Source organism: Engystomops pustulosus, chromosome 6, assembly GCF_040894005.1.
Source record: "Engystomops pustulosus chromosome 6, aEngPut4.maternal, whole genome shotgun sequence".
NCBI lineage: Eukaryota > Metazoa > Chordata > Amphibia > Anura > Leptodactylidae > Engystomops > Engystomops pustulosus.
This window is the reverse complement of record NC_092416.1, coordinates 163,451,961-163,524,049: the sequence shown is the minus strand read 5'-3', so window position 1 is coordinate 163,524,049 and position 72,089 is coordinate 163,451,961.

Below are 72,089 nucleotides of genomic sequence, written 5' to 3'. Positions count from 1 at the left end.
CTGGCCCCACCACTGCCTCTTCCAACCTGTTCAGGTCGAGGACTCTCCTCCGTCTCAGAAGCACTGTGTTCACCCGGCCTCTCAACCCAGCTTGGGTCTGTCACCTCATCATCCTCCGATCCCTCAGTCTGCTCCCCCCTCGGACTTCCTGCCCTGACAACAACTTCCCCACTGTCTGACAACCGTGTCTCCTCATCGTCGGACACCTCTTTACACACTTCCACTACGTCAAGAAGGTCATCATCACCCACAGACTGTGACTGGTGGAAAACCTGGGCATCGGAAAATTGCTCAGCAGCAACCGGACAAGTGGTTTGTGACTGTGGGAAGGGTCCAGAAAACAGTGCCGGTTCAAATGGCAAATTTTCCTGGGAGGGGGCAGACTGGGGGGGAGGAGGCTGAGGTGCAGGAGCTGGAGGAGTGGGGATTTCGGTGACATGGGTGGACTGCGTGGAAGACTGACTGGTGGTGGACAAATTGCTCGAAGCATTGTCAGCAATCCACGACATCACCTGTTCGCACTGTTCTGGCCTCAACAGTGCTCTACCACGAGTCCCAGTAACTTCAGACATGAACCTAGGGAGTGTAGCTCTGCGGCGTTCCCCTGCTCCCTCATCAGCAGGTGGTGTCTCACCCCGCCCAGGACCACGGCCTCTGACCCCTGCAGTAGTTGGACGCCCACGTCCCCGCCCTCGTCCTCTACCCCTAGCCCTGGGGTTAAACATTTTTAAAATGAGAGTTATAACTTTTTTTTTTTTTTTACTTTTTTTTGTTTTTTTTTGTGTTTTTTTGTGTTTTTTGTTTTTTTTTGTGTTTTTTGTTTTTTTTTGAGTTTTTAGAACCAAACAATCCTATCCTATTGCTATGGCTATTTTCTAGCCAAGTATCAAAGGAAGCACACTACTATGCCAGATGAGATGACACTGAGTTAGTGCCTAATAGAAATCCAACCCCTACTGAATTTTCCCACTTCAGCCTTTGCTATGGATATGTGCGCCACTAAGCGCAGAACACAGCGGTCGCAAGTCTCACTACAAATTGCTCAGAATTGGCAAGTACATGCACTGCAGAAACTAAAGCCACCAGCAGATCAACCAGAAATCAAATATATAGAACGCTACTGTAGGCTTCAAGAAGCTGTTTGTATTCTCCTATGGCTATTTTCTAGCCAAGTATCAAAGGAAGCACACTACTATGCCAGATGAGATGACACTGAGTTATTGCCTAATAGAAATCCAACCCCTACTGAATTTTGCCACTTCAGCCTTTGCTATGGATATGTGCGCCACTAAGCGCAGAACACAGCGGTCGCAAGTCTCACTACAAATTGCTCAGAATTGGCAAGTACATGCACTGCAGAAACTAAAGCCACCAGCAGATCAACCAGAAATCAAATATATAGAACGCTACTGTAGGCTTCAAGAAGCTGTTTGTATTCTCCTATGGCTATTTTCTAGCCAAGTATCAAAGGAAGCACACTACTATGCCAGATGAGATGACACTGAGTTAGTGCCTAATAGAAATCCAACCCCTACTGAATTTTCCCACTTCAGCCTTTGCTATGGATATGTGCGCCACTAAGCGCAGAACACAGCGGTCGCAAGTCTCACTACAAATTGCTCAGAATTGGCAAGTACATGCACTGCAGAAACTAAAGCCACCAGCAGATCAACCAGAAATCAAATATATAGAACGCTACTGTAGGCTTCAAGAAGCTGTTTGTATTCTCCTATGGCTATTTTCTAGCCAAGTATCAAAGGAAGCACACTACTATGCCAGATGAGATGACACTGAGTTATTGCCTAATAGAAATCCAACCCCTACTGAATTTTGCCACTTCAGCCTTTGCTATGGATATGTGCGCCACTAAGCGCAGAACACAGCGGTCGCAAGTCTCACTACAAATTGCTCAGAATTGGCAAGTACATGCACTGCAGAAACTAAAGCCACCAGCAGATCAACCAGAAATCAAATATATAGAACGCTACTGTAGGCTTCAAGAAGCTGTTTGTATTCTCCTATGGCTATTTTCTAGCCAAGTATCAAAGGAAGCACACTACTATGCCAGATGAGATGACACTGAGTTAGTGCCTAATAGAAATCCAACCCCTACTGAATTTTCCCACTTCAGCCTTTGCTATGGATATGTGCGCCACTAAGCGCAGAACACAGCGGTCGCAAGTCTCACTACAAATTGCTCAGAATTGGCAAGTACATGCACTGCAGAAACTAAAGCCACCAGCAGATCAACCAGAAATCAAATATATAGAACGCTACTGTAGGCTTCAAGAAGCTGTTTGTATTCTCCTATGGCTATTTTCTAGCCAAGTATCAAAGGAAGCACACTACTATGCCAGATGAGATGACACTGAGTTATTGCCTAATAGAAATCCAACCCCTACTGAATTTTCCCACTTCGGTCTTTGCTATGGATATGTGTGCCACTAAGAGCTAAACACAACGGTAGCAAGTCCCCCTGCTAATTCCTCACAAAATGGTAAAAGATGCAAATTAAAATAAAAAAAGTAGAACGTTATTGTAGCCCTAAGAAGGGCTGTTGGGTTCTTTGAGAATCACTCCTGCCTAACAGTAAGCTAATAGAACACCCTAACGCTTTCCCTGACCAGCAGCAGCTCTCTCCCTAGCGGCATCCAGAGACAGAATGATCCGAGCAGCGCGGCCAGCGGCTAGTCTATCCCAGGGTCACCTGATCTGGCCAGCCAACCACTGCTATCGACGTGTAAGGGTACCACGTCATGCTGGGTGGAGTGCAGAGTCTCCTGGCTTGTGATTGGCTCTGTTTCTGGCCGCCAAAAAGCAAAACGGCGGGAGCTGCCATTTTCTCGAGCGGGCGAAGTATTCGTCCGAGTAACGAGCAGTTTCGAGTACCCTAATGCTCGACCGAGCATCAAGCTCGGACGAGCATGTTCGCTCATCTCTACTCACTACACATAACCTTATAATCCAGCATCAGCAAGAGTTTATGAGGAATTTGTCCTGCCAGACTAATCTGATTTGCTTCTATGAGGAGGTACGTTTCAGACTGGATCTGGGGGACGCTGTGGATGTTGTACATCTGGACTTTTCAAAGGCATTTGACACCGTGCCGCTTCAAAGGTTGGTATGTAAAATTAGACAGCTGGGACTAGAGGATGATACTGTAAATGTAAAGTTATGCACTTGGGCCATGGAAACAAAAAGTATAATTATGTTCTTGTTAATTAAAATTGCACGTGAAAAAGACTTGGAGGTATTGGTGGATGGTAAACTTAATTTTAGAGACCAAAGCCAGGCAGCTACAAATAAATAAAAGTATGGGATGTATCAAGAGAGGAATAGATTCTCATGATAAAGACATAGTTTTGCCCTTATACAAATCCCTGGTCAGACCACACGTGGAATATTGTGTATCATTTTGGACACAAGTGTATAGAAAGGACATAGTAGAACTGCAACCAAGATTTAAGAGGAATGGTGGGACTATAATAAAATGACAGATTACTAAACTTAGGGTTATTCAGTTTATAAAAAAAATATGGTTACCCAGGCCTGTGACCAGGACAAGGGGGCATCCTCTACAGCTACAGAAGCGGCGGTTCTACCATCACCATAGACAGGAGACATCCTCTACACCTAGAGGAGAGGCAGTTCTACCATCACCATAGACAGGGGGAATCCTCTACACCTAGAGGAGAGGAGGTTCTACCATTACCGTAGACAGGAGACATCCTCTACACCTAGAGGAGAGGCAGTTCTACCATCACCATAGACAGGAGGCATCCTCTACACCTAGAGGAGAGGAGGTTCTACCATCACCATAGACAGGGGGCATCCTCTACACCTAGAGGAGAGGCAGTTCTGCCATCACCATAGACAGGGGGATTCCTCTACACCTAGAGGAGAGGAGGTTCTACCATCGCCATAGACAGGGGACATCCACTACACCTAGAGGAGAGGAGGTTCTACCATTGCCATAGACAGGGGACATCCTCTACACCTAGAGGAGAGGAGGTTCTACCATCACCATAGACAGGGGGCATCCTCTACACCTAGAGGAGAAGCTGTTCTACCATCACCATAAACAGGGATTCTGTACTGTAAGAGCAATGAGACTATGGAACTCTCTGACGCAGGAGGTTGTTATGGCAGACTCTATGTATATGTTAAAGAGAGGCCTGGATGATTTTCTATAGAGCAAAAATATCACGGGTTATGGGTAAAAATTTTTGTTTAATTCCTTAAGGTTGGACTTGATGGACTTTTTCCAATCTTATATAATTAATCCACAAAATTAATTTGAAGTCCCATTACTCTGGAATTGAATTTGAAGTCCCATTAATGCGGAAATTAATATATACAGGCGGTCCCCTACTTAAGAACACCTGACTTACAGACAACCCCTAGTTACAAACGGACCTCTGGATTATGGTAATTTACTGTATTTTAGTCCCAGGTCAAAATAAACAGCTATAAAGTTATCAATGTGTCTGTAATTAAGCTTTATTCTTAATCCTGGTTCTTATGACAACCCAACATTTTTAAAAGCCAATTGTCATAGAGACCAAAAAAATTTTTGACTGGAGCTATAATTATAAAGTATACAGTTCCGACTTACATACAAATTCAACTTAAGAATAAACCTGCAGACCCTATCTTGTACGTAATCGGGGACTGCCTGTAGTGCCATCATATTACGTAGTGATTTACATTTGAAGTTGCATTAATCAGGAAATTAATTTGAAGTCCCATTATTCCCAAAATTAATTTGAATTTCCTTTAATCCGGCATTGAAGTAGAATTAACATTAATCCAGCATTGATTTAGATTTCCAATTAATCCGACATTAAATTTGAACTTCCATTAATCTGGCATTTAAATTCGAGTTCCATTAACCCGTCACTGAAATTCAAGTTCCATGAATCAGGCATTGAATTTGAAATTCCATTAATCTGGGTTTGAAAATTTTTTGAATTGGATGTTCCAGGGATGGAGAAAAGAAAAATTTTAATATGGAACTCTTTCAGGCACTGGCAAAACCAGAGAAGAGATTCATGCTTTGTTCATCATGTTGAGAGACGGAATCTCTTGACAATGATGAAACAACTGGAGGTGCTGAACACATGCTCTGTTCCTGTTACTTTTATAGGAGGCTGAGGATGTGGGTGGTGGACCATAAGAAGAGACTTATGATAATGCATTAAGACTACTGGCTACTGGGGCAGGCACTGGGGCTACTGGGTGCATGCAGTATGACTGCTCGGGGCAAGCATTGTGAATAATGTTTACTGTGGGCAGTCAATGGGACTACTGGGGACAGGCAATGGGACTACTTGTGACTGAGGGCAGGCATTGTGACTACTGGCTACTGGCTTCAAGGCAAGCACTGTGGCTATAATGGGCAGGCAATGTGACTGCTGGGGTGCAAGCATTGTGATTTTTGGCTACTGCAGTCAGGCACTGGAACTACTGTATACTGGGAGCAGGCATTGGGACCACTGGAAAGTACTGGGATTACTGGCTACTTAGAGGCTGTACCTGTGACTATTGGCTACTTTGCGGTGCGATGTGACTATTGGCGACTGTACGGAGGCAATATGATCATTGCCTATGGAGTGGAGGCACTGGGACAGTTAGGCATTTTATGGGGACACTGTCTATATTGGTTGCTGTGTGGGGCACCATTTCTATATTGGCGACTGTGAAGGAAACTTTACTATATTGGCTCCTGTGGGAACAATTTTAAGTTTGTGATTAGAAGATAGAGGAGATGAAATTGTAATAATGAACCACCTCATTTTAAGTAGATGAAGATGAAAGATTCTTCTTCAATAAAATATGTTATCTGTGAAGTGCTAGATTTACATTAAGTGCTGGCATTACACATGAACTCCCAATTCTGCACTCAATACTCAATATTTTTATAATGATCTTGTTTTTTTTATGTATGTAGCTGTGTTTTGGTTCTGCATTTATTTACTGGTTTCATTTATTTTTGTTCTGGTGATGTGCTGGTATTAGTTTTGGTAATGAACTTATGTATAGATCCTACTTCAGTGGCTGTATTTATGTTATGAGCTTGGCTCTGGTGTAGTATTTATGTATTGGGGAGGACTTATTGTTCTCCTGCCTGGTGCTGCACTTAGCTGCTCTCTGCACTCCAGGCCTCACCCTTGCATTCCAGGACGAGCTCACACAGACACTTCCTGCCTTCAGAGAGTAAAGCTACAAGCTACAGACAGATAAAGTCTTTACCCAGGGGAGGCACAGCTGATCTGACATTGTACGTTGTGGCTGAAATGTAGCAGATCTGAGAGTGTCATTGTGTGTTATATGCATCTCATCATCTCTCCTATCTGATCTGTCTCATCTCTTTTTCTATGTGTCAGATACTAGCACAATGTTCAGAAGCTAAATATAAGTGTAGATAAACCTGTACCCTGATTATCCAAATATAGTGTCACCATACAGCATCTCACACAGAATCATGGGAATAATAGAGTGAAAAGAGCTAAAACAGCAATAAAACTCAGTAAGGCTGCATTCACACTACCGCAAGGGGGACGTATATACGGCCGACGTATATACGGCCGATATACGTCCCCCATAGATGGCAATGGGCGCGCGGCGCCCTACAGGAGCGGCACGATGCAGCACACGTGCGGCACCGTACTGCTCCGTGCCCCGTGAAAAAATAGGACATGTCCTATTTTTTCAGGGAATACGGCGCCGTGCGCCATATATCCCTATGGAGAGGGGCGGGGGTGAGCAGCGCTCTCCCCCTCCTCCTCTCCCCGCGCGCTGCCGTATGCCCGCCGTGCTACCGTACGGCGGGCACCGGTCGTGTGAATCCAGCCTAACATTGTAAAGTAAGGGGTTAAAATAATCTTTATTGTGTAAACATCACTAGAGGATTGAAATCTAAGAATATTTTTCTTGGACAAACCCCTTTAAGTACTACTTTCGGGGGTTAATAATAATAATAATGGTTGATTTTTAAAATGCTGTTCATTTTTATATTTAACCTTAAATGAGTCATTAATCTTGATTCAGGACATGCGTGTGTGTCTTTTCTTTGCTTTTTCTGAGTTTTGGACTTGTTTCATTTAACTTGAGTCTGTGAGGGTTTTGCAACTTTTTATTAAAAATTTGCACAAAAGTCACATAAACTACTGCAAACTCTTCTAGAGCTTTTCCTATGCCTGATTGGAACTGACGTTTATATGCTTTTTTTACGCCACATTTACGCCAAAAAATGTGACTTTTTTTTATCGTATATCCACATCTTTATTTTAAAGATTTATCAGGTGCAACAGTGAAATATTCTTACACGGCTAAAAAGAGTCATCAATTTAGGCGCAAACATAAGAGAAAGCCCAGTTTCCTATGAGGATACAGGTCTCTGAGGAGAGTTTGTTTAGTCTTTGACATTCCCTACCTCCAGCCTGCAAGCTCATTCTTGTAATGCAATGCCTTATTTTGGGTAAAAAAAAGTGTATTTTACTTCTCAGGAGAAAAGACACAGAAGAGGAAGGATTCTACATGTTCCTATCATATTTACTTTCATGTTTTAATGGCTGCTTGACCTGTGCTTCTCTTTTTTTTCTTAATGATGTTGAACATTGGTTGGTTTTCCTTTTATCCTTGAGTCTATCAGATTTTGTGAGCGAGAAAGCACACGGGGTTCTGTACTGCGATCTATAAGGTAGGTGCCTTTATCATTACTCTGGAGACTTATATAAGAATATTCAATTAACCTTTTCTTCTATAATCTACTTAACCACTGTTACTGTAAATGAAGGTTATTATTTTGCTGAAAAACACGATGTCACTAATGGGGGAAAGTGATTTTGGCTCAACTGATGAAAGGGACTTTGTGATGAAAGGGAGTCATCTGCCATATAATATGTAGAATTTATCTCAACTGTCTATTTCATGGGCCACTGAATGTCAAGAATGAGCTAAGCAGCTGTGATGTTCAAAGCATTGGTAAACAGGGGGATAACGGGGATAACGGGGCTGGTTATTTAAACATAATAGTATTGTATTATAATTTACCAGTATATTCTATATCATGTTGGTTATATTTTTTTCTTAGATCTTATGGGTTTTATTTGTACATCTATATATGGAACACTGAGACACTTTTACACTTAATTTAATCAAGTTTAAAATACATTTTTATATTCTGGATGAATACTTATTTTGAATATTTGAATATTTTTTCATGAATGTTAATGTAAACATGAGGTTTTATTTACAGCTTTTTAATGAGCAATTAGTAGTTTTGGGAAGATGGTATTATTTTTTTTTTACAAATGCATAGAAACTAAATAGAATTCTAAATTCCACTATTAACTTTAATACAATGTTTTGTCATATTATTTTACTTTATCACTATGTTATGTGTTGCTTGTATTTTTATATTTGGAAATGTAAAAATAGTTTAGCCTCACTAGTGGTCATTAATAGTTACAGTTATGCAAATTGTTATGTTGTAAATATAATTAAAAAAAGGTTTTAGGTTTGCATATAATAACAATATTATTCTTTAAGACTACATTGTATTTATCTGAATAGTTAAAAAATATAGAAAATATAGAAGTGACATTTGTTTAAGAAGACTCCCTCCCTAAAAGAATGCATTGTCAAAACTTGACGTTCTGTTCAAAGAGATTTTACTGTATATTGTTTGATCTGATCTACTGTATATACTTGAGTATAAGCCGACCCAAGTATGAGCCAAGGCCCCTAATTCTACCACCAAAGCCTGGTAAAACCTATATTTTTTTACTCGAGTATAAGCCGAGTTTGGGTTTTCAACACATTTCGTTTGTGCTGAAAAACTAGGCTTATACTCAAGTATATATGGTAATTGTTCTTGCTTGATGGTTTCATGTATGATGTATGATAAACCCAAAAGGATTTATGTTAAAAACAAAACATAGAAAATATTCAGCTTCTGCAGCCACTATTGTCAGGAACTGGGTACATTTACTCTTTTTGAGCTCTTAAAATCTACCAGTTTCTTTTATACTTTTTATAGAACTTCTAAGCAAGAGGTGCCCCACTTTTCATCTGCTTTTTGTACTATATGTCTACATTTCCAAGGGACCAAATACTGTAACTTGCAAAACGTGGGTACATTTTTTGGCTCATCATCATGGGAAAGAATCCCATAAGCATCTTATCCCGGTACCATTTTGCATGTGGCAACATCTATTGCTGTAACATACAAGTATGTATAATAAAAGTTAATAATAATCAAATAATAAGCAAATATAAATAGAATACTACATTACACAGTACAAACAGTTATATAGAACAATAGGAGTGAGGGTCCCAAAAGCTTACAGTCTGAGGATGAGGGGGTGACACAAGAGCTTACAGTCTATGAGGATGAGGGGATGAAACAAGAGCTTACAGTCTATGAGGATGAGGGGATGAAACAAGAGCTTACAGTCTATGAGGATGAGGGGGTGACACAAGAGCTTACAGTCTATGAGGATGAGGGGTGACACAAGAGCTTACAGTCTATGAGGATGAGGGGGTGACACAAGAGCTTACAGTCTATGAGGATGAGGGGGTGACACAAGAGCTTACAGTCTATGAGGATGAGGGGGTGACACTGGAGGTATAAAAGATTGTATAATGGTCTAGCCATTCTTTTTAATAAAAAAAGCAGAATAAAAAATAATAATTTAATAGACAAATATGCTGCTGCTGTAAGTAGCCACTTTACTTCTGCTTTTACTTACTTACTATTTGTTAGGTACTAGTAGTGTAGATTTGTACAGTGTACGTCATAGAGAGCAGTAGAAGAGTGAAGAAATCAGGCGATATCTTTTGGAGGCTAGCTGAGTGTATTTGATGGTGGAGATTTCGAGAATACAAGAAAAAAACTTTAACACAACAGATTGATAAATACAGGGACATCTTATTTACAACAGGAAATAAGATGTCCCTGTATATATCAATAGGTGTTTTAAAGTTTTTTCTTATATATCCTTTGATGATCACTGTTTAGTGTGTACAAAACGCTGTGAATTTTCTGTTTCATGAATATGTTTCATGTCTGATGAAGAGAACTAGTATTCTTCAAAACTCACCATCAAATATACTCAGTTAGCCTCAAAAAGGTATCGCCTGATTTCTTCACTCTTCTGAAACAATGTTAACCATGAAATTAGGTCTGGTCGCCGTTACCTTTTTCTACCCAAGGCATTTAGACCCTCAATAAATGTCTCTAATAGCCTTTTTGATCACTTTTCATATATTCCTTTAATGCTGCCCCCCTTTTAACTTATCGCTGCCTTAGGTTTATGTGTGCTAATGAAAAAAACTTTCTCTGTTGTTACCATTAAGAGCATTAAGAGATATCGTTTGTACATTGCTGATCAAATTCTTATTATATGCTATGTTATTATTACATGCAATAAATGTATGTGAATGAAGCTTTAGTATTATTGTCCTTGTTGTTATATTATATATATTTTTTTTTTATTTTTTTTTTTTTACATTTTATTTATTTTTTTGGTTTGCATTGAACAAAAAAAAAATTCAAAAAAAACAAAAAGGTATCACCTAATTTCTTTACTCTTCTACCTTTGAAGGGATATTATACATTATCATACAAGCACCAAGTGATATTTATACATTGTGTTAATTAATACTTGTCATTTTATATTATATACAAGTGTCAGCTCTTGTATTTCAAATTTGTCTTTAATAAAATTTGATTATATTTTAACATCATTTAGCATTTTCTTATTCTTCCCTGTTGTCATTGTTTAATATAAACTACTTAAATTATCAGGTACCACCACTCATCTTCACTTATAAAGTTTGAAGCGCTACTTTTTATAGGTTGTTGTTCCGACAAAGTCTTTTCACCAGATTGAATGTTATATTCCAAGTCTCCCCAGGGAACTTAATAAGAGAACATAAAGCCGTCACTACAACTTATACCTACATCTCTATTCAACACTGCAGGGCTGTGAACCTGTGTAATATTTCTGCAGGTCACATACAAAGTATTAGTTATCTAATGATTCATTAAATATTTTGTGTATTCCAGCACTTCGGGTTATTTTAACAATAAAAACAGTGATTTTAGAATTTTTAATGCTTGTATTTTTTTCTCACTGTTTTGGTTTTTTTTTAAATTCTAAATATTACTTCTATGAGTGTATATAAACATAGAGAAATTGACGCAATTGTGGGGCAAAGCACAAAAGAAATATATATATATATATATATATATATATATTTACTAAAATCTTTAGTGAACTTTCAAATCCTTGTCATTTTAAGACACTTTTTTTTGACACATTGAACTTCATTTGAGTTTGGATATTTTTTGTATTTATGAAAAAAAATTATTTTGTAAACTTCAACATTTTCTGCTTTTAAGACAGATTGTCATACCACCAAAATAACTTAATAACTAGCATTGAATGAATATCTTCTTTATGTTGGCATGAATTTTTTGACCCCTTAACAAAATGTGACATGCAGCAAACACCCGCCCAAAACACCTGTGAACCTTGTAATAGAAAAGAACACCCAAATGTTAGAATTCTGACTTTAAAAATGTAATAAAAGGTAATCAAAAGCTCATGTAGTCCAAAAAATGATAGAAATGAAAGTTTTATCATGTCCCTCAAAAAATGCCACCTTACAACCACATTACCAAAGTATGGAAAAGTAATTTTTTTCAATTAGTTTTAATTTTTCAAAAACTAACCCCTTATCACCGATACAAGTTTTCAGCTCAATGACCAGACTTGATTTTACGAATCTGCCCTGTGTCACGATAATTGGTTATAACTTCTGAACGCTTTAACGTTTCCAGGTGATTTTGAAATCGTTTTTTCGTGACACATTGTACTTCATTTTAGTTGTAAAATGTGTGATAAGTTTTGCGTTTCGTTCTGAAAAATAAAGAAAATTTGGCAAAAGTTTGTAAAAATTCTTTATTTTCAAAGTTTGAAATGTTCTGCTTTCCAGACAGGAAGTAAAACTACCCAAAAAGCTTGATAATTAACATTTACAGAATGTCTGCTTTATGTTGAGATGATATTTTATGCTTCCGGTCATTTTTCTAGGATGTTATGAGGCGCAGAACTTTAGGTGCAATTTTTTTCATTTTCATGAAAATCATCAGAACTCATTCATTTCAACATTTTGAGAGACAACTCAGCTTTCAAGTGACTTTGAGAGGCCTAAATAATTTTGGAAAAAACATTTTAGGCCAAAACTGACAGTTTCACAATGAATAAAATGATGAAATGCTCTGCAAGGTTTAACGCCCAATTTCTCCCGAGTGTACTGTACAATGTATGGGCTATAAAATTTTAATTTTTAGGTAATAAGAAAGCATGAGCGCTTATTATTTGCAGGATAAGATACAATGTATAGATAATTCATTTTGGGGGTCTATAGCTTAAGGGTTTTTCTTATCTTTGCTCAATTTTACAGAGCAAAACTAATACAGGCAGTCCCCGGGTTACATACAACATAGGGTCTGTAGGTTTGTTCTAAAGTTGAATTTGTATGTAAGTCGGAACTGTATATTTTATCATTGTAATCCCAGCCAGAACTTTTTTGGTCTCTGTGACAATTGGATTTTAAAAATGTTGGATTGTCATAAGAATCAGGATTAACACTAAAGCTTCATTATAGACACCTTTGATAACTGTTACAGCTGATTATTGTAGCCTAGGACTAAAGTACAATAATTTACCAATATCCAGTGGTCCGTTTGTAACTAGGGGTCGTATGTAAGTCGAGTGTTCTTAAGTAGGGGACCGCCTGTACTGCAAAGCTGAAAAAAAATTTTCAAGTGCGGTGAAATTGACAAATATACACATTTGCAACATTTTCTTGTAGACTCTTGTAGACTTTCATTCTGCGCTACAAATGACACCTCCTCTCATTCTTATTCTAACATGTGTATGATTTCTACTGTTTATTTTTATATGTGATCTAGGGATAGGGAGGTGATTTAAACTTTAACATTTTTAAAAATATTTAAACATTTATTTTTATTTTTTTAATATGTTTTTACTATTATTTCAGACCCTCTAGGATACTTGAAACCTACAGGGTCTGATTGCTCATACTATATACTGCAACACTACTGTATTGCAGTTTATAGCAATTTTAATGGTAGAATCTCATAGCCTGCCATCTACAGGATATTGGATATCACTACATGTAGCAAGCCTATGAGACTGTAGGCTGCCATGGCCACTGATTGCAAGCCCCCAATAATGTCCAGCCATCCAAGATGGCGGCGCCCATCGGAAGGCAAGTTAGGTGCCACAACCACTGCACTTAACAGGTTAACTGCAGCAATTGGTGCCAGCACAAACCGTGGCAGTAACAGGTGAGTGTCAGCTGTATTACATAGCTGAAACCTGCCGTGTATGGAGAGAGCCCAGCCTGTGAGCTCTTTCCATAACCCCCCCACAGCACCAGGACTTAATAGTGCATCATGGTGCACGAAGGGGTTAAGGGGTTAAGAATGCTCTCTTTTGGAGGTTGTTAGGTGGCTTATAACTATAGGAGTGATTTTTAAAATGTTCATATCCGGGACCTTAGTGAATCGCCGGAAGACCCGAATCCTCGTCGGAGAATGCGCTGCGGGATAGCAACAGGACCAAGTAAGTAAATGAGCCCCATTATGCTTACACAAAACGATGGGATGTCCAAATATCTCTAAACTTTATTTCATAAGTTACTGGTTTAAAAACTATTAAAAAGCACCACAACCTCAACTGCTATATCTAATGGGTAACCACATATGTAAAAGGTATTGTAACATTCACGCAATTAGAGAACAGGGTCCTAGGCTGAGGTCGCAAAATGGGCCCCCTATTAAAAAGCACCACAACCTCAACTGCTATATCTAATGGGTAACCACATATGTAAAAGTTATTGTAACATTCACGCAATTAGAGAACAGGGTCCTAGGCTGAGGTCGCAAAATGGGCCCCCTATTAAAAAGCACCACAACCTCAACTGCTATATCTAATGGGTAACCACATATGTAAAAGGTATTGTAACATTCACGCAATTAGAGAACAGGGTCCTAGGCTGAGGTCGCAAAATGGGCCCCTGCTCAATAAGTGCTTTGTATGATCTCTATGCAGTTGATATATCAAGCTGTCTAAAAGTAAGAATGTTCTTAGTTGCCCATGACAACCAATTACAGCTCAGTTTTCATTTTACCAGTGCTCATGAATATTTAAAGGGAAGCTGTAATTGGTTTCCATGGGAAACTGAGAACATTCTTAGTTTTAGACAGCTTGATAAATCTGCCCCTGTATATAGTGCCCCACCACCACCACACACTTATTAATTTATTCCCTGCACACCCCTTATCTGGCACAGCACAAAATCCAGTTGTGTGCTGTCAGTGTAGGTTAGAAACAAAAAAACATAGCAATAGGATAGCATCGCTTTTTTTTTAAAAAAAACACAAAAAAAAAAAATTTGAAGTTTACACTTTAATTTTGAAAATGTTTAACCCGAGGGCTAGGGGTAGAGGACGAGGGCGTGGGCGTCCAACTACTGCAGGGGTCAGAGGCCGTGGTCCTGGGCGGGGTGAGACACCACCTGCTGATGAGGGAGCAGGGGAACGCCGCAGAGCTACACTCCCTAGGTTCATCATGTCTCAAGTTACTGGGACTCGTGGTAGAGCACTGTTGAGGCCAGAACAGTGCGAAGAGGTGATGTCGTGGATGGCGGACAATGCTTCTAGCCATTTGTCCACCAGTCAGTCTTCCACGCAGTCCACCCATGTCACCGAAATCAGCACTCCTCCAGCTCCTCCACCTCAGCCTCCTTCCCCCCAGTCTTCCCCCTCCCAGCAAAATTTGGCATTTGAACCGGCATACTCTGAGGAACTGTTTTCTGGACCCTTCCCACAGTCACAAACCACTTGTCCGCTTGCTGCTGAGCAATTTTCCGATGCCCAGGTTTTCCACCGGTCGCAGTCTGTGGGTGATGATGACATTATTGACGTAGTGGAAGAAGTGTGTAAAGAGGTGTCGGACGATGAGGAGACACGGTTGTCAGACAGTGGTGAAGTTGTTGTCAGGGCAGGAAGTCCGAGGGGGGAGCAGACTGAGGGATCGGAGGATGATGAGGTGACAGACCCAAGCTGGGTTGATAGGCTGGGTGAACACAGTGCTTCTGAGACAGAGGCAAGTCCTATAGCAGAACAGGTTGGAAGAGGCAGTGGTGGGGCCAGACGGAGAGACAGGGCCAGAGCTGGTGCATCAGCGCCAAATGTTGCCCGTAGTCAAGCTCCCGTGGCGAGGGCTAGATTTTCAGAAGTCTGGAGGTTCTTTAAAGAAACACCGGATGACTGTGGTGTGCAACCTTTGCCAAACCAGGATCAGCAGGGGTTCCACCACTACTAGCTTAACTACCACCAGTATGCGCAGGCATATGAATGCTAAACACCAAGGGCACCAAGCCCGTTCACCTCCGGCCGGGCACACCACTGCTCTTTCCCCTGTGTCATCTGCTAGTCAGCCCCCTGCCCAGGACCACGGCCCAAACACCTCCCGTGCGAAAACCCCATCTTCGCCTCCACGTTCCTCCACAGCATCCACCAGCGTTCAAATCTCCATACCCCAGACGCTGGAGCGCAAAAGGAAGTATAGCGCAACCCACCCACACGCCCAATCCCTCAACGTCCACATCTCCAAGCTGCTTAGCCTGGAGATGCTGCCCTATAGGCTGGTAGAGACCGAGGCCTTTCGAAACCTCATGGCGGCGGCCGCCCCTCGGTATTCGGTCCCCAGCCGCCACTACTTTTCCCAATGTGCCATCCCAGCCCTGCACAAGCACGTGTCAGAGAACATCATCTGTGCCCTGACCAACGCCGTTTCTGACAAGGTCCACCTGACCACGGACACGTGGACGAGTGCTGCCGGGCAGGGCCACTATATATCGCTGACGGCACATTGGGTTAACTTGGTGGAGGCTGGGACCGAGTCTGACCCTGCGGCTGGTCATATACTGCCGACGCCGAGGATTGCGGGGCCTACCTCGGTTCAGGTCTCTCAGGCCTACTATGCCTCCTCCTCCTCCCACCCCTCCTCCACCTCCTCCTCCGAATTACCATCCGTGGGCATGGCGCCATCAGTCGGTAGCTCTAGGCACAGCAGTAGTGCCATCGCTAAGTGACAGCAGGCGGTGCTAAAACAGCTGAGCCTAGGCGATAAAAGGCACAACGCCCAAGAGCTATTACAGGGCATCACGGTGCAGACTGATCTGTGGCTGGTACCGCTGAACCTGAAGCCAGGCATGGTTGTGTGTGACAATGGCGGTAACCTGGTGGCGGCTCTGCAACTCGGCAGACTGACACATGTGCCATGCCTGGCCCATATGTTAAATCTCATTGTTCAGCGGTTCCTCAAGACATACCCCAATCTGTCTGAATTGCTCACGAAGGTGCGCCGCATCTGTGCGCATTTCAGGAAGTCCAGCACAGATGCTGCCACTCTCAGGGCAGCGCAGCGCCGCCTCCAACTGCCCGCTCACCGACTGTTGTGCGACGTGCCCATGAGGTGGAATTCAACATTAACCATGTTATCCAGAGTTTACCAGCAGTGCAGAGCGATTGTAGACTGCCAGATGTCAACTTCCACCAGAACTGGTAGTCAGGTCAGTCAGCTTCCTCAAGTCTACAATGAGGAGTGGACGTGGATGTCTGATATCTGTCAGGTGCTGAGTAACTTTGAGGAGTCAACACAGATGGTCAGTGGCGATGCTGCCATCATCAGCCTCACCATCCCGCTGCTTGGCCTGTTGAAAAACTCTCTGGTCAGCATGAAGTCGGAAGCTTTGCGCTCATCACAAGAGACGGGGGAAGAAGATTCCCTTGTTGATAGCCAAAGCACCCTCAGGTCTGTTTCTCAGCGCATATCGGAGGAGGTGGAGGAGGATGAGGAGGAAGAGGAGGAGAATGTTGGCGAGACAGAAGAGGAGGGCATTGTTCAGTCCTTCACTGTTCAGCGTGTATGGGCAGAAGAAGAGGAGTTGGAGGAGTTGGAGGAGGAGCAAATGGAGAGTCAGGCCTGTGAAGGGAGTGAATTCTTGCGCGTTGGTACTCTGGCGCATATGGCAGATTTCATGCTAGGCTGCTTATCCCGTGCCCCTCGCGTTCAAAGAATTTATTCCAGCACCGATTACTGGGTATTCACTCTCCTGGACCCAAGGTACAAGCAAAATCTTTCCACTCTCATCCCTGGAGAGGAAAAGAGTGTGAGAATGCATGAATACCAGCAGGCCCTGGTGCACAAGCTGAAATAGTATTTCCCTTCTGACAGCGCTAGCGGCAGAGGGCGTACTTCTGCGGGACAAGTAGCAAGGGAGAGTAGGCGAGAGGCAGCTTGTCCAGCACTGGCAGGGGTACGCTTTACAAGGCCTTTGCCAGTTTTATGTCACCCCAGCAAGACACTGTCACCTGTCCCCAGTCTCGGCAGGGTAGGGCTGATCTTTACAGAAAGATGGTGAGGGAGTACGTAGCTGACCATACCATCGTCCTAAAAGATCACATAGCTCCCTACAACTACTGGGTTTCAAAGCTGGACATGTGTAACGAACTGGCGCTATACGCCTTGGAAGTTCTTGCCTGTCCTGCCGCTAGCGTGTTGTCCGAGCGGGTTTTCAGTTCAGCTGGTGGCATCATCACCAATAAGTGTACACGCCTGTCGACTGACAGCGCTGACAGGCTGACGCTTATCAAGATGAATAAAGCTTGGATTTCTCAGGATATCCATTCTCCACCAGGTGAAGGAAGCTCAACCTGAATAATTTATGCACTCCTCCTCCTCATTGTCCTCCTTCTCCTCCTCTTTGTACACTAAAGCAGAGGAAACTGGCTATTTTTTGCCAGGGCCAACTGGCTCTAGCTATAGTACTCTATGTATTTAATTTTTCTGGAGGGCCACCTACCCGGTCCTCTGTTTTAAACAATTTTTGGGAGTGCCACATACAGGCACTCAATCTATTTAATTTTTCTGGAGGGCCACCTACCTGCTCCTCTGGTTTGAAAACTTTTTTGGACTGCCACATACAGGCACTCAATTTATTTAATTTTTCTGGAGGACCACCTACCTGCTCCTCTGGTTTGAAAACTTTTTTGGACTGCCACATACAGGCACTATGCAAATTAAATTGTCTCCATAGCAGCCTCCACACGTCGTCTTTTTAGCTGCCTCCACACGTTGTCTCCATTGCTACCTCCACACGTCATCTCAATAGCTGCCTCCAAAAGTCGTCCATATAGCTGCCTCCATACATCATCTCCTTATCAAACGAGCTTATCAGGCAGAATTTTGGGTTGTTTTCATGGCTTCCACATCAAACTTGTTAACTTTGTCGCCACCCTGATGTGTTATCCACAAAATATACTGGCAAACTTTTATCATTTACCAATATTATTTCAGCGCTTCTTGCACATGGTCCCCTTATCAAACGAGCTGTGTCAGGCAGAATTTTCGGGTGTTTCACCAGATACATAATGGAACTCGGCCCATCTGTCGCCGCCATGCTGGAGACCTGAAGTTGCAATCATAGCAGCGCAATATGGATGCCCCATACTGTCGCTCTTAATCATGGAACCATTTACGAAAAAACAATTAAAAATCTAACAGCTATGCTATTCCATTATTCCTAGGTGAAATATTCAAACGACCCCGCCTGCTTTGAAAATTATAATTTTTTCAAAGTAAACGCTTCTGGCTCCCAGGCCCATTTTGGGTGGGGAGGAGCCAAGAGACAGGGGCTTGGACAGGCGAAAGCTCGCCTGGCAGCGGACCGCCAGCTCCATCCCAAGATTAGGCAGCCTCAGAGGCATCCATGCATACTGCCCCTACTGTTTCCTGTCCATTTTGCCTCCACGATCCTCCACAGCGTCCACCAATGTCTCCATGCGCAACTTTCAACTCTCTATAGCCCAGACGCTGGAGCACGAGAGGATAAGGGGCACATCATCCCCTTATCAAACGAGCTGTGTCAGGCAGAATTTTCAGGTGTTTCACCAGATACATAATGGAACTCGGCCCATCTGTCGCCGCCATGCTGGAGACCTGAAGTTGCAATCATAGCAGCGCAATATGGATGTCCCATACTGTCGCTCTTAATCATGGAAGCCGTCTCCATGGCTGCCTCCACATGTCGTCCCCTTATCAAAAGAGCTGTGTCAGGCTCATTTTTCGGGTGTTTCACCAGATAGTAATACAACGTGCAATTCCCCTTTTTATAGGGCTTGTTTTTAACTGATCAATTGTGAGTATACCTATTAAAAATAAAATTTTAATAGTGAAAACCTTGTTGCACTATTGCTTTTTCTTCTTGACGGTGAGTGGAACTGGTGCTCTGTGGAGTCAAACGGAACTAGTGGTGGAATAGTCTAGTTTCCGAGCCGTGACACCAACAAGCCACTTTAGTCGGACGAACACCACACCGAGGGAACGAATTCGCAATAGGATTTTGCCTCTACTCGGGTAAATGAACTGGGAGCTTTAAAGGTACTGTTCCTATTGACTGTCCTACATTACATGGTTACTAGAGAGACGTTGAAGCAGAGAAAACTTTGTATTCTTGTGTAGCTTTTGAACGGGATATTGGACTTTTATCCCATTTTTCTCTTGCGTCGTCATAGTATTTCTGCGACCAATCTGTTTTTCAAAAATTGTTGTAATGTGTGTGTAATATTTATATCGACATATGGCTACGTTTACATCTCCTTTAGCATTTCAGTTGTTTTAGAAAAACATAAATATTGAATGTGCAAGATCCGTCATAATGGGGGTCATTTACTAAGGGCCCGATTAGCGTTTTCCCTACGTGTTACCCGAATATTTCCGATTTGCGCAGATTCTCCCTGTATTGCCCCGGGATTTCGGCGCACGCGATTGGATTGTGGCGCATCGGCGCTGACATGCACGCGACGGAAATCGGGGGGCGTGGCCGAACGAAAACCCGACGGATTCGGAAAAACCGCCGCATTTAAAAAGCAAAAATGTGTTGCGAAGCTTGCGCTTACCTTCACTCAGCCGGCTTCGGTGTATTCAAGTGCGTTGCGGGGAACTTCAGCGCAGCAGCGCCACCTGGTGGACGTCGGAGGAACTGCCTTAATAAATCCCGGCCGGACCCGAATCCAGCACAGAGAAGGCGCCGCTGGATCGCGAATGGACCGGGTAAGTAAATCTGCCCCATTATGTTCACATAGCTTACAGAGGTTCCTTTGGTAGCTTATGTTGCAAATTCCATATAAGAAACACAGACAAAAAAAGACGTGCATGTGTGACTTTTTGTCCATAGCTTGACAAACTCTTGAATTAATGTATAAGAGAGTTAAAGCGTTTAAAAGTTACAGTGATTTTACCAAATTATTAAATGTGATTTCCCCTTTTAAACCAACAAAAATATGCCTACTTTGTGCTGCTCACAGAAAGTTCTGTCGAATGACTGGGATGGAGGGACTGATAGGGAACAGGGGAAATCTTGCACCTCACTATTCTGTGTAGGGGACATCTGTATCCACAGCACATAGAGCTCTGTCCCATGACCTCTTCCTCTTTGAGCAGGGAGCTGCAGCCCCAACCCTCCTATGAGTGTGTAGATTTGTTTATCAAATGGATTCACGGGGCTTGTCAGCATAGGCAGAGGAAGGAGCTACTACAGCATTGAGATAATCTGAGGGGTATTGCAAAGAAACTGCGGGATATAGGTAACAACAATAATTGGCAAAGTTGTTCTGCATCCCAATAACAATTGATTTGTGGGAAAAAATGTTTTTCAGCTGTTCATTAAATATAGTTAGTGAAATAAGATTGCTAATCCATCCTTCTGGTATTTACCAGAAATCCTAATTTGTGCATATAAAGTACTAGTGAAAAAGTTGAAAATGATAGTGAGTGGGATTCTGTAGTAGCGTATATAAGCTAAGTGTCAGGTCTATCCAGGTTGCAATATAGTTGTTAAAACTGTTTTGCAGTTACTGCTATATACTGCTGTCTAGTACTAATCTACTTTGACATAGTTTTTAAAGCATTGCTGAGGCAGGTTCACAAATATTTAGTATAATTGATGTTAAGTGATTGAAATATTTTTGGCGATTGTTCTTTGAAATGTAGCCCTGCATCCCTAAAAAATTTCCCTGAGGGAAATTTAGATTTCACCTATATAATTCACATTTTGAGGAGATGTAAGAGTTCTGTTTACAATAGTTTATATTCTGTAAGTGTTATATACAGGGGGTTCCCTACTTAAGAACACCCAAATTACAGATGACCCCTTTTGGATGTTGGTAATTTTCTGAACTTTAGTCCTAGGCTACATTGATCAACTGCAACAGTTATGTGTGTTTGTTATGAAGCTTTAATGTTAAACCTGGTTCTTATGACAATCCAACATTTTAAAAATCCAATTTAAAATCCAATTTTGTCTGGAGCTACAATTATAAAATATACAGGTTGCGCTGCTCTTTTTCGTTGGACTGTGCACCTTTTTTGGGGCTTGCACAGGTAATTAGCGAGTTCGCCGGAATTTTGGCGGACGCAAGCGATTTTTGGAACAACACAATTTAGGTGGCGTGCCGTTGGTCGATCCGACTGATTCGGACTGAGCGTGGGATTTAACTTTCGAATTGTGCCACAAGCCCAAGCACTTACATACACAACGAAAAAGATGGTGAACTCTGTCAGACCTGAGTAGGGAAGCGACACATTCATGAAATAGGACACACAATCTTAGTGAATCGCGGCACAGTGCATTGGAGTCGGACTGAGTGGGTGTAGTGACAATTAATCCATAACAGGAAACAGAGATATCTTAAAAAACATATGGATGGAACAAGGCATATCTGGAAAGACATCACATCGGCAATTCATGGAGATGTTTCATAAAAATGGGGAGAACGTAAGAGCCTCCATTGAGGCATTTCAGAATTTTTGTCTGTGCAAGTAATTTTTTTGTCTTTCCACCTTATGTCCATATGAATCTTTTCAATCCCACGTACCCTAAAGATTTTCAGGTAAAAAAAAAAAAGGGCCGGTATCGTGTTCAACTGACAATCAGCTTTTTGGCCCTTGATTATATCTCTTACATACTCTGTCATATGAACACGTACATGTATTAGAGGACAGCTGTAGATTGCATAGTAGATGACATTTGTACTATTGTAGGAGATATAATACTTAATCCTAAAAGTTCTAAATCCATCAGTTGTACTGAATTCTTGTGTTCTGTACGAGGTCGGATCGTCGTACAGGTCCCCTAGCAGTCGGCCGTATTCATGAGGGGGCCGGCCGACACACCCCCTTGTATATTCCCCCTCTCCCACAAACTGAGAAAGAGGTTGACATACGACGGGGCACAAGCCACCACCATCGCAGTGCCACACTGCTGCAAGTAGAACACATTTTTAAAAACAAAAAAATTATGTGTCAGAAAAAAAGTCAACAGTTTTAAGATCAAATCCGACAGGGAATGATACAAGGAACTGGAAGTCAGAAAAAACTGTACAGCATCCAGACCATCCCTATGTCCATTACATGTGTACAAAGACTGCAAGTCAGCCGTAACAATCCACATATCTGAATCTATTGATATCCCGTTGATCCTAGCCAAAACGTCCTTACTGTCCTGTACATATGAGGGCAGGCATTTTACCAGTGGCTTCAAATAAAAATTGATAAACTTACAGCATAGATCACATATGCTGCCCAAATCTGAGACAATTGGACGTCCAGGAGGATCAATGGGATCTTTATGTATCTTTGGAAGCAGATACAAAGTTGGAACCTGTGGTTCATCTATTTTCAAACCGTTTAAGACTTTTCTTGGGATAACCCCATTTTCTAGTGCAGTATCTAGAATAGAGATTAGTTGTTGGTTAAAAGTATGCATCGGATTGTAAGACAATTTTGAATAAGTCTGAATAAGTCTCTTAATTGTCTGTATGCCTCCCTCTCATATTTCAGTTTTGGCCAAATCATCACATTCCCCCTTGTCTACTGCCACCATAGCCCATGGTTGTAATTCAGCTCAATGCATTGTAAAAAGTAATTTCAGCATTTACATTTATTAAAAAATCTGCAGCCTTACTGAGATAACTCTGTTTGTAATGGTTGCTGGCACCCCCTGCTGGTAGCTGTGTCTGTCCTGAGCTACAGCTGATCTGGCCAAGTCTGAGCACAAGGATTCAGCCAGCTGCTGCATATTCCTCTGCGGCTCACAGCTCCTCACCTCACTGAGAGATCAGCTGACACAGTGCAGCCAATAGGAGGAAGGAGGAGGGGCAGAGAGCTGTCTACATGAGTGTTGCCTGTAATCTCCACTGCTTACTGCAAGCCTCTACCTCACAGGTGCTTACTGTGCACCAACTGTAGCCTGCTGTACAGAGGGCAGTCCTCCCCTAACAACATGGCTGTAACCTCATTACAGTCCACATCCAGGTAACTGCAGCCTGTTATACAGAGGGCAGTTCTCCACTAACAACATGGCTGTAACCTCATTACAGTCCACATCCAGGTAACTGCAGCCTGTTATACAGAGGGCAGTCCTCCCCTAACAACATGGCTGTAACCTCATTACTGTGCACATCCAGGTAACTGCAGCCTGTTATACAGAGGGCAGTCCTCACCTAACAACATGGCTGTAACCTCATTGCTGTGCACATCCAAGGTAACTGCAGTCTGCTATACAGAGGGCAGTCCTCACCTAACAACATGGCTGTAACCTCATTGCTGTGCACATCCAGGTAACTGCAGCCTGTTATACAGAGGGCAGTCCTCACCTAACAACATGGCTGTAACCTCATTACTGTGCACATCCAAGGTCACTTCAGACTGTTATACAGAGGGCAGTCCTCCCCTAACAACATGGCTGTAACCTCATTACTGTGCACATCCAGGTAACTGCAGCCTGTTATACAGAGGGCAGTCCTCCCCTAACAACATGGCTGTAACCTCATTACTGTGCACATCCAATGTAACTTCAGCCTGTTATATAGAGGACAGTCCTCCCCTAACAACATGGCTGTAACCTCATTGCTGTGCACATCCAGGTAACTGCAGCCTGTTATACAGAGGGCAGTTCTCCACTAACAACATGGCTGTAACCTCATTGCTGTGCACATCCAAGGTAACTGCAGTCTGCTATACAGAGGGCAGTCCTCACCTAACCACATGGCTGTAACCTCATTACTGTGCACATCCAAGGTCACTTCAGCCTGTTATACAGAGGGCAGTCCTCCCCTAACAACATGGCTGTAACCACATTACTGTGCACATCCAGGTAACTGCAGCCTGTTATACAGAGGGCAGTCATCACCTAACAACATGGCTGTAACCTCATTGCTGTGCACATCCAAGGTAACTGCAGTCTGCTATACAGAGGGCAGTCCTCACCTAACCACATGGCTGTAACCTCATTACTGTGCACACCCAAGGTCACTTCAGCCTGTTATACAGAGGGCAGTCCTCCCCTAACAACATGGCTGTAACCACATTACTGTGCACATCCAGGTAACTGCAGCCTGTTATACAGAGGGCAGTCCTCCCCTAACAACATGGCTGTAACCTCATTACTGTGCACATCCAAGGTAACTTCAGCCTGTTATACAGAGGACAGTCCTCCCCTAACAACATGGCTGTAACCTCATTGCTGTGCACATCCAGGTAACTGCAGCCTCTTATACAGAGGGCAGTCTTCCCCTAACAACATGGCTGTAACTTCATTGCTGTGCACATCCATGGTAACTGCAGCCTGTTATACAGAGAGCAGTCCACTCCTAACAACATGGCTCATTACTGTGTAGCAGCCCTTTCCTTCCCCCTAAGTATCCACCATTAGTCAGATCACACAGGAGGCTGCTGAGATTAAAAAAAAGCATCAGGCTGAACTGTGACTTTCCGGAGCTCCAAAACCTCCAGCAGTCCTCCTCTTGTAATCTTCTCTACTGACTGTCCCTCCTTCCTACACTGCTGTCCTGCAGTCCTCCTGTAATCTCTACTATTGACTATCCCTCCTTCCTACACTGCTGTCCTGCCATCCTCCTGTAATCTCCACTACTGACTATCCCTCCTTCCTACACTGCTGTCCTGCAGTCCTCCTGTAATCTACACTACTGACTGTCCCCCTATACTACACTGCTGTCCTGCAGTCCTCCTCCTGTAGTCTCCACTACTGACTGCCCCCCTATACTACACTGCTGTCCTGCAGTCATCCTGTAATCTCCACTACTGACTGTCCTCCTATACTACACTGCTGTTCTGCAGTCATCCTGTAATCTCCACTACTGACTGTCCCCCTATACTACACTGCTGTCCTGCAGTCATCCTGTAATTTCCACTACTGACTGTCCCCCTATACTACACTGCTGTCCTGCAGTCATACTGTAATCTCCACTACTGACTGTCCCCCTATACTACACTGCTGTCCTGCAGTCCTCCTGTAAGTCTTTACTCCTGACTGTCTCTCCTTCCTACACTGCTGTCCTGCAGTCCTCCTGTAATCTCGACTACTGACTGTCCCTCCTTCCTACACTGCTGTCCTGCAGTCCTCCTGTAATCTCAGCTACTGACTGTCCCCCTATACTACACTGCTGTCCTGCAGTCCTCCTCCTGTAATCTCCACTACTGACTGTCCCCCTATACTACACTGCGGTCCTGCAGTCCTCACTGACTGTCCCTCCTTCCTACACTGCTGTCCTGCCAAGGAGTCCCTGTCCCTGACTAGCAGGGAAGTATGTAGAGATCAGCAATATGTGAAAATCCGTGTATCCATTATCTATTTCTTCTTCTCCTGTCATCTTTGATCTTTTCTTCTATTTATCTTCTGTCTCCCATCTATTTATCCCCTATCTCTCCATCTTTCCATCCATATATGTATCTATCTTCTATCTATCCTGAAACAGACATACTAGTAACCATTTAGTCGCACTTCCTGGGAAAGAGGCAGGAATTGCAGCCTCTACACCAGTTTGGTGCGGAGGTGCAGTTGCCTATAGCCTGTTGTAGATGTGCCCTGGTGGTGCAGTGCTGTGCTCAGGTTGGCGCAGTGCATCCCTGTGCTGTACTGCCTTCCGCCCGGATTTGTTAGAAGGCTGGAGCCAGTGCAAGAAACATCATATGCTGGCAAACTAAAGGCCAGCATATGATAACTTAGGGATGGAGGGGTTAAACGGGACATGCCCTGCAGTAGGGGGGGTTGCTGCAGGGTGTTTCATGCTCTGCAGCTGGGCACCAGCTATAAGGTGTAGGTTAAAGCGAAATTCCACCGCAGACAGAATGTGGCATAGAATAGATCAGTAGCACAACTGGATCTATCAGAGCCGCCTGATAGATCCGAAGGTGATGTTTACATCAAATGGTGGTGAGTGATTCGCCAGTGTATGATGAATTCCCCCAATGAGTTTTGTTTTAGCCACATTTTGGAATTAGCGGTCACAGCTCAGCTCTTGGTCCTGAGACCGGCAACCACAACCAGCATAAGGAGCCAGATTATATATTATATTATTATAAACAGTATATATATATATATATATATATATATATATATATATATATATATATATACACACATACGCAGACCCCCTAGTAATATAGTAATAATATGCGTAATGCAGACCCATTAGTAATAATGTACTATGGTCACTATGTCACTTCTTCCAAAGACTCCAGGCTGTCTTGTTTTAACCCATTGAGGTGGAATACAACTAAAGGTAAACTGTTTTTAATGTTTTTACGCAATGATCACGTTCTTTGATTCACAGATTCAGTGAATATTAGTAGCATATACTAAACATGCTGGAACAAGAGATGAGAACAATAACTGAAGATCTGGAAAATTTCAAGTGCCTGGATGCCTCAGAGTCATAAATTGAGAACACATGAGATCAAAAAGACTATAAATTAAGTAAGGTTGTCAATTGGGAATATAATTCTCTAAATACCCCAAAACATAAAAAAAATCAAGATTCAGAAATGAGTGACTTATCTGGAGTAGAATTAAACTCTAAGAGTGAACGGAAAATACAGTCCAGATCCCTAGAAGCCCCAGTCCTGCAGAACAAAACAATATTGGGATAGGTTTTTCTAAGGGACAAACAGAAATGTGAATTCAAGAACTGGATGGGAGGAAGAAATGAAAAGTCATGCAAAATATAAATCTATCACAAAATGTACTAAAACTTTAGTCTTAAAGGAAGGATTCAATTTCTTAACTCCTTGCCTCAAACCAACGTAGTAGTACGTGCGGCAAACCAATGTCATAGTATGTCCACATGTGGCAAGAGGTGAATGGAGAGGACTCATAAGCTGTGCCCTCTCCATAAAGACTGGGTGTTTGCTGCATACTGGCTAAAACTCGAGTTTTTAACCTTTACATGCCACCAGCAAATACCATGGGCGCATAGGCTGTGTTCCTCGCTCCCCGTGACATCATTGTGGGGAATGAAGATGTATCGCCATGACAGCCTGGAGTCTAGACATTGTCATGTCTTGTCAAGGGTTCGTTCCTCCTCCTCTCCCCACTCTGACCTAGCCCATCTGCCTCCCTATCCTACCATGTGGATTCTTTCCGGGTATTGTATATTCTACGCATTTAGGCAGACATCTATAGGACTGTTCTCTATCTTATAATCATTTTGCACTGGTCACTTTATTTATGTACGTACTTCTTGTCACAGTCCTATGTGCTTCAGATATTCAATATTGTTGTTGAGACCATTTTTTCATCTGTTCTAAGTGGTCAGCTGAGGGTTGGGGAGCCCTGGACACATCGGTCCAGGGAGGCTCAGTGCACCCCCGGGTGCTCTGTTTTTAGTGTTTTTAAATTTTTTTGTGTGGTTTTCTGTCATGATTATATGTTTCTTGGTACTAATAAAATAATTTTTTTGATACCTTAGTCCATTATACGTATCTCCTCTCTTCTTTGTTTTGGGTACATGTCTAGACTCCAGTTATTTTACTTGACTACAGGTATTATCTTTTCTGTGATCTGCTGCAATGTGCTGGAGGCAAATTATAACAGATTAGTTGCATAAATGGTATAAACTGCTGTATTGTACTGTGGCAGGATATGGTAGGGTGCAGCAGGCCCCCTAAAATTAAGCTATAGTAGGTGTTCTAAAAAGAAAGTTAACATTTTTTTTTAAATTATAAAAAAACTAAAAGTTTTCCCTAGAACTTATATAAAAACGCAGTGCGTGAACCCAGTAACAGAAAATAGCAAAGTGGCACTTTTCATCATTTTACAATTCAGAATAATTTTTTTTAAATTACAGTCCTACATGTAGTATTAATCCGAACATCATCACATCCTGCAAAAAATGACTCCTTCCACAGCTCCATATGCCAAAGTATGAAAGTTATTATGGTCAGAATATGGCAAATCGAAGACCAATTAATAATTTTTTAAAACCTAATAAAACGTATACATTTGGTATCCCTGTAATTGCACTAACCCAAAAACTCAATTGGAGGTTTCATTAGGAGCGCACAACAAAAGCTGTAAAACAAGGGCCCAGAAGAAAATTATGCAAAAGTGTTTTTTCGTCAAGTCGGCTGCATTTGGAACTTTTATCCTGCTTCACAGCCCAAAAAAATAACCCCAATAGAAAGTACAGTTTGTTACATAAAAAACAAGCCTTTATTAATCTCTGTACACAGAATATTAAAACAAAATTAGAAATTTTTCAGGGGGGACAAAAAGTTGAAACGCAAAAACAATAAAGTGTATTGGCAACAAGCGGTTAATGGCCACTTTCATGAATAAATCTGATGTCTACCTATATTTCTTTGTCGACACTTGCGGTCAAATACCTACACTACTTTGGCCACTTGTGTTCTTAGACTGAAACTCTTGTTGGCAGGGCCATCACTCATATTGTTTCATATGACCATGTTGTTGCTCAGCAATGTTTTTTTATGTCTGCATACGTCCTATCTGCTCTGTAGGGTTTTATGTAGCATGATGATGCTATATAAAGATTTTTATTACATTATTATTAGAGGCAAGAAGAAATGAAAAAATAATCCACTTCAGGGGCCATGCAGATTAAAAATCTAGAACGTACTCAAACCACTCGCATTAAACAATCCATTGTCATTAAGAACCAACACCTCTTTGGTCACAAACTTGTATCCAAAAAAATCTTTCGCCATCCTAAACAATCACTTCCCTAGATGGGAGGTATACCAACCATAGAGCAAGATGAAAAAGAAAAGAGATGGATGAATTTTTCAAAAATTTGACTCGCCGAGTTCACCGAATTTTCTGCCAAAATTTGTTTTGACCCGAATCGAATCACATTAAAAACAGGTATTTCCTGGCTGCAGAGAGCCTGTAGGGTGTTGTAGAACGTTGTGCCATGCTTAAATATGCATAGGAAGCATGCTTTGGTCTCCAAACAATGCTGTGTTTTAGTATGACACACACATGACAGCCGCCGCTCTTAGAATCGCTTCACTTTTCAATTCCATGGGCACTTACAGAGGCCAACTTCACCAAATAAGCGAAGTGGGAACGCAGCCTGACAAGGTAACGTCTGTACCAGCTCAAAAGGACCGAGCTGAGGGCCAAAATCCCACTATAACAGTGCACTCTTTTTACACTGACATCAGATGATTCCATAGACCTGTTCTGTTAAACGAGGATACATGTAGAAACCCCCCTAAAGAGTGGAGAGGGTGTCTGCAGTAATTTTGCATTGACGTCACTGATCATTTTGCCCTATTTTTCATCCATCAGGGTCCGCTTTCAATCGGTCAATAATCCATCAGTATTACTAAAGCCAAAAACAAACAAGAGTTGAGCCAAAACAGAGATGACCAGTAAGTGAGATATTTGGATGTCCTCTGTGTTCTGTATCCACTCCTGCTTTTGGCTATCAATCCTTAAGCTTTTCATTCCTCCTGGAGATATATTTTTCTTTAACCAGCATTACTTGAGCATAACTGGGGTTTACTAATAGGGGAAAGATCAGCATTGCCCTGCATGGTCTTTACCTAGATTCACATTAATACCCCCAAGTGGCTGGTTGTTGTATTACATCCCGTATCCCGAATACCAAAAAAGAAGAAAAAAAACTAAATGAAAAACAAGGCTTCAATGAAGATCCAATAATTACTAATCTTTATTACAGACAACAGTAAAATATATATAAAAACAGATGCATCAGGAAGAGATAAACTAAGCACCCCAGGCAAAAGGTCCAAACAAAACAAAATGTAAAGAGATAGTACAAAATATTGAGGGCACATGGGAATGATGTGGCCCAACACTAAAATACATAAACCACAATGTACAAAAAATAAATATAATAAGTAACAAAGTGGTGGTGGTATAAAAATTGTAGATGGCTTACACAAAATATGTAATGAAACCAAAGTCACAGAAGCAAAAACACAACCAGTGATAAAAAGATGAACTCCAATGAGGTGAACATGAGGCTAATGTGACACAAGGGAGGACATACTATTACCTGGCATGCACCCTGACGCGCGTCTCAACTGCAGCAGGTCTTTGTCAAGGGATCTGTTCTGGACACAGAGACCAGAACGTGGCTGCCATACAGCTAAGGCCCAGAGCGGCGGATACCGCTCCTTTCCCCTCATCCCAGAAGCATTTTACAAGTACATTCCACATCTGAGGAAGGTCATTCTGACCGAAACGTCATATGTAATTAAGTGGATCTGTACAAAAATAAAAGCATTGATTATCCAATCAGATTGAGTGCCATCTTCTATCTTTCTTTGCATGTATGGGGCTGGGACCCTACTTTGGCACCATCTAATACGACAAGGAGTGTGGAGGTGAGGTCAGAGATTGGCACAATGACAAAGTCTGGAGGTGGCAGCAACATGGTAGGCAACAGAGTGGCACAATGACAAAGGGTGGAGGTGGGGGCAGTAGCAGCAGCATGAGGCCAGAGAGTGGCACAATGACAAATTCTGGGGGTGGCAGCAACATGGTAGGCCACAGTGTGGCACAATGACAAAATGGACTTTGATGAAAAATCACTCCATCACCTATGTGGATTTGACACAGATTTCTTGATATCAGCTTTAGCAACAAAAAAGAATTGAAATTTGGGGTATACAGATCCCTCAAAACGGACACCCTGGACTTTGAGCAAAAATCACCCCATCAGCTACTGAGTAAAAGCAGCTACACGCTAGAGAGAGCACATGCAGTGTGAAATGACGTGATTGCAAATGGCAAGTTCTTATCTCCATGTAGCACGTTGTACTCAAGGCCATTTTGCTAATAAAGGGGGAAAAAAACTTTGTTCCCACGAATCACCGTAAACTTCGAATTTGTGCAGAACCAATGTTTTCCTGAAATTCTAAACGAATTCCTCTTCGTTAGAATCGATTCGCCAATCATGAATTAAAATCTAAATCTTAAATGACGCCTTCAATGAACATGTGCCTTGTTATGATCTTTTTAAGGTCCCTTGTTATGATCTTTTTCAACTTGGTATCATGAATCTAACACTCCATTATAGCGGTTTTACAGTCAGTGCACCAATAGCAGGCTTGTGAAAGGAATTAATAATCATTAAAGTGAATTGTATAAATCACATGTTAACTAATATAAAATAAAGGTATAATCTCCTCTTCTTATTGGGACAATGCAGTATCCGTAGTGCATTGAAGTGATTAAAGGGGTTATCCGGGTTTAATTTTTTTTTTATGGCCGGGCTGGGGAGGGCTATTTAAACATAATAAACATGTACTTACCTCCTCCGGTGCTGCCGATGTCCCGCGGCGCGGCCCGTCTTCTCCGTGCGCCGGTTTCAGTAACAGTGCGCACAGGGAGCTTCCGGCCGGCCGGATGCTCCCATGCGCACCATCTCCCAGCGCTTACAACGCTGAGAGATAGGGACGGATAGGAGGAGCCGTCCACAACGCGGACCGGAAGCTCCCTGTGTGCGGCTTCCGTGCCCCTGTTTGTTTACAGGGGCACGGAACGAAGTGACCGCGGCGCGGGACATCGGCGGCGCCGGAGGAGGTAAGTCCATATTTATTATGTTTAACTATCCCTCCCCAGCCCGGCCATAAAAAAAAAAATTAAACCCAGATAACCCCTTTAAAGAGTATTTTATCTCTTAGTCTTGATTATTTTCTGTAGCGTGAACATGGATTTATATATATATATATATGTTGCACTGCTTTGATTGATTCAGCACCACACCTGTTTCTATCCTACAGCCTAGCTTGTTCTAGCAGTACTTGTCCTTGCTGATTGACAGCTTCACATTTCTCTGTGATGTCTGGATATCTGAGCTATGGCCCCATCTCTTTGGAGGCTGGTTAACCCTTTCCCTGCTAGGCATTTCTGGAAATTAAAGACTTTATAGACATAAGCGCCTTCACGCAATTTGTAAAATTTTATATAGAATGCAAACAAAAATTTACTTTGACGAGAAAAAATGTGCCCCCACAAATCTCCTAAATATAATAAATGAACATGTATACATTTCAGACATCATAGTCATATGTTCACATGAATAAATCATCATAATATCACTAAAACTGAAATAAATAAATGTCTGCTTTTCAGCTAGAAATTTTAAGACAAATATAAATATTTATAAATAAAATATACAAAGCACAAAGTAAAAAAGCTCCCATTCTGTCAAAATCATTTTAGAGATCACTGCCTACCATGTACAAAGAAATAACTTTTTAATTCATACACACTACCACCTTCATGCTAATTTTTAGCAAACATTGATAAAATAAAAATAATTACATGAAAATTCTTAATTTCCACTAAACTATGTACAAATCCAGACTACTTATACATCGAAAATATAATCTCCTAAAAACAGGAAGATTTGAGGAGTTCATACATATCCCTCCTGTGGATGTTCACCAAAATATGCAGAAAATGGAATGTTAAATCCACAGGAGGTGCAGAAAATTGCATTGAGCGTCACCCAGATATATTTTATATTTATATTTTATAAGATCCCTTATACAACTATAACCAAAATAAAAAAAACATATATCCATAAACCAAGCTAATGAGAACAAAAGGCAGTTTTACATGTGCGCAGTTGTGTTCCCCCGATTGTTCTGGGTGGGAAGAAGTTAATAAAATGAAAATTTGATGTTGTTTCTTATCAAAATTTTGCAACATATAAAGTCCATACTTACATTATCTGTGATGTGTCAGTAACTCCTGAGTGCAGCCTCTTCCAAATTCTCCCTGCAGAATGCTGGCTAATAATCCGGAGGAGGGCTACACTTTATATGACTATATGTTCGGATATGCAACTAGAATTCCACTTCTTTTTTCATCTGGAATCTGAAAGTTTCCTTATTTCTCTCCTTTCTTGCAATTTGGTACTGTGTTGCTCTATTGTGACTTACACTCACTGGCCACTTTATTAGGTACACCATGCTAGTAACGGGTTGGATCCCCTTATGCCTTCAGAACTGCCTCAATTCTTCGTGGCATAGATTCAACAAGGTGCTGGAAGCATTCCTCAGAGATTTTGGTCCATATTGACATGATGGCATCACATAGTTGCCGCAGATTTGTCGGCTGCACATCCATGATGCGAATCTCCCGTTCCACCACATCCCAAAGATGCTCTATTGGATTGGGATCTGGTGACTGTGGAGGCCATTTGAGTACAGTGACCTCATTGTCATGTTCAAGAAACCAGTCTGAGATGATTCCAGCTTTATGACATGGCGCATTATCCTGCTGAAAGTAGCCATCAGATGTTACAGGGTACATTGTGGTCATAAAGGGATGGACATGGTCAGCAACAATACTCAGGCTGTGGCGTTGCAACGATGCTCAATTGGTACCAAGGGGCCCAAAGAATGCCAAGAAAATATTCCCCACACCATGACACCACCACCACCAGCCTGAACCGTTGATACAAGGCAGGATGGATCCATGCTTTCATGTTGTTGACGCCAAATTCTGACCCTACCATCCGAATGTCGCAGCAGAAATCGAGACTCATCAGACCAGGCAACGTTTTTCCAATCTTCTACTGTCCAATTTCGATGAGCTTGTGCAAATTGTAGCCTCAGTTTCCTGTTCTTAGGAGTGGCACCCGGTGTGGTCTTCTGCTGCTGTAGCCCATCTGCCTCAAAGTTCGACGTACTGTGCGTTCAGAGATGCTCTTCTGCCTACCTTGGTTGTAACGGGTGGCGATTTGAGTCACTGTTGCCTTTCAGCTCGAACCAGTCTGCCCATTCTCCTCTGACCTCTGGCATCAACAAGGCATTTCCGCCCACAGAACTGCCGCTCACTGGATGTTTTTTCTTTTTCGGACCATTCTCTGTAAACCCTAGAGATGGTTGTGCGTTAAAATCCCAGTAGATCAGCAGTTTCTGAAATACTCAGACCAGCCCTTCTGGCACCAACAACCATGCCACGTTCAAAGGCCTCAAATCACCTTTCTTCCCCATACTGATGCTCGGTTTGAACTGCAGGAGATTGTCTTGACCATGTCTACATGCCTAAATGCACGGAGTTTCCGCCATGTGATTGGCTGATTAGAAATGAAGTGTTAACGAGCAGTTGGACAGGTGTACCTAATAAAGTGGCCAGTGAGTGTAGCTCTGCTGACTCTGTTAACATATCTTATCTGTTTGTTTCGACTGTGTGTATTTTTTCTGCACTTTGGCGTAGGGAGGGATTGATGGCACATTACTGGTCACTGTTAAGGGTGGATTGAGTAAGCGGGTAGGGTTTTTTGGGGGGGTTCATATTTAGGGTTCACTGTCTTGTCTATGTACCTGAAACTAGTTACCTGCATTATAGTAAAAGAGGAAAATTTTGCATATAATTGATTTGAACTAATCATGCCTGACAATTTGCATGGTCTATAGTGCTGAGACTATTTTCTCCATACTTACCTGAAGTTGGACATTTCACCTGGCAACCAACAATTATTTGTATAGGCTGTGACTGAACCTGCTGCCTCTTTCCCACGACACTTCAAGCAATTTCACAAATGTGACGGCTCTCTTTTAAAGGTAAGGGGCATTGATAGAGTTCTGTTTGATACTAGAGGGGGGAACTGGAAATGCATCTTAGCACAAAAGGAGGCTTGATGGATCTATAAACTCAATACCGTTGCCTCCAACTGTAAATCTGAGTTTTGTGTCATTTTTATGACGTGGTAGATTTGCATTTTTCTGTGGTTTGTATTAGTATCACAGTATTTACGGATCATTTTTAAGTTGTGTGATTTTTTTTGTTGTATTTTTGTTGATTTTAATAATGTTTGTTTCTCTATCTATATTCTTTTTATTTTAGCTCTTTTATCCAATACCTCTTTACCACTCCATGGTGAAATATTGATTTATGGAGCACCGTGAATAAGGGGAAGTGGAGGAATCAAATCGTGACATATTGGATTCAGTTCAATCTTTATCTTTGGAGGATACCATCACACTCAGTTCCCTCGGCCCTGTAGTGTTGGCCATTATAAATAAAGCTATTTATATATGCACATCAATTTCATGGGTTTTATCAGTGTTGAGGTTATTCATGTATTACTCTACCTTTCAGTTTTCATCGTATTCATCATACTTTTGGTCACCAATGCGTTTCTTTTGCTATGTAGTTTAGAGATTAGGGGCTAGGTATGTAACACTTCTCGAGACACAGTCTACCTGCCCTGTAGATTCCTCCTTGGGCCGAGACCTCGCAATATGTGAGACTTGTACGGCAACTCCATGTATTTCCCCCATTAGTGTGATCTCTCAGTACACGAGATCTTACATGTCATTGCAGTCTCTACTATCCATTTAATGACTGCGATAGCTTGTGTGATGCGGTAGCCGTGTCCTGTGATAACATGACATTATAGTCTCTTAGTCGGCCTGCACTATGCCACAGATCACTTCCTGCTCGTAAGTCCGCAACACATATGTTATCTGTTATACTAATTCGTTACTATTGTGTGATTGGGCGGGCATAATTTAAATGTGTTTAGTTCCGTTTGCAAGGCAGTCCTCCAGACAAAGCCATTTCTGGGCAAAACACGTGTCGGAGTCGGTGCTCTCTGCCTGCGGTCTGTATATGTAATTACTGATTTATGTTCCCTTATGGTTGTTTCCTGCTTTTGGATACAATCTCGGTATCCATTATTATTTCTGATAACTTAGGCATAGGAAGGGTCTGGGTATCCGTTTCTACTGGAAGCATTAGCTTTAACCATTTCTATACCAGGACGGAATCTGGTCCTTGTCTGACTTATTGTATATAAGGGTACATCAGCTTTCATAGGTTTAGGGCAAAGTGCAACCTTTTTATCTGATTGTTGCTCCCGAATGTGTTTGTCATTTTTTGTTAGAAATAAAATAATCTACTTTATACCATGGGGGTTTCATGTATGTTATTAGTAAATTAGTAAAATTAGTAAAGTATTGCCTAGAAAAATTCCTATGATAACTTCTCGATAAGGCATTTTAATGTATTAAATGTATTAAAAAAGGAAATTTTAAATCATACACTCACCACTTTCCTTTCTTTCACCCATACCTATAGAGTTTGAGTTTGCTCAGTTGGTTGTAAACATTTTCATTTTGTTCTTACATTAGACCTACAGTTATTTTCAGTACTGCTTTATCTCATGTTCTTTTTAGACTCTTTCTTTTCAAAATCTATATTGGTCACATGCTCAAGTCTGAGGGTAAAGCATAATACTGTGGACACATTTATAGAAATATATACCAAGTATCAGCCTAGACATAGAGTCTCAGAATGTAATTGAAGAGAATGACAAAGACATCTGAGTTATCCTTAAAAACTTCAAAGATTAGTCAATCAGACAAACTAGAACTAGGTGGACTAGAACTACAGTATATTGCAGCAATACCTTTTTCAAAACCTGACTACTAGAGGTCTGAAACCACTACTCTACCCCAATTATGAACTCAAAGATAAATGGAAACATTATCTGACAGAATGTCACATTATTTGATGAACATCACACTTGAAGATGAGCAGCATAGGCAAGGACAAGCTCAAACAAGAGATGAGAACAATAACTGAAGAGCTGGAAAAATTCAAGGGCTTGGATGCCTTTGAGTCAAAATTCCAAAATACTCTGACCCAACTAGGCAAGATAAAACATTAAAGACATTATAAATTAAAGGAAAACAACCATATCGTTAAACATAAAACAAATGAAAAATACTCACCTGCGCTCCTGAGCAGAGGGACAAGAGGTCCGGTGCTCCAGACTGCTAATTATGCACCTCTCTCGCACCACCCTTTCCCAGCATGGTGCAGGGGCATGCAGAATTAGCAGCCCAGAGCACTGGAAATCTTGTCCCCGCACTCCAGCCTGCTAATTATAAGTCTCTTTTCTAGGTGATCTGGATGAAGAGGAGCCCATGTGAGTATTTTTAGTTTGTTTTTTTGTTTAACAAAGTTTTCCTTTAAGGAATGTCTTCAGTTGGAAAAATCAATCTTTAAATACCCAGAAGGCTCAAAAAATCCCCAAAAGAAACCAAGAAAGCCTACATAACAAATTGATTCAGAAATTAGTGACTGTTCTGGAACGAAATTAGAATCTGAGAATGGACGGTATTTACAGGGCCGGCGGCAACACTCGGCATACCCGGGCAAGTGCCGGGCCCAAGGCTGCTGGGGGACCAGATAAGGCTGTACATAAGGAATTCATGGGGGTGAGAGGGGCTTTTTCTAATGAATCCTTAGGGGTGAGGGGAGATTTATATAAAATAAACATGAAGGGGCTGTTTGGGATGATAAGCTAGGGAATATTTTAGGGAACAGGAGACTGTTTTACTAAATTTTTAATGCCACCATGTGAGTTCACTGCAAAGGGGCCCGCTGAGGTGCCTTCACCGAGGTTCCTACTGATACCTGAGAATATAAAATCCAGATTCTAAGGTGCCCCGGTTTAACAAATCAAAACAAGGTTAGATGATCCTTTTTAATGGACAGAGAGAAATGAGGATACAAGAACTGGAAGGGAGGAGGACACAGTCAGGCAGGGAGAGGGAGCAATACAAATTATAAATTGAGCACAACACTGACAGGGGCTAAAACTCAGTCTTAAAGAAAGATTCAAATTAGCTCACATAAAAAATTCAATATCATTGTGGTAGACAAACTCACGTAAAAATAGGCACACAATACATAGAACTAAATTAAAGAAATGTACTAGTTATGCGGCTCTTTGGGGGGTGGTATTTTGGATTCCCCACAGTGCTAGGTAATCCCGTAATAGGAGAAGAGTTCTTTCTAAGGAGATATAAAGACTGACATGTGCATGAGCCAGTAGGGCTACCCATTTATTGAGGAGGTTGGCCTTGTAGAAGCGTTGTGGGTCAGGTAAGCTCATTCCTCCTTGTTTGTGTTTGGAGAGAATTTTGTAGCTAGCTCGGGGTTTCATCTTGTCCCAAAGGAAGTTTAAAAAAAGAAGCTGTATCGATGCAAAATATGAATAGGGGACTTGAACCCATGCTGTAGTATGGGCAGCACTACCGCCTTGCAGTGCTGTGTTCCTGAATGCTAGTTGACCAAATTCAGCAAAAAATGTTTTTATAATAGAGAGGGATGGGGACTTATGGGGATAGGAAGTAAATATTAATTTGTTGTCAGCAAAGGCCATGATTTTGTGATTGTGACCCCAACATACACTTCTTATATGTGTTTGCTCTGGACAAAGCTTGTCTGTTCAAGGTAAGTTTTGGTAGGAATTTGCAGAGTCTATTTTCCATAACCTTTGCTGGCCACTTTACGCCCTTGTCTGGGAAGATATTGGTCTACAACTGCCCTCTTTAGGAAGAATTGAGATGTGAGCTAAAAGTTTGGGCATAGTAGAACCTTCTTGTAGAGCATTGGTAACAGAAACAAAGTGGGGGGAATGACATCTTTACATTTTTGTAATAGTTGATGGGGAACACATCCTTTAATGCCTGGCTATTAAAGTCATTTACACGGTTATTTGTGGTGGATATGTTATATAGGCCCTAGCTATCTAAACCTTCCATGTCTTAAGACCATCTGGGGTTTGTATCTCAGGGTTGTATCCATTTCCTTTCTTTTCTGTAAACTAGGTAGGACATTAGCTTGCTGCCCTTGTTTCTATGTAAGTAAAATGTACTTTTATTTAGTAGCAGGAGCTTAGCAGTTTAGACATTCAAAATATTTTTACTTTGTCTCTAAGGATAGAAAATACTCATAAGGGTACATTCACACAGCGGTATGCCCGCCGTGCAGACATACCGCCGTGTGCTGGAGAGGAGGAGGAGGTGACCCCTCCTCCCTCCATAGAGAATAGCGGCGCACGGCCGCACACACGCCAAAAGATAGAGCATGCTCTATCTTTTTGCGGTGTGCGGCCCGGATCGGTGCCACACATGTACGTCCCCGCAGACGGCCGTGTGAATGAGCCCTTAGTCACACTTGGCCTTTTTATGTGCTTTTTATAATTAGAAGATGCATTCGAACATGCCAATGGAAATTAGATTTCCTCTCACTATTCATTTGTGGGCGTCCCGTAGCAAGGTGGTAGAACTATCCTCAATTAGATTAATTTTAAAGTTTTCTTTTAGGGAAGTTTTAAGGTGCTCAGCATGCTGCGAATGTTCTAGAAGTGTGTGACTGTTTTGACCATTGCCATGAGTACATATGACCAAGGCATGGTCCGATAAAAAAATAGAACCAATAGAGGCTGCACAGAGAAGTAAAACATGAGGTTGGTAGATGAATGGTGGAGGTTGAGAGAAGAAGGAAAAGTCTTTTCCCTCTGGACTTAACAGCCTCCACGAATATACTAATTGAAGTGTGGAAAGTGTAGTATGTACAGCTCTGAGATTTCTATAAACAATGACCATTGAGTCCAGCAGGAGGTAAAGGCATAGGTTAAGGTCACCTCACACTAAGCAAATACTCTAAATATCTCTAAACATATCAAATTTGTTCAGGACCTCAATGAGCCATGGGATCGCTGATGGAGGCATATAGATTTGCAAGGGAAAACACTTGGTTACCAACTCTTCCTTTAAGGAAACTGTAATGTCCTTTAGAAATTTGCATCTCAAGACAAGACAAGCTCTCAAATGGCATGATTTTATGACTTCATTGCTTTTTTTCTTGGCCAGGGAAAGAGGTCTTGGAATAGAAAGAATCGCTGCCCTTTAAAAGTGAGGTCATCTGCCTTTTTACCCTTTTTAGAATTGCAGGAGTGTTGGTGTGGGTAGGCCACATACGATATCCCTTAGTGGATTGGTGGGTTTGAGTTAAGCTCTAAGGGCACAGTGAATCCTTTTGATGTGGATCATGGCCATTATATCTCCCCCTACAAGTTGTGCACAGATAGTAGCTGCCATTTTGGGTAAGACTTCATGAGCAACTGTCTCAGGGACTCCCCTGAGCTACATTGATTTGCTCAGACTGTTAAGAGAGAATTAACACTATTTCCAAAGTCTATCAACTCTTGTTGACTTTTCTCAAAATTTTCAACCCTGCTGCCTACATGGCAGATGTCTGTTGTCTGATGTCAGCTAATTCTTTGGCAATGGGAGCTTGGCTTCAAACTGCATTTGTCTGATAACATTTATAGAAATGGGCAGGCTCTGTGACTACAAGCTACTGATGGCAGGCTCTGTGACTACAGGCTACTGATGGCATGCTCTGTGACTACAGGCTACTGATGGCAGGCTCTGTGACTACAGGCTACTGATGGCAGGCTCTGTGACTACAGGCTATTGATGGCAGGCTCTGTGACTACAAGCTACTGATGGCAGGCTCTGTGACTACAGGCTACTGATGGCAGGCTCTGTGACTACAGGCTACTGATGGCATGCTCTGTGACTACAGGCTACTGATGGCAGGCTCTGTGACTACAGGCTACTGATGGCAGGCTCTGTGACTACAGGCTACTGATGGCAGGCTCTGTGACTACAGGCTACTGATGGCAGGCTCTGTGACTACAGGCTACTGAGGGCAGGCTCAGTGTATAATGGCTACTTTGGAAGATACTGTGACTACTTGCTACAGGGGACAGGCACTGTGACTACTGGGGGTATCATTGTGATTACTGGCTACTGCGGGCAGGCACTGGGGGCAGATACCTTGACTACTTGCTTCTTGGGCAGGTTCTGTGACTACTGGGGACAGACTCTGTGTTTACCGGCTACTGTGGGCTTACACCAAGTTTGAGACAGGAGCCTCCAGCATCGGGAGCAGTGGGGTGGCATTTGGCCTTAAATTCAAGGGTCGCAATGGACCTTAGTAGGAACCAGCCTAGTTGTGGGCAGATGGAGAGAGACTAATGATGTGAGTAGTTACCAGAGCAGACATGGAAGTCTGGGGGATGTTGAAGGACCTGGGGCAGGTAACGAATGTGGACTACTGTCCACAGTCCAGTAGTGCGCCATTGGGAGCATAAGAGCCTAGAATCCAGACCCTGGCTCCGGTGTGTGTGCTAGGCCTCAGTAGTGCCTGGTCTGGCGTGTGCAGCTTAAAGTGCCTTGACACGGTGGCAAGGTCTGGCTACATGTCCAATTTTCCAACTCAGAAATTGAATGGGTAGGAACCATCCTTCAGTACCAGGAGACATGTGGACAGACAATCTTCCACTATGTGAGTCATGGTATGCTTCCTGGTACTATGTGCCATATCTGATGGTGGTGGACAGAGGCAACACTAACATTTTTTCCAGAAGGGCCAAAATACTCACCATTTTTGAGGAGTATTTTTAGCCGAAGAGGAGTATGCAATTTTCGGTAATACAAAATATATAACTCCTAGTCATATATACTGTAAAAAGATATCTGTTTATACAAGAAAATTGTTACAGCCCCTGTGCTTAAGCAACCAAAAAAAAAAAACCCATGTAAGGTCAAAGGACATCATTATCACCCCTCACTTTTTCTGCCATTTAGTCCTCACTGCTACCCTCCTCAGTTGCAATCAGTTGGCAGTTTGGTTCCATCATTATCGTAGATTTCTTCTGATGGACTGCCGTCCACATCCTTGTCAAGGTCTTGAGAATTGTCAGGGTTCTGGGTCAGAGATGACCCCAGTTATGATCGTTTGTTGCATTATCGTTGGACAATGCACTTTCGGTGAACTACACTGGACGGGTATGTAAATGTGCCCCTATGTGTATCATTTAATAACAAGTCAATATAGTGTCTGCCCACCAGCTTCTACGAACAATTGTTCATGCACAGTGGTTAGCACACTAACACTACAGCAACGTTTAATCCGTGTTGCTTAAAGGAAACCTACCACTGCTCGCATGATAAAATCATGCGAGCAGACCACCCGGTAGGCTATTTAATACTAATGCCGGCACATACTTGAGTTAGGCACGGCGGTCGTTAGTTTAGCTAAAAAGAACGTTTTACTTACATATGTAAATAGCCCTCCAGTGCTACCCTACGTCATCTTCGAAAGGGAGATGGCTTCCGATCTTTAATTATTCCCGCCTCCTTCATTGCAGCCGTCCTCCTTCGGGTGCCGAGAGCCGTGACGTCACCAAGCTCTCGGCACCTATCGCGCATGCGCAGATACTAACTCTCGCACAGCCGGCCGGCGATAGGTGCCCAGAGCTTGGTGACGTCACGGCTCTTGGCACCCGAAGGAGGACGACTACAATGACGGAGGCGGGAATAATTAAAGATCGGAAGCCCTCGCCCTTCCGAAGATGACGTAGGGGTAGCACCGGAGGGCTATTTACATATATAAGTAAAACATTTTTTTTAGCTAAACTAACGATCGCCGTGCCTAACTAAAGTATGTGCCGGCATTAATATTAAATAGCCTACCGGGTGGTCTGCTCGCATGATTTTATCATGCGAGCAGTGGTAGGTTTCCTTTAATACCAACTGCAGCCAAAAGCTGTAGCATTCTTGCAGACAGAGCCAAGAAAGAAAAACCGTTATCATGGCATTAAATGAAGAGAGACAGCTGAATGTGGTGAATTTTGACATTTATGCCACTCATCTATGCAGCATGAATTTTGGTCTTACTGAACAATTTGAGATTTGTACAAGAGTGTGACAGAACAGGAACCATGTAACATGTTTGATAATACAACTCAAAAGCCTAGGGTCTATATGGAAGAGGCGATCCCAATTGTAGTTGGCCCTTTAGGATTTTATGTTCAAACAAGTCGAAATAGATATTGGGGCTTATTTACTAAGGGTCACGCTGCTCACTTTCATCGGACTGTGCACCTTTTTCGGGGATTACACGGCTTGCACAGATATTTAAGAAGTGTCTGCGCTGGGATTTTGGCACACGCGATCCTTTTTTTTTAAATCAGGTAGTTTTTATTAAAGGCCCCCCCCATGAATCCCCAAAGAATTACATGTAAATGCAGAGAATGTCTGCCGCAGGCAGTAAACATAAGCTTTGTCACAGATACATGTTATCACAAGGAAAATACAAAATATCCATGTTGCTGTACTGCTTTCTGTGCTTTAATCTGCTTGTATCACAAACAAAATCCCAACATCCCCCCACAGAAACCCTCCCTTCTCCCCGTGAGCCATCTCCTTACCTGGACCATCAGGTCCTAGCCTGCTAGATAACTGACATTCTAGACTTGTTCTAATTCTAACCAGGGCAGCAGAGGGAAGGCCGGGAGTATCAAACCATCTACCCCATATCTTTTCAAATTTAGGAACACAATTCCTTTTTACATATGTACTATATTCTAATCGTATAACAGCATTCATGCGCTCTATAAACTCTTTTTTTTGTCAGGAGGTCTAGGCCTTATCCAATGAGCAGCTATAACCTTTCTAGCTTTATACAAAGATCGTTGTATTGCAACGCAATCCTTTTTTGGCGCAGATGCACTGGCTTCCATGCAACACAATTTTGGGGCCGTGCCCTTGGACGATCCGTCTGATTCAGACTGAGTGCGGGATTAAACTTTCAAATTGTGTCGCAAGCCCAAGCTCTTAGATGCACCACTAAAAAGATGGTGAACACTGTCAGACATGACCGGGGAAGCGACACATGCAGGATATCGGGTGGACAATCTTAGTGAATTGCGAAACACATCATTATTGTCGGACAATGCACTTTTGATGAACTCCAGCGGCCAGGTTAGTAAATGAGCCCCGTTGTGTGTGAATGTATTATCAGCTTAACCTAATGCAACTTTTCACCTGATCTCCAGCAGAGAAGAGAGTCTCCACACTTCTCTCCTCTCCATACCCTACTTATGGGTCGTTCTCGAGCCTGCACTTTCATGTGAATAAAGGAAGTCAGCTCCATCAGTGAGCTCACTTAACCCGGCCCCTAATAGACTCACCACACTCCCTTTAACCCAATAAAATCGGGCTAAAAGTGGTGTGGAGTAGGGAACTGGCTGAACTGAGGAGATAGTGAGCCGTTCAGGAGCCAGAAGAGCCGGCTCTTCTTAGTGAGTGGCGTCTAATTATCCAGCTCGCTAAGAAGAGCTGGACTTCCCATCACTATCCTGCCCTCCTAACCTGATACTCCGGGACCTGCAGTGATGTGAGAAGCATGTGATTGATCACATGCTTCTTGCATCACCACAAGGACTCTTCTGCTACCAGCAAGAACTAGGTAGGGAGAAGTTTGTGTGTTTCTGTCTGTGGCTCTGAGGGGCATCCCTGTGATTTCTGGCAACTCTGGGGGCATGCCTGTGACTTCTGGCTTTTCTGGGGGGGGAGCATCTCTGTGACTTCTGGCTATTCTGGGGGGGGGGGCATCCCTGTGACTTCTGGCTACTCTGGGGGCATCCCTGTAGCTGCAGGCTATTCTGGGAGGCATTCATGTGACTGCTGGATACACTGGGGGGCATCCCTGTGACTGATGGCTACTCTGGGCTGCATCCCTGTGACTGCTGGCTATACTGGGGGACATCCCTGTGGCTAATGGCTACTCTGGGGGAGGGGCAATCCTGTGATGGCTGGCTACTCTGGGGGGCATTCCAGTGACTAGTAGCTACTCTGGGGGGCATCCCTCTGACTGATGGCTACACTGGAGGGCATCTGTGTGACTGCTGGCTACTCTGGGGGGCATCCCTGAGACTACTGGCTACTCTGGGGGGTCATCCCTGTGGCTGCTGGCTCAGCTGGGTGGCATCCCTGTGACCACTAGCTACTCTGAAAGGCATCCCTGTGAAAACTGGTTACTATGGGGGCATATTTGTGACTGCCGGCTACTATGGGAGGCAGGGCCGCGATGAGGGTCTAGGACACTACCCTCACTTCCCACCATGGTGCGCCATCCCCGCCCACAGTAGCGATCAGCAATATGTGTATCTTTAATATCACTGGTTGCTGGACGCAGCCGGCACCCTCCATGACCCAGACAAGCTGCTGCCACTGGCATCGCAGGACAGACCATGCAGTTTCAGGGAACGCAGATAAGTAAGTGTTATTTCATTTTTTTTAGCAGAGACTATAAACACTACAGGGGGTAGGCTGGCTATATACAGTACAGGGTGGCAGGCTTGCTATATACAGTACAGGTGGGACTGGCCCACACAGACACAGACAGATGGAAACAGCTGCAACCTAACAGTAAGTGATGTCTGTGTCCAAGTGCAGCCCAATATAGCATAATGCTGGTATATATTGATGTGTGTAGTACATGTAATGCTGGTATATATTGATGTATGTAGTAAATCAATATTTGGTGTATATCTATAAGTGCAGGATATTATTATGAGCTGTTTATTCATTACTGGTAAATATATATATGTGCGACCAAGTCATTGGTATCTATGTGTTTGATATATTTATTGCTGGAATATAGGTGATAAACCTTTATTCACACAGGCATGAACAAAACTGCAACGTTTCGATTCGCCATGAATCTTTGTCAAGCATCAATTCATGGCAAATCAAAACGTTGCAGTTTTTTCATGCCTGTGTGAATAAAGGTTTATCACCTTTTTCATCATAGTGGATGCTGTGTCCTTTTCCTTTCTATATTGGACTTTGGATCCTACACACCAGGACCCTGAGCTGCGTGCATCACCCAATTTAATAACTGGTCATTTTTTGGATGCTGTCTCTTGTCTGCTTTTCCATAGCAGTTGGCCACTTAGATTTCTTCCTTATTTTTTTTAATGGGGTGGGGGTGGGGGGTCATTATTCCCATTAGGATTGGCCCTAATTCATCCACATTTGGGGGGGGGGGTTTGCTTGTATGCCTAGGGCACCAAAAATCCCTCATCCCTGCCCTGATTGGGGACATCCCTGTGACTGCTGGCTACGCAGGGGGATGCTGGGGGACATCCAGAAGCCATTATGCCCCCCTCAGACATTTAAAAGAATACCAAAGGGACAATTTGTTAGAGCTATACGAATCTGTAGTAATGATGATCATGAATGAAAAGTTTGGTAATAGAGAATATTATGTGAAAGAAATGGAAAGTGTAGGACTAGATGTGTTACATAAAGTAGGACAGAATAGACCAAAAAACATCCAGTTAACAATTATTATTTGTATCAATATACAAGGATCATTCTTATCTTATTAAAAATCCTCCTGAAGAGACACTTACTGCAAAACGTGCATCGGTTGCTGACAGGGACCATTTCACACATTTTACAGGGTGAGTTTTAGGAACTCTATGACTTAGCTGTAGCCATTTCCTTTGATGTACATTGGTATCTGAAACTTAGCCTTTGTCATTTTATGGCTTGTTCAACAGAATTTTCCCTTTTTTCTGTGGGTTCCCGTTCAATAATCTCCTTAGGCTTTCTACCAAAGATAATACTGACACCTAGTGTCTTTCTCTGGTATGGTCCCTTGTCTTGTTATTAGTGAGTTTCCATCTTATTATCTTCTATTTCGACATTATGGGGCTTATTTACTAAGGGTCTGCGTGCGCACTATCGTCGGCATTTCCAACGTTTTCAGGGAATTGCACGGCTGTAACAGGTATTTAACAGGGGTCACGCAATCGGATTTTGGCTTAGCTGCGCTGGCTTTCATGAGGGGAGTGTGCCGTCAGACAATCCGACTGATTCTGACCTAGCGCGGGATTTAACTTGCAAATTGTGTCGCAAGACAATGCACTTACATACACTAGGAAGAAGAAGGTGAACTCCAGCGGACCTGAGTGGGGAAGCGACACATGCAGGATATTGAGCTCTTAATTTTAGTAAATCGCATTGGACAATGCAATCGGGGAACTTTGTCAGACAGGTAAGTAAATGTGCCCCTATGTATACAAACTTGTTGATGCTACATTTATGTTTTTAAATTAAAAACATAAATTTTAAATTCTATATGTCTTTTGGATAAATGGGGGCACATTTACTTACCTCCTTGCACGATCCCCACTGTGCGTTGTCCGGCGATCATGGCTCCAGCGCGATTCACTATAATCGTGCACCCGATACCCTGCATGTGTTGCTTACCAGCTCAGGTCCGACAGAGTTCACCTTCTGCTTCCCGGTGCATCCAAATCCAAATCCGTTGGATCTTCCGACGGCCTGCCCCCTGATTTGTGTCACATCAAAGTTTGCACCAAAATCCAATTGTGTGCGCCACAATTGGCTTTTAAATGTGGCGCAAAACGGTAATGTTCTGCTAAACATATGAGTGACAAATAGACATAAGCTACACAAGTATCTGACATGTTCTGCTATACACATGTGAGAGACACAGACATCAGCTACACAAGTACCTGACATGTTCTGCTATACACATGTGAGAGACAGACATCAGCTACACAAGAACCTGACATGTTCTGCTATACACATGTGAGAGACACAGATATCAGCTACACAAGTGCCTGACATGTTCTGCTATACACATGTGTGAGACACAGAGATCAGCTACACAAGTGCCTGAAATGTTCTACTATACACATGTGAGAGACACAGACATAAGCTACACAAGTGCCTGACATGTTCTGCTATACACATGTGTGAGACACAGACATCAGCTACACAAGTGCCTGAAATGTTCTACTATACACATGTGAGAGACACAGACATCAGCTACACAAGTGCTTGACATGTTCTGCTATACACATGTGTGAGACACAGACATCAGCTACACATGTGTCTGACATGTTCTGCTATACACATGTGAGAGACACAGACATCAGCTACACATGTGTCTGACATGTTCTGCTTTACACATGTGAGAGACAGACATCAGCTACACAAGTACCTGGCATGTTCTGCTATACACATGTGAGAGACACAGACATCAGCTACACAAGTACCTGACATGTTCTGCTATACACATGTGAGAGACACAGACATCAGCTACACAAGTACCTGACATGATCTCCTATACACATGTGTGAGACACAGACATCAGCTACAAAAGTACCTGCCATGTTCTGCTATACACATGTGAGAGACACAGGGATCAGCGACACAAATGCCTGACTTGTTCTGCTATACAAATGTGAGAGACAGACATCAGCTACACAAGTACCTGCCATGTTCTGCTATACACATGTGTGAGACACAGACATCAGCTACACAAGTACCTGACATGTTCTGCTATACACATGTGAGAGACACAGACATCAGCTACACAAGTACCTGACATGTTCTCCTATACACGTGTGAGACACAGACATCAGCTACACAAGTACCTGCCATGTTCTCCTATACACATGTGTGAGACACAGACATCAGCTACACAAGTACCTGACATGTTCTGCTATACACATGTGAGAGACACAGACATCAGCTACACAAGTACCTGACATGTTCTCCTATACACATGTATGAGACACAGACATCAGCTACACAAGTACCTGACATGATCTCCTATACACATGTGTGAGACACAGGGATCAGCTACACAAATGCCTGACTTGTTCTGCTATACACATGTGAGAGACACAGACATCAGCTACACAAGTACCTGCCATGTTCTGCTATACACATGTGTGAGACACAGACATCAGCTACACAAGTACCTGACATGTTCTGCTATACACGTGTGAGACACAGACATCAGCTACACAAGTACCTGACATGTTCTGCTATACACATGTGAGAGACACAGACATTAGCTACACAAGTACCTGCCATGTTCTCCTATACACGTGTGAGACACAGACATCAGCTACACAAGTACTTGCCATGTTCTCCTATACACATGTGTGAGAGACAGACATCAGCTACACAAGTACCTGACATGTTCTGCTATACACATGTGAGAGACACAGACATCAGCTACACAAGTACCTGACATGTTCTCCTATACACATGTGAGAGACACAGACATCAGCTACACAAGTACCTGACATGATCTCCTATACACATGTGTGAGACACAGGGATCAGCTACACAAATGCCTGACTTGTTCTGCTATACACATGTGAGAGACACAGACATCAGCTACACAAGTACCTGCCATGTTCTCCTATACACATGTGTGAGACACAGACATCAGCTACACAAGTACCTGACATGTTCTGCTATACACATGTGAGAGACACAGACATCAGCTACACAAGTACCTGACATGTTCTCCTATACACATGTGAGAGACACAGACATCAGCTACACAAGTACCTGACATGATCTCCTATACACATGTGTGAGACACAGGGATCAGCTACACAAATGCCTGACTTGTTCTGCTATACACATGTGAGAGACACAGACATCAGCTATACAAGTACCTGACATGTTCTCCTATACACATGTATGAGACACAGACATCAGCTACACATAAATCTGACATGTTCTGCTATAATGTGGCTGCATGGAGATGTTGTATCTCTCCTAAATACATAACAAAAAATGCCAAAAGGCCATTTTAACCCTATTTGTGCTAACTAAAATGTAACTTTTATTTTCTAAGTTTAAAATATTTGTATGAGGACATCAGTGTTTTGGCTCAGTATTTTTGTTTTAAAATATATCAAGGAGGAGGGACCGTGCCACTTGAAATTTTTATCTCTTTATCTCCTTATGAGACTATTTCCTATACATGGGTGCAGTGTCTATTCAGCCATTCACTCTGATTCTCACGCAGACAAGGGAAGACAACAAAGGAGGGCAAATTTTTAGGATCGGGGTAGGGTGGAGAGGTAGGAGCGCACAGGTCTGTGTATCGCTATTAGCCCAGTGTTCAGTAGTTTTCAGTATTCATTCAGACCCTGTTCAGGGCGTCTAGATAAATAGCTTTTTCTCTCTTTGATCTACAAGTGATTATTAACCCCTATTCTCCTCTATTCTGTGTATAACACATAGCATCCACCCTATTCGACTATTTGGGTATAGATCACTTACTCAATACCATCCTGTAGTCTCTGGTGCTTGTTAACTATTCCAAGTCCTCCCTCTCAGCAGCCTGCTTTGTATTTAACCGCTGTTCTAGTGGCTACCTCAGTTGGCTGTATATTGTGGCCGTCTCTCATTCCTTGCTTTAAAACCTAAGTTCGCCCCCGACATGTTTCGCTGCCTAGCTTGGCGTCATCAGGGGTTTGGGGCAAATGCAGCGATCAGACGCACCAGCTTTTAACTGGTTTTACTGTGACAACATTCCGTGGGTGTGTGTTGTTCCTCCAATAGGAATCTCCCTCTGGGTTACTCCCCTCCGTTCTGATAGGTGCTGATGTATCCTGTCATTATGGCGCGTCAAACTGTGGCGCACGCGCACCAAATTGTGGCGCATGCGCGCCAGATTGTGGCACACGCACCGGCACTTAGAGGATACTTCTAAGCTTCTATTTCACTCCTGTGCATGCGTTGGTACTTAGATACTTTGTTTTGGATGTACATATGCCGAGAAATGAATTCAATTCTCAGTTGTATTACTTCCTGTGTGCACGTCTGCTTTTAGCATTCTTGCCACTGTATGTGTATTTTGATTTAGACCGCATTTCTTATACATATATTTGTGGAAGTTAGAATGGGGGGAGAATGTGGGGTATATATATGGCCACTAAATATTAGGAGGGGGAAAAGAGGAGGGGGGGGGATGGATATACACATATCTATGTCTCTTATATCTAATAGCCCATATTTTTGGCTGCTTAGGATTTTGTGCTTCTACAGTCTCAAGTACATCCCCATGTTTTCATATGCCCATACCACTCTTTTTCTTTATGGGGCTATTTCTGCCCTTATTCATTGTTCTTGATGTTACGATTGTGCATTTTGGCATCCGCTGTATTTAATACTGAGTTTCTGCTTCTTTGTTATAGTTCCTCACTTGGACTGCCTTTAGCCGTCCAAGTTTAATGTTTTCCTATATTGGAATTGTAAACATTGGTAAATGTGTATATATTGGCAGGTTGACTGTCCCGGGTAGAGGATTTGTCCATAGATTACTCTGATGTCCCTTGGGGTAAATTTTTTGGGCTATTTCAAAGAAAAGGTGCAAAAGTAAAGCCTTTATTGAGACCTTTCGGATTTAATGTACAAAGACGATAAATCCATCGTGCTTCGATCTGCAAGAGTCCTTTGTCTATGTTTCCTCATCTTTCTCCCATCTTGAGATGGTCAATTCCCAGAATCGCAGTTGTTTTAGATCTCCCTTGTGTACCAGTTTCATGTGTTTTGTTAGGGTAGTGTCTCTATCTGTGCGTATTATGACATTCTCCTTTGTAGTTCTTGTACAGTTTTTCCCACGTATAGTTTGGGACATTTACACTGTGCTATATACACTACTCCAGTGGATTTACAATTAATATACCGTATTTTTTGGACTATAAGACACACTTTTTAGCAAGAAAAAATCTTGCTAAAAAGTGACTGCATCTTATAGACCGGAGGTCAGGAGGATCCAGCGCTGCCAGACCCTCCTGACCGCTGTAAAGGAGATTGGGTGATGCCCTGATATAGAGCTACACCCGATCTCCCAGATCTCCTACTGCTCTTCCTACAGGTACAGGACCTTCGGTGATGTCAGAATCATGTGACTGATCACATGCCTCTTACATCACCACAGGTCTGATACTGCCATGCTGCGCTGGGACAGGGTATGAAGAAGGGGAATGGGGGAAGTATGTGTGGTTCTGTGTGTATATCTGAGCTGTGTGGGGGGTTCTGTGTGTGTAGCTGAGGTGTGTGAGGTTCTGTGTGTGTAGCTGAGCTGTGTGTGCAAATGTATGTCTGTGTGTGCTTTAGTGCGACCAACAGGGATATTTTATTGGTGTAAAATATATATTTTTCCTTTTTTTGGAAGCCTAAATCTGGGGTGCGTCCTATAGTAAGAAGCGTCTTATAGTCCGAAAAATACGGTACTTCCTTATTTCATAGGTTTCAAGTCCCTCAGCATCTGTTGTCTTCCCTTGTCTGTGGGAGAATCAGAGTGAATAGCTGACGCTACACCCATGTATAGGAAATAGTCTCATAAGGAGATAAAGAGATAAAAATTTCAAGTGGCATGGTCCCTCCTCCTTGATATATTTTAAAACAAAAATACTGAGCCAACACACTAATGTCCTCATACAAATATTTTAAACTTAGAAAATAAAAGTTACATTTTAGTTAGCACAAAAAGGGTTAAATTGGCCTTTTGGTATTTTTTGTTTTGTATTAAAATTGAGTTAACCCAGCTACAAACAGGTTCAATTATTTGTCTGGATGTCTCCTAAATACTCACACAGGTTGCAGGTGGTGTAGCCACGGGCACCAGGAAGCACATGGAGTAGCCATTACTTCATTATTCCTCACACTAGAGATGGGCGAATTTCTCAAAAATTAGATTTGCTGAGTTTGCCGAATTCTATGTGATGTGAATCGAATCATGGCAAATCACGTTAAAAAACAGGTATTTCCTGGCTGCAGAGAGCCTGTAGGGTGTTGTAGAATCGGTTTGGTCTTCAAACAATGCTGTGTTTTAGTATGACACGCACATGACAGCCGCCGCTCTTAGAATCGCTTCACTCTTCAGTTCCATGTACACTTACAGAGGCCAACTTCACCAAATAAGCGAAGCGGGAACGCAGCCTAACAAGGTAACGTCAGTGCCAGCTCAAAAGGACCGAGCTGAGGGCCAAGATCCCACTATAACATCAAAGAGTGCACTCTTTTTACACTGACATCAGATGATTCCATAGATTAAGACAGAACCTGTTCTGTTAAACGCGTATACATGTAGAAACCCCTCAAAAGAGCGGAGATGGTGTCGGCAGTAATTTTTTTGTATCAATCTAGTTTATTGAAATATTGTAACAATGACAGCATAAGTACATTTTCTATGAAATTACAGCTATACATAGTGTATAGATTACATGTGTCATTTTCATAAGGCTTAGTGAGAAATTTAACATCTTTTTGATACGTAAAATAATGTCATTACTTCGCTAATGCTTATAGCTATAACAATTAACTATAGCAATTTCTAACGAAAGTCAGAATGGGGTAAGGATGATGGGGATAGGATGTAGGGAAGGGAATATAGTGAGATTTAGTTTAAAGATTTGGGGGGGACAATACAGGTCTTATCAGTGTAGTTGGTTTGACTAGTGAGTTCTGGGTCTTTTGTTGATTAGTCTGGTTGTGCAGTAAATGATGTTCAGTTTTGGAAGGCAATCCACTGGGACCAGATTTTCATGTGTTCATCATGTGACTTTCTGTTCTCCGCCGTGAGTTATTCCATTTTCTGTAGAAGTAGAATTTCTTGGAACCATTCGGAAATGGATGGGTGTCTGGTAGATTTCCAGAGTCTTGGGTTCAGCGAACGTGCTGCTGTCAGCAAGAAACTGAGTAGTTTACTTTTCTTGTATTCAAATTGGGGAGAGGGGGGGAATGGAGAGTAGTAATATGGATGGGTCGTTGGGAATTTTCTGTCTGAGGATATCTGAAGTTAAATTGCATACTTGTTTCCAGAAAGTTTGTATCTCTGGGCATTGCCACCAAGTATGAGACATTGGGGCATATTTACTTACCCGGTCCATTCGCGATCCAGCGGCGCGTTCTCTGCGCTGGATTCGGGTCCGGCCGGGATTTATTAAGGTAGTTCCTCCGCCGTCCACCAGGTGGCGCTGCTGCGCTGAAAAGCATCTGAACGCGCTGGAATTCACCGAGGCCGGCTGAGTGAAGGTAAGCGCAAGCTTCGCGACACATTTTCCGTTTTTAAATGCGGCGGTTTTTCCCGAATCTGTCGGGTTTTCGTTCGGCCACGCCCCCGATTTCCATCGCGCGCATGCGCCAAAATCCCGGGGCAATACAGGGGAATCGGCGCAAATCGGAATTATTCGGGTAACACGTCGGGAAAACGTGAATCGGGCTCTTAGTAAATGACCCCCATTGTGCCTTCCGCCTGCTTACATCACCAACATTCATTTGAACAGGAGGGATAGATCTTGCGCAGTTTGGTCGGGACCCAGTACCACCTCGAAGTGATTTTAAAATTGGTTTCCTGGGATTTAACCAAGAGTGACAATTTGTGTGTTCTCTGGAGTGCTCTGGATCAGTCTTCATTGGAGAAGGTTCTGCCAAGCTCCTCTTCCCACGATTTTGTGCATTGTATAGGAGGGAGTGACCATTTGTCAAGTAAAAGATTGTATATTGTTGATATGGAGTGGGAGATTGGAGAGGGTGAAAGGCAGAGTTCTTCAAAGGGGGTTAAGTCTCGATGCAGGTTAAGTTTGGTTTTATATCTTGTATAGAAATTTGTGAGTTGCATATATTCCTATTTGATTTTTGGTGAGCAGAAAGTATTTTCCATGAGATCATCTATTGGTGTAAGTGTGGCTGGCTTAAGAAAGGTTTTAAATCTTAAAGGTTTGTGTTGTGTTATGAAAGGTTGTAAAAAATCAGAGGCTAGACCTGGAGGGAAATCAGGATTATCAGAGATTGGGGTAAGGGGGCCGTAGTGTTCGGTCAGCTTTGCTGTTTCTGGAGGTTTATCTAATGTTTTCATAGTTTGAGTGCTATGAAAGGAAGATTGTTTAGTTTGTGTGGTAGGAGAAGTGAGCTTGATGAACATGATAAGGTAGACAGTTGAAATGGGGAGAGTTGGTTTTCAATCTTTACCCATAGTTTGGATTCATGGTGAAACCAGTCTAATATTCTAGAGAGATTCGCTGTATAGAAATATCCTTTAATTTCTGGGAAACCAAATCCCCTTGTAATTTTCTACGTATTAGAATGGTTTGGGCTAATCAGGGAGAAGAAGAGGACCAGATGAATCTATAAATTAGGGTTGTGAGCTTGTTGAAGAACATTTTTGGTAGGGAGATAGGGATTGTTTGAAAGAGATAAAGTCGTTTTGGGAGAACTGTCATTTTTATGGAATTTATCCTTCCGATCCAGGAAATCCGTTTGTTACCCCATCTCATTTTGGAGATTGATCAGGAAATTTTTGTAACTGAGCTTGTGGATCTTATCTATGCCTGCAGTGATTTGGACTCCCAGGTAGGAAAAAGCATCTTTTTTTCCATGTGAATGGATATTTGTTTTGTAACGATTTTGATAAGGTGTCGCTTAGGCCAAATCCCAGTGCCGTGCATTTAGTCAAGTTAATTTTATGGTTACTAAAATAACCAAAAGTTTGTAGAGTTTCCATTAAGCGTGGGAGTGATTTGTCAGAGTCAGTGAGATAAATTAGTACATCATCAGCGAATGCTAAGAATTTGTAAGAGTTATTCCCAATTTGTATGCTGCTAATTTTTGGGTGGTTTCTGATGGATATTAGTAGATGCTCGATGATTAGCGCGTACAGGAATGGGAAGAGAGGGCATCCTTGTTTGGTGCCATTATTTATTGTGAATGAAGAAGAGTAGAGACCGTTGACTCTTATTTGGGCTTTGGGCCATCTATATAAGACCTTGATTTTGGATAGCATAGTGTTTCTGATACCTATCTGGGTTAGCGTCGACTCCAGGAATCCCAAGTCCACCAGATCAAATGCCTTCTCAGCGTCCAGAGAAAGTAATAGAAGTGGAGAGGCTGTTTTTTGGGAGTGTTGTATGAGAGAGAAGGTCTTGAGTATTGTCTCTTGCTTCTCTGGAGGGTATAAATCCACCTGATCCGGGTGGACTTGGGACTCAAGGAGGCGAGAAAAACGCTTTGCTAATAACTTGGCAAATATCTTGGCATCAGTATTTATTAGTGATATGGGTCTATAGCTTTGGCATAATTGAGGGTGTTTCCCCTCTTTGGGGATTACTGTGATATGGGCATGTAGAAATGCTGGTTGGAAATGTACAGTGTCGGATATTGAATTAAAAGTGTGTAGAAGGGGAGGAGTAATCTCCTCTATCAATGTCTTGTAAAATATGGCTGTGAAGCCATCGGGGCCTGGGCTTTTGCCATTTGGGAGAGATTGAATTACCAGTTGTAGTTCTTCTGTGTTGAAAGGGGCATCTAGTAAGTCTAGATCTTCCTGGGATATTGAGGGTAGGGCGGTCTCCTTTATGTATTGTGGTAGGGTTTTGAGAGGTGAAGGGGGATAAAGTTAGCTGAGGGTGGGGGAAGATTGTATAGTTTTGAGTAGAACTCCATAAATGATTTTGCTATTTCTTTGGGTTTGTGTACCGTGGAATTTGTATTATTTTTGATTGAGGAAATATAAGATGCTGCTTTTTTGTCTCTGAGTGCCCTCGCCAGGTATTTGCCAGGTTTGTTGTTCCACTCATAGAACGAGCGTGAGCAGATTTGGAAATCTGTATTTCGTATTAAGGTATTAAGTTCGTGTCTAGCTAGCATGAGTTCTCTGAGAGTAGCTAATTGAAGAGACTGTTTTCTAGGTTCTGTATGGTCTTTAAGAGATTTTGGGCCTTGTTTTCTGTCATGCTCCGTGTTTCATTAGTATTCCCCTTAAAGAGCCTTTTAAAGTTTCCCAGTGTGTAGTGGGGCTTGTTGTGTTTAATTTGTGATCATTTTAAAGATTGTGACTTGTTATTTAAGCTCTTTTATACAAATTGGGTCCTTTAAAAGCGATTCATTTAATCTCCAATTATATGCAGTACGTTTTGGGGGAAGAAGTGTTAGTGTGCAGAAGATCTGGGCAAGGTCTGATAGATAAGACAATCCTATCTTAGTATTCTGAACTGTTGAGAGGAGTTTATGGTGTAGAAAAATGTAGTCTATTCGGCTATATGTATTGTGAACTGATGAATAAAAGGTGTAGTCTTTATCGTCTGGATTTTTAAGTCTCCAGATGTCACAAAGTTGCATTTTATGTAGGGCCTTTCTAATTCTGTTTATTAGAAAGGCTACGGTAACACTATCTAACACTGTGGCGGGGTACAGTGTAATTGCCGGACCGCTCGCAAAGATGTCCGACGTATTCATAAGGGGGTGGGGTTGGGGCGTGGCTAGGGGCAGTCACTGCCGGCCTATGGAGCGAGGGGGGCGTTCCGATGATTACATTGTACCCCGCCCCAACGCTATCACTGCAGCGTTTGTTCAAGCACTAAAAGTACTAAAGTAAGCAGCTCCTAGTGCTGAAAATTTGGGTTACTATTTCATCTTTGTTAAGTATTTTTTGCATGATTTGTTCTTTGAGGGAGTAGTAGTGCACTGATCTTGCAGGATCAGTGCTTTTGGCTCTTAGGGCTCTGTGCACGCGATCAATTTCTATTGGAGTGTCAATCGGCCGTTCCAGGAGACTGTTAAAGATACCTGTGAGAATAGGGATTAAATCTGAGGCATGTGTTGCTTCTGGGAGGCCTCTTATATGGATATTATTCCGTCTGTCTCTATTCTCCAGATTGTTTATCTGGGCCGCTAGATGGTGCTATTGGTTCTCTTGTGTGTCAGTAGCAGCCTGTAGCTCCAGTATTGTGGAGGAAATTTCTGTTCTGAATGATTCAAGCTCCTCTACTCTTTTTTGCAATGAGGATACGCCAGATTGGACATTTTGTAGGTCTTGTTGCCGGACGCTTTTTAAATCTGATGCTGGTGTGTCCATGTCCCTTTTTAAAGGTAAGACTGCCAATAGTGCTTGGAGTTCGGGATGGCTTCTTAAGGCTTGCTCTGCTTCTTCAGGGGTAGGAAGGCTGACCAGAACATCAGAGTGCTGTGATTGTGTGTCTGTAGCACCTTGTGGGGTCTGAAGAGAGTTATCTCCTGCATTTATGGGGAAGTGAGATGGCTCTTTCCAGCCATTAGTTTGGTTGGGGCACCCCCTGATCCTTTGTTTGTGTTATTACTGTTAGCTTCCTGTGGCTTATGTGGAGGAGCCATTATACTCCCTATACAAGTCCCTATCGTGAAGCTGCCTGAGAGGGACCTTGTGGTGGTGCGCTGGCACTGAGCTGTGTAAATGTTATTCAGCTCGGGAGCTAGTGAAGGCTGGAACCTATGGGGTATGTAATTATGGGTACTGTCTTGGTCGGCACACTCACCCCGTTTCTGCCTTCCCCTGTTCTCCTTGCCTGATGTTACTGGACAGCTGGAAGGAGGAGCGGCGGAGAAGATAGGGCCGTTCTCTTTTCAGTGCGCTGTTGCTGATCGTTTCCTGCCTCTTGGGGTACGCGGCTGCCTGTGGAGGGAGAACGATCCTGGAGCGGCTTAAAATAATTGAAGATGGGTGTACCCGCTGCCGGAGACTGTAATGTCCTCCTGGAGGTTCTTCTGGAGCCTGATTTCCCCATGCACGGTGGGTTAAATTAACCCTTTGTCAGTTGGCCCAGAGTGGAGCTCTTTCAGCTGCGTCCGTGCTGCATGGCGGTTGGACACGCCCCCGTGCAGCAGTAATTTTGCATTGACGTCACTGATCATTTTATCCCTTTCAGCCCTTCATTTTATCCGTCACTGTCCACTTTCAATCGGTCAATAACCCATCAGTATTGCTAAAGCCAAAAACAAACAGGAGAGGATCCAGAACACAGATGATCATTTGGGATATTTGCATGTCCACTGTGTTCTGTATCCTCCTGCTTTTGGCTATCAATCCTGAAGCTTTTCATTCCTTCTGACGAAATGAATGGGTAAAATGATGAGATGAAATGATGGGTAAAACCAAATATACTGGCAACGTCATAGAGTGGTGGAGGGTGAAAACAGCCCATCTGTACCTCACACCATTTTACAGGCTGTCAGTCAAGCACTGTATAATGATCCGAACTGAGTCTTAAAAAATGAAATCTATACTCACCAGCTTCTCGCCGGCTCTATGGCTCTTCTCCTTCTTCCAGCCCGGGTGCGTCACCATGCTGTCCGCGTGAACTCATAGTTTATGCCCTTCATGGGCCCTTACACTCTGACATAATAGTAATGCACCCGGGCCATAAGAGGGAGAAGACAGAGCTGCGGGGCCAGAGAGAAGAAGCCAGAAGGTGAGTATATCTATTTATTTTTTGAAGAAGGCCCTGCTGTGGACATTACAGTAATTATGGGGGAAGAGGTTTTTGTCAAGGGGGTGGACGTTTCATTAAGAAGGGGCATCTGGAGCGGTCATTTTATTAAGAGGGGGCATCTGGTGTGGACATTTCATCAATAGGGCCCATCTGAGGTAGACATTTCATTAAAGGGGGCATCTGGGGTGGACATTTCATTAAAGTGGGCATCTGCTGCAGACATTTCATTAAAGGGAGGCATCTGATGTAAGCAATTCATTAAATGGGGCATATGGGGTGGACATTTCATTAAAGAGGGCATCTGCTGTGGACATTTCATTAAAGGGCGACATCTGGAGTGGACATTTTATTTATGATGGGGGGGATTTATGTAAAGGGGGGCATCTGCTGCAGACACTTCATTAAAGGGGACATCTCCAGTGGACATTTCAGTAAAGGGGGCATGTGCTGTGGACATTTCAGTAAACGGGGGGCTCTTCTGTGGACATTTCATTAAAGGGGGCATCTGCTGTGGACATTTCAGTAAAGGGGCACCCTGCTGGTGGACATTTCAGTAAAGGAGGACCTGCTGTGTAAATTTCAGTAAAGAGGGGCTCTGCTGAAGGACATTTCATTAATGAGGTGCGGCTGCTGGACATTTTATTAGAGTAACGGCTGCATTTCCTACCGTAGGGCTTATACTAAAGTCAATAATTTTTTCCAGTTTTTTGTGATAAAATTAGGAGCCTTGGCTTATACGTGAGTATCATAGTATCATAGTTTCATAGTATCATAGTTTATACAGTTGAAAAAAGACACATGTCCATCAAGTTCAACCAAGGAAAGGAAGGGATTGGATGAGGAAGGGATTTAGGGGAAACAATTCTATATAACATAACCATCAATGTTATTTAGGTGTAAAAAGACATTTAACCCTTTTTGAAGCTCCCTACTGTCCCTGCTGTGACCAGAGTCTGAGGCAGACTATTCCACAGATTGACAGTTCTCATAGTAAAAAAGCCCTGTCGCCTCTGGTGATTAAACCTTGATTTCTCCAGGCGGAGACAGTGCCCCCTCGTCTTTTGATTTGATTTAATCTGAAACACCATACTACCACCATATTTTTTGTATGGACCATTCATATATTTATACGAATTAATCATGTCCCCTCATAGTCGTCTCTTTTCCAGACAAAATAAAACTAGTTGTTCCAGCTCCAGGGCATCCTTTTTATGGACCGCTGCCCAGAACTGGACGGCATATTTCAGATGATGCTGAACCAATGTCTTGTACAGTCCAGACCACTTCTGATACATGACAAGATCTTGCTGGCTTTAGAAGCAGCTGATTGACATTGCATGCAGTTATTCAATTTATAATCTACTAGTCACCCAGGTCCTTGTCAACAAGGGACTATCCAAGATACAAGGACATATTTTGCCTTTGGATTATTAGCCCCCAGGTGCATAACCTTACATTTATCCACATTGAGCCTAATTTGACAAGTGGATGACCAAACACTCAGTTTGTCCAAGTCACCCTGCAGCCTATGAACATCCTCCATAGACTGTACTACACTACACAGTTGTGTGTCATTTGCAAAAATAGACACGGTGCTATTAATTCCTACCTCTATATAATGAATAAATATATTAAATAGTAGTGGGCCAAGCACAGAACCCTGGGGTACACCACTTATAACTGGTGGCCATTCCGAGTAGGGATCATTGACCACAACTCTCTGGATACGATCCTTCAGCCAGTTTTCAATCCAATTGCAAATGATTCCTGCCAAACCAATATATACCTTATATTACCCATCAGGCGTCTATGAGGTACAGTGTCAAATGCCTTTGCAAAGTCCAAAAACCCAATATCCACAGCAGCCCCTCCATCCAGGCATCTGCTCACCTCTTCATAGAAGCAGATCAGGTTAGTCTGACAACTTCTATTCTTAGTAAACCCATGCTGGCTGTCACTTATTATACTATTTGATGTCACATACTCCAGTTTATAGTCTTTTACAAACCCTTCCAATATTTTCCCCACAATGGAAGTTAAGCTTACAGGCCTGTAATTGCCTGTAAGTTCTACAGCCCTTTTTATATATTGGCACAACATTTGCCTTATGCCAGTCACTTTTAGATTTTAGACAGCGGTACCGCAATAACAAAACTGAGTTCTTTAAGAACTCTGGGGTGTAACCCATCTGGTCAAGGAGCTTTGTACACATTGATTTTATTGAGCTTAGATTGGATCATGTTTACATTCAGTCAGTCTAGTATATCACAGGATCCATGACCCGCACTGGCACCACCCACATTAGAAGTTCTTTCTTCCATCGCATAAACTGAGCTAGAAAACCCATTAAAGGGAACCTACCACCAAGATTCTACCTTTTTAGAGCTAATCCTCAAGTCCCCGCTATGTTTTTAAAATCTTTAATATCCTAATATGTAAATTTTTCAAGCAGCTACTGGGACGCAGCTACTCCACCCCCAGTAGCCTCTTTTCTCCTCCTACCCCGAGATCTTTGGCGCGCAGCTCCTCGTAGCTTCACGCCCTCATCCAAGAAGCCCGCGGCTGCGCAGCCACTGCACCAAACTCCTGCTTTTCGGACGAGGGCACACAAATTCGAGGAGCTGCGCACGGAAGATGTCAGGGTGGGAGGAGAAAAGCGGCTACTGGGGCGTGGAGTAGCCGCAATGGGTAGCCTCATGTCCAGCTACTCCACGGTCCCATACATCCCTTTAAGTATCTTTGCCTTCTCTTGGTCTCCAGTCAGGGTCCAACCTGCTCTGACCCATTTTTTTTGCATTGATATACTTAAAAAAATGTTTGAGATTTCCCTTTTACAGATTTTGGTAAGTTTTTTGTAAGTATTGAAAGCCTCAGGTGACCCGTCAGATTTGTATTTTTGAATGCCCTCTTTTTTTCATTAATTGCCCTTTTAACTGTAGCTGTAAGCCACGCGGGGTGTGATCTAGCCCGTCTGTACTTGTTACCTATTGGAATAAATTTAGAAGTATAATGACCCAGGATGGATTTGAATGTCTCCCATTTAACATTAGTATCATCATTTGACAGAATCTGATCTACTGTACATGTGATAGCCAAAATGTTGTTTATATGCTGTGGGCTAGCATAGGTGAGCCAGACATGTAGGCATGTGAAAATTGAATGATCAAGTCCATGATTAGACAGTACTTTTCAAAAAAAGATGAGGAAGGTATTACCAATAAAAGAAACAAAAGTGAAACAAGTGTGGCTCGTCACTTTAGAGAAAGAAATCATATGGTGTTGGATATACGATGGTTAGTGTTGGAACATGTGTATGTTATTTAGAATGGGAGCAGTCTTACAGTAGTTATATAATTGTACATAGGGGGCAGTATTATAGTAGTTATATTCATGTACATAGGGGGCAGTCTTACAGTAGTTATATTCATGTACATAGGGGGCAGTCTTACAGTAGTTATATAATTGTACATAGGGGGCAGTATTATAGTTGTTATATTCTTGTACATATAGTAGTTATATTCGTGTACATAGGGGGCAGTCTTACAGTAGTTATATAATTGTACATAGGGGGCAGTATTATAGTAGTTATATTCTTGTACATAGGGGGCTGTATTATAGTAGTTATATTCCTGTACATGGGGGAGGCAGTACTATAGTAGTTATATTCTTGTACATACGGGGCAGTATTATAGTAGTTATATTCTTGTACATAGGGGGCTGTATTATAGTAGTTATATTCCTGTACATGGGGGAGGCAGTATTATAGTAGTTATATTCTTGTACATAGGAGGCAGCATTATAGTAGTTATATTCTTGTACATAGGGGGTAGTATTATTGTAGTTATATTCCTGTACATAGGGGGCAGTATTATAGTAGATATATTTTTGTACATAGGGGGCAGTATTATAGTAGTTATATTCTTGTACATAGGGGGCAGTATTATAATAGTTATATTCCTGTACATAGGGAACAGTATTATAGTAGTTATATTCTTGTACATAGGGAGCAGTATTATAGTAGTTATATTCTTGTACATAGGGGGCAGTATTATAGTAGTTATATTCTTGTACATAGGGGGCAGTATTATAGTAGTTATATTCTTGTACATAGGGGGCAGTATTATAATAGTTATATTCCTGTACATAGGGAGCAGTATTATAGTAGTTATATTCTTGTACATAGGGAGCAGTATTATAGTAGTTATATTCTTGTACATAGGGGGCAGTATTATAGTAGTTATATTCTTGTACATAGGGGGCAGTATTATAGTAGTTATATTCTTGTACATAGGGGGCAGTATTATAGTAGTTATATTCTTGTACATAGGGGGCAGTATTATAGTAGTTATATTCTTGTACATAGGGGGCAGTATTATAGTAGTTATATTCTTGTACATAGGGGGCAGTATTATAGTAGTTATATTCTTGTACATAGGGAGCAGTATTATAGTAGTTATATTCTTGTACATAGGGAGCAGTATTATAGTAGTTATATTCTTGTACATAGGGGGCAGTATTATAGTAGTTATATTCTTGTACATAGGGAGCAGTATTATAGTAGTTATATTCTTGTACATAGGGGCAGTATTATAGTAGTTATATTCTTGTACATAGGGAGCAGTATTATAGTAGTTATAGTCCTGTACATAGGGGGCAATTTTTATTAGTAAAAAACAAACAAAATACATTTTACATTCTTATCAGAATTTACAAGAAATCATAATTCCATTTATAATAACTTAAATGTCCATCACTGGTTTAAGGGGAAAAAAGAAATAAACAAAATAACATGATCAATCAGTATAGACTTATGTTCCTCCAAAACTTTCTATTCCCATCACTTTTCCCAATCTCTATGGATCTGATCCACCTGAGCTCAGACATAATAAGTGTGACTGCGGCCACGTGGTGGAAGGTCTCGCTGTGGATGGAGACTCGGGTCCTGTTGTGCCAGTGATAATACTTAATGATGGTGATAATGAGGTACATGGTCCCCCGGTCAATGTCCGTTATATGTGGTGTTACCCCATAGATGATCTCAGGGTATCTAAGGGACTGTAGACGTGGTATATTCAGCCTGCGGGACACCTCCTGCCATATCCGCCTCCCTCCCGGGCACTCGGTGGTAAAGTGCTCCATAGTCTCCTCCTGCTGACATCCTAAGGGGCACAAACGGTCAGAAAGACTCAGGAATTTTAAATTTCCTCTAACAAAAAGCTTCCCATGCAGAGACAACCAGGCGATGTCAAAGAATTTGGCTGGAAGCCTCGGTCCATTAAGGAACTTCAGACTCTCCTGCAGGGTGGCCGTTGTGCAGTCCCTCAGAGCTGGCTGTAACGAATAAAAGGTCCTACAGACACTGGTATAGAGGTCCCTCCTGGTCTTACTCTCCAATAATGTTTTGTCTAGCCTCCACTTTTTCATGCACCTGAGACCATACTCCAGATACTGGGGGAGGAAGCCAGGAGTCCATCGGCCCCTCTTGAGACTGCCGCCTCGCACCCAAGACTCTGCAAAAGGCAATATCCAGTCCCTGACACTACTTACCCACAGGAGACCATTGTTTGAGTCCAGGCAACCAAAATTAACTTTCAGAAACATGGAGTCAAAGAACACCCTTGGATTTAACATATCCAGTCCACCCTCTCTCCTCTGCAGGTAGGTGATCCCTCTTTTTACTGGGTTCAGCCTGTTCCCCCACAAAAGCTGGAAGAACAGGCTAAAGAGCCTAGCGGAGAAAGATTCTGGCAAAGGAAAGACGACAGAGACGTAGAGGAAGACAGGGACCAGGTAAGTCTTCATCAGAGTAACCCTTTCTCTATAGGTCAGCCTCCAGTTCTTCCATCGCTGAACCTTTGCATTTCCGGCTTCCAACTTCTCTTCCCAATTTAGCTTGGCATTATCTTCCCTCCCAAATTTCACCCCAAGGATCTTAATATGGGTGGAGGCCTTGGCGAATTGTGGCAGATCAAAGCCAGGAGCAGTATCCAATGTCCAGAAAGCTTGACTCTTCTCAAGGTTAACCAGAGACCCGGAGGCCTCTGAGTAACTTCTGATGGCTGCAGACAACATCTCCACCTCACGAGGTTCAGATATCACCACAGTCACATCATCCGCGTAGGCGACTACCTTCAAAGGCAAGCACTGGGGGACCGGAACCCCCCGAAAATCGCACCGCTGCAGTGATCGCAGAAACAAGTCTATGGCAAACACATACAGCAGTGGACTCAGGGGGCAGCCTTGTCGCACCCCTGCCTCTACTTCAAAAGTGTCCCCCTGCCAACCATTGATCAGAGGAAAGCTCTTCGCCTCTCTGTACAAAGTTTTCAGCCAATCTATAAATTGTCCCGGAATACCGTACTTTGACAAAGTGGCCCATAGATAATCGTGGTCAACCCTGTCAAAGGCTTTAGCCTGGTCCAGACCTACAACATATCTCCCACACCTCAGAGCTTTACATCTCTCAAACATCTCTCTTATCGAGATGACTGCTCCAGAGATGTTCCGCCCTTTTACTGTGCCGTACTGAGAGCCTGCCAACAGTGCCGGGGACAAACAGACTAACCTAGAAAACAGAATCTTTGCCAGAATCTTCCGGTCGACATTCAAGAGGGCGATCGGCCTCCAGTTCTTGATGTCACTAGGCTCTTTCCCTTTGGACAGCAGAATAAGGGAGGACACTCTCATGGATGGAGGCATCAGGTGATTTTCTAAACAATTAGTAAACACATCCACAAGGATCGGGGCTAAGAGGTCTCTAAATTTCTTATAGAATTCACATGTTATTCCATCAGGACCTGGTGCCTTCTTCAGATGTAACTTATCAATGGCCTCTTTAACCTCCTCCTCTGTTATTCCTGCTGTCAAAGGAGAAAAGTCCAAATCTTTAGTGTCAGGACCTGGAGTTGCCTCCAAGAATTGAGCCATTTTCTCTTTATCCAAAACCTTCCTCTGAAATAACTCAGCATAGTAGGATCTCACCACCCCCAGGATACCCTCCCGAGATTCCTGTAAAACTCCCTGGGAGTCAGTGAGACCTGTTATCGATTTCTTGGCCACACGTTCCCGGCAATTTTCATACGGATCGGGAACACCCAGTTTTCCGTAATCTCTTTCTATTACCAGGGACGTGTAGCGGCTGTACTGATACTGCTTTATTTCAGACTTCAGTCGGTCAATTTTCTGTTTGTCCCCCCCTCCCGCCGAATACAGTGACTCCAATTCTCTCCGCAGCTTGAGATACTGGCTGTATTTACTCTTCCCCTTCTTCACTGACAGTCTCTTCAAGAGGGACCTGATCTCCTCCTTGACGTTCTCCCACCAGTCAGATATGTTATCATAGAAGTCCTGTCTCTGGAGCTGGTCCTGAAAAAGGGAGTGGATACAATTCTGGACATATACATCATCCAGGATGCTAGAATTGAGCCTCCATAACCCCCGACCAATGTCCGAGCGGTTAGAGGCTCCCATACAAAAAAATAACGCCAGATGATCAGAATATGGGACGACTCTCTCGCTCATCCCACTAACAGTCTCCGAGGGACTCACAAAAGCCATATCGATCCTGCTGTGTCTGTCAGCACAGGAGTAGGTGTACTTAGGTGTCCTACCATCCAGGGTGAATACATCACATAGATCGGCCTGTGATATGATGCTCTTTAGGACTTTGGAGTCTCTGACCACTGCTCTGCCCGAGGACCTGTCACCTGATGTCATGGTAACATTGAAATCACCCGCCATTATCACAGGGATAGAGGTAAAAAGATACTGCTTCACCTCATTGAACAGCTGGATTCTCTCTGTCACTGTCTGTGGGCCATAGATGTTGATCAGCCGGAGCCGCCTACCATGGATGGTCACCTCTAGCACCAGGCACCTCCCCATAGCGACCTCCGTCAGCCTGTGCACCGTCACGTCTGTGGTGTTAAACAGTATGGCGACCCCGGCGTACGGCTCCACAGCCAGTGACCAGTAAGAAGGACCAGACCGCCACTCACGCTCAGCCTCACGGAGATGCCCCAAGGTGGTCAGACGGGTCTCCTGCAGGAAGATGACATCAGCGCCCAGATATCTTAGGTGGTCATATACAGCGTGTCTGGTCCTTCTTACTTTAATGCTGTTGACGTTGCTGGAAGCAACTTTTAGAGAGAACCCAGCCATTACAATGATAAAGAGCAGAGCAGTGACCCCCATCATCATGTGTCAGAGTCATCCTCCCCCTGTCTACCACCTGTCTCCATGTCTGACTCCACAGCGGTATCTTCAGGAGGGGGCTTCTTTTTAGTTGGGGGGTCCCCTATGTCCACCTCACACTCATTGTCAATACGTTCCAGCTCTCGCTCATAATCCCCATCTGACTCTGACAGAGCATCAAACCGGTTGCCAAGGACCATGACCCCAGTATCACCACTGGACTTCCTCCTGGTCTTAGGTTCCGCACCGTACTCCTCAGGCTTACGGGAGGATTTATCTTTTTTCTTTCTTTTTTTCTTCTTTACCTCCTCATAATCACCAGGTGCTACGGAGGTGGTTGCCTGAGACTGCTCTTGGATGACAACCTCCATACTCCCCTGAGTGCTCCCTGACCGCTGAGGTTCTTGAGCAGTTTTACCTGAGCCCTGTTGTACTTCCCGCCTAGTCAGAATTTGTCCTGACAGCATGGCCTCCTCCTCTAAGGCATCTGCCTCCTGGACTATCTCATCATCTGAGAAGTCTCTAGCAATGTTATGCCAGGCCTCCGGGCAATCCTTGTGTGGGTGGCCCATCTCACCACATAGATTACACTTGACCTTCTCACAGCTGGCACTGAGATGGCCGACCTCCCCGCACAGATTACATTTTACCACTGTACATATTTTAGCCACATGCCCGATCTTACCACATCTGAAGCACTTCCGTGGCTGCCCTGGGTAGAAACAGACGCCTTTCTCTCTACCAATGAAGAAGGAGTTAGGGAGGTGTAGGGTGATGTTATTGTACTGTCTCAGCTTTACTAGAACCTTCCACCCTCCAGTCCAGATACCGTCGGCGTCTCTATTCTTGGTGAGGTCAGACACAAGATCACAATGGCGCCTGAGCCACACTAGAATGTCCTGGGGAGGAACCGACTCGTTCCAAAAGATGATATTCACCACTACGGTACCTGGCCTGGATATGGGGACAAACGTGAATTTACACCAGCCATCCTTGTCCCTGAACCGGGGGAGTTTATCCCAGAACCTGTCCAGACTAGACATGAGCTTGAAGCTGACATCATAGCCCTGTCTGTCTGGAAGGTTTATGACCGCCAGGATGTCATCTGGGGAGAACCCCATTTGGCCGCACAGGAGATCCCGGACCACAAACCTCCTATCCGGGAGATCTTCCTTAGCGCCTCTGATCTTAAAGCGCACCACGTTCCTCCTCTTAAACGCCTGCCCTGAGTAGTGTGCGCCAGAGGTGAAGGAGGGAGCGCCGCGGTTCCAGGCGTTTTTAGGAGGCTCCTGACGGGGCTCACTCTGGGTATTGGGCGGAGGGTCTGAAGTAGAGGGACCTGACTCATCTGGGGGGCTCGATGTTAAAGGGGGGAAGTCACACACATCATCCTGTACAACCCCCTGCCCCCTATCCACCGGTGGCTGCACCTCCCAGATAGACTGAGGGTCCCCTCCATCCCCCAACCCCTCAGCCACATCAATACGTCCAGCAATGTCCCCAGTCTCTGTCACTACAGCACAATTCTGGGTCACCGCATCACCATGACGCATGGATGGAAGTCCACTGTCTTGCTGCACAGTCTCTGCTGGGACCTGTGGTACTACAGCATTTTTATTCAGGCCTGCTGCGGGGATCTGCGGCTGCTCTTGTGTCTGTCCCTTCTGGAATGAGAAACTTGCAGGTTTCAATACTTGGGGTGACACTTTGTGGGGTGCATCAAGTCCTGCTTGTGCTGCAGGGGCCCGGGGTCCAGGGTTACAGCTCTGCTTCTGCTGGGCAAAGCGCTCCCTGTTCTTATAGGACTCGGCCAGGGGTCCCATCCTCTCCAGAACACAGTCCATGTCCCTGACCACCACCGCCAGCTCCTTACTTAGCGCCTGCAGCTTACTATTATACAGGGCGCTGCTCTCTGGGTGCGCAGTCCTCAGGCTATACATACAGTCTATCTGCATCTGCAGCATCTGCTTGTGGTGACTTAGCTCCCCCATCCTCCTTACCAGTGCCGGGATCTCCTCCGCCATCTGCAGCTCAGGCGCTCGGGTGGTCTCCTTCACCTGCCGTGCTGGTTGCTGTAGTCCTCCAGGCTGCCTGGGTGTAACCATCTCCTGCCTTGGCTTCTCAGGTTTGTTGCCTGTAATGGCCGGGCCTGAGACTGAGGCTGGATCACTCTGTGCAGAGACACTCTGCGGCTTTGCTGCTGACCTGGTGCGGCCTGTAGCGGCCATGCTGGACACAACCTCTCTCTGCTGCAGGTTCTCTTGCAGGGTCTGTCTCTCCAGAGATCTTCTCCGCTGTCTGGGTGCAGGAGTGGGGGGCTGTGCACCTGCTGCCTGACCTGTACTCAGCTGCTTCATTATCTGTGCTCCATGCTGTCCGGGCTGGGATCTGCCTTCACTTTCACTCAATTTCTTTTCTTCTTTCTTCATAACATTAACGTCACTCACAAACTGACTGCTGCTCTGCTGGCGGCTCACTCTGGGATTTACATCCCCATCAGAATTAGTGAGGGAGATTTCTCCCGGTGTAGGCCTGGAAGCCTGGGCCTTGCTTGGGGAAGTTCCCCACCCAGGGTGGCCCCGCCCTGGGCTGTCTCCAGGCATCAGGAGACTCAGGAGCTCTGCTCACACACAACCTCCCAGCAAGGGGGCAGTATTATAGTAGTTATATTCTTGTACATAGGGGGCAGTATTATAGTAGTTATATTCTTGTACATAGGGAGCAGTATTATAGTAGTTATAGTCCTGTACATAGGGGGCAGTATTATAGTAGTTATATTCTTGTACATAGGGGGCAGTATTATAGTAGTTATATTCCTGTACATAGGGGGCAGTATTATAGTAGTTATATTCTTCTACATAGGGGGCAGTATTATAGTAGTTACATTCTTGTACATAGGGGGCAGTATTATAGTAGTTATATTCTTGTACATACGGGGCAGTATTATAGTAGTTATATTCTTGTACATAGGGGGCTGTATTATAGTAGTTATATTCCTGTACATGGGGGAGGCAGTATTATAGTAGTTATATTCTTGTACATAGGAGGCAGCATTATAGTAGTTATATTCTTGTACATAGGGGGTAGTATTATTGTAGTTATATTCCTGTACATAGGGGGTAGTATTATAGTAGTTATATTCTTGTACATAGGGGGCAATTTTTATTAGTAAAAACAAACAAAAATTTACAATACATTCTTGTCAGAATGAAAAATAAAACAATTATTTAACAGAGATTAAACACATCAGCAAAATAACTTCAAATTAAAAAGTCCATCACTGGTAATAAGGAAAAAAAATAAATAAACAGAATTCCATGACATATAATCCATCACTGTAGATTTATGTTCCTCCATAACTGAACATTCTGGCTCTTTTTCCTAAACTCTAATGATTGGATCCACCTCAGCTCTGATAGTATCTGTGTGACTGCAGTCATGGGCTGGAAGGACTCATTATGGACGGACACTCTGGTCCTGGTGTGCCAGTGGTAGTATTTAGTTACCGTGATGATGAGGTACATGGTCCCCCTGTCGATGCCGGCTGCCTGTGGTGTCACCCCATAGATTACATCAGGGTAGGTCAGAGACTGCAGTCTTGGTATCCTAAGCCTGCGGGACACCTCCTGCCATATCCGTCTCCCTCGTGGCACTCGGTAATGAAGTACTGCATCGTCTCCTCCTGCTGACAACCCAAGGGGCACATACGGTCTGAGACACTTAAAAACTTTAAATTACCCCTAACAAAAAGCTTCCCGTGCAGTGATAGCCAAGCAATGTCGAATAGTTTTGCAGGGAGCCTAGGACTATTGAGGAGCTTCAGACTTTTCTGCAATGTGGCCGTTGTGCAGTCCCTCAGAGCTGGCTGTAAAGTATAAAAGGTCCTACAGACACTCATATAAAGGTCCTTCCTGGTCTTACTCTCCAGATAGGTCTTATCTATTCTCCACTTTTTCACACACCTGAGACCATACTCCAGATACTGGGGGAGGAAGCCAGGAGTCCATCGGCCCCTCTTGAGACTGCCGCCTCGCACCCAAGACTCTGCAAAAGGCAATATCCAGTCCCTGACACTACTTACCCACAGGAGACCATTATTTGAGTCCAAGCTTCCAAAATTAACTTTCAGAAATATGGAGTCAAAAAATACCCTTGGATTTAACATATCCAGTCCACCCTCTCTCCTCTGCAGGTAGGTGATCCCTCTTTTTACTGGGTTCAACCTGTTCCCCCATAAAAGCTGGAAGAACAGGCTAAAGAGCCGAGCGGAGAAAGATTCTGGCAAAGGAAAGACGACAGAGACGTAAAGGAAGACAGGGACCAGGTAAGTCTTCAGCAGAGTAACCCTTTCTCTATAGGTCAGCCTCCAGTTCTTCCATCGCTGAACCTTTGCATTTCCGGTTTCCAACTTCTCTTCCCAATTTAGTTTGGCATTATCTTCCCTCCCAAATTTCACCCCAAGGATCTTAATATGGGTGGAGGCCTTGGCGAACTGTGGCAGATCAAAGCCAGGAGCAGTATCCAATGTCCAGAAAGCTTGACTCTTCTCAAGGTTGACCAGAGACCCGGAGGCCTCTGAGTAACTTCTGATGGCTGCAGATAACATCTCCACCTCACGAGGTTCAGATATCACCACAGTCACATCATCCGCGTAGGCGACTAC